This window comes from Scardinius erythrophthalmus (assembly GCF_964197995.2).
Source record: "Scardinius erythrophthalmus genome assembly, chromosome: 2".
In the NCBI taxonomy this organism is placed as follows: Eukaryota; Metazoa; Chordata; class Actinopteri; order Cypriniformes; family Leuciscidae; genus Scardinius; species Scardinius erythrophthalmus.
The window spans coordinates 70,467,582-70,539,670 of NC_138222.1; the positions used below are offsets into that span (position 1 = coordinate 70,467,582).

Genomic DNA, 72,089 nt, shown 5'->3' on the forward strand with positions numbered 1-72,089 from the left:
ACAAAACAACTGTTTCTCAGAGTCAGAAACATACTCAGAAATGACCTTTTTAGTATAAATACACAATATTTTACATTTCTTCTTTAAAGACACCCAGATATCATATAAACATATTATCTCTTATTCGACTTATCAATATTATTATTTTAAACTTACTGTTTAAGTAAACGTTAACAAAAATACAACTGAACAAGCAATATAAACAAACCTTCTGCTCAGACCTTTCTCTTTGCCCTTCAAAATAACTGGTCTGTACTCTTTTGTGAACATCACTAGTTAACTAATTTCTTCTGACTAATAAGTCAATTTGACAGCAGATTTCACAACACGTCCACAACATGTCCTCAAAACTCTGGGTGACGACTGTATGCTACTAGTCTCAGAGTTAGTTTGAGTTGGACCGGTGCGGATGCCATGTTACCCGGCGGGGAGGTGACTTTTGGTGACTGCGTTGGAGAGTCATTCCTTTCCTGGTTGACAATCTGCAGATGCCTCCGGTTTCGTCTGGTGGTGTCTCCTTGGGGAGTGTAGCATGAAGCCTGTATCACCCCGGTCCCTCTCCATGTCTTTTCTGAGTCTGTTTTCAGTCGCACTCTGTCTCCGACCCCTAAGGCAGGAAGCGGCTTTGCTGAGTATCTCCTGTTGTAGGTGTATTCGTATGCCTGCTTAGCTTTGGCATCTGTCTGCTTGACTGTAGACAGATTTGGCCATGCCGGTCTCAGCTGATGGTGGAGCTTGGGGACTGTGGTTCGCAGTCCCCTCCCCATGAGGAGTCTTTCTTTTGTCGGCTCCGTGGCTGTGTCCCTTAGGGTTGCCAACTTCAGAAAAGGAAAATGCGGGACAATTGTGGTTCTTTATAGGAAAATGAGGGGCACTCAAAATATTTGTACTGTATCACACAGTGTACGTCATTTCAGTGTCTGCAGTTAAGTTTGTGTTTAAAAGGTTATCAGACATAAACACATTTGTATTGCTTAACCTATTTATGTATTTAATTCTAAAAATAATTTTAAAGTCATACATAAAAAAAGTCACATTACAAACAAACCACAGCATTTATCTTAAATAGAAAGTTTTTTAACATTATACACTGCTTACACTTCAAAAGTTTGGGGTTAGTAAGTTTTTTTTTTTTTTTTTTTTTGGGGGGGGGGAAATTAAAGAAAGTAATTGCCTACTTTTATTCAGCAAGGATACATTACATTAATCAAAAGTGACAGTAAAGACATTTATAATGTTACAAAAGCTTTCTATTTACTTTCTAAAAGCTTTTTTTAAACATTGATAATAATTAGGGCTGCGTTCTCCGAAACTACCTTAACGCTACGTCGTTCTTAAGTTGTACCTTAAGAAGTACCTTATCATTAATACGTGGTTTCCGAAACCTTCTTAGTTAAGTATACCTTCTGTAAGTCATACGTTCGTAAGGTTGGTCTGGAGCGCTCTTAGCTATACCTTATCACTGCTGACGGTTCATACCGCTTTTTTAATCCTGAGGCACATCAGCTGGCGAACCATTTGACAGAAAAGGCTTAGGAGTCTATATAAAGAAAGGTGAGTTGCACAAACTTTATAGCTATGGCAGCGAGACAGCGAGTAGGCCTACTTGTTTTAAATCAAAGACGGCGCCGTCCGCGGAGCCAGTTAGTGTATGTCAACTACATGGCTGGTGGATAATCAGCATACGTTGTGGAGAACATTAACACACTGATGGCCGTGAGGGTTTGGGATTGCACACTTGCTAAATTATAAACACATACTCATATTTATTTCTGCATGTACATATTTCAATGAGCCCCGATAAATGCAGTTTGTACTATTTCTAAAACGCTTCTTTATAAAGAACATTGTTTTCTCAATACTTTACCTATACCGCTGTGAAGGAAAGAGCGCACAATCGATCATCGAGGCATCGATATCAACCTATTCAGCGCCTCCACCATGGACAGCGCCTGCTAAGGTCGAACTTAAGAAGGTTTACCTTAAGCAACATCCTAAGGTACAGTTCGGAGAACACACGTAGGAAAGGTATACCTGTAGATAAGGTGTACCTTTTGAGTCTTCCTAGCGCGCTAAGACACAACGTTATCGGAGAACGCACCCCTGAAATGTTTTTTGAGCATATTATTCCCTCAGGTAGATTACATGTTTTCTTGAGTGGCTGGATGTTAGACTCATGAACAATAATCACGCTGTTTGCATTCGCCAAAATTGATTTGCCGAAATCAAAACGTGGACAGTGAAAGGGAATTAGCCTACCGTTAGCGGGACTGCGCGAGACGAGTCCGGCTTGAAGCGGAAACGACCAGACAGCAGAGGATTATGTTCGCAAATCAAACAATGATTTGTCTCAAAACAGTGATTAAAAAAAGCTGTGATTGGACGATGACAGGTGTCGGTGATCATTCCCAAGTGTGGTGGTCAGCACTGCTGCTGTTGCTGTTGTATCAGTCAGTGGTTAGATCAGCTAATCAAAAAACGGGACACGGGAGGTCACGCATGTCACGGTGTGACAAAAGCCAGATAAGGAGAGAGAGTAAAATCCTCGTGAAGGCAGTATTATTTGGAGACCTCTTGTGGATGGTCGTCTCATCACACCGCGAAATCTGTTGCCATGGCAGCGAGGCCAATTGCCTGATTGACAGCAGGTGAGGAGAATTACAGAGAGTGTTGGGAGAGGAACGCGCATTAAGATGGGGCTTTAAAAAAGAGAGGAAACAGACGGTCAGTGTGGTTCTCCTCCCGTGAGTGTGGTTCTCCTCCCGTGAGTGTGGTTCTCCTCCCGTGAGATACTGTGTTTGTCGGCGGGCTGTTTATATTGAGGCTGGGCTGTGAAGCAGGGTGAAGATTGAAGCCGGGAAATGGAGATGAGAGAGTGAAGTTGTCAATGAAAATCCAGGGGATATCGTCAACAGTGGGAAAGACGCAAAGTGATGAGTATTTGATCCGTTGTTTATATGCACTGACACTGAAGTGGTGTGGAGAGTCTGGAAAGCGTGTGGCACGAGGGAAGTATTACACCGAGTGAATTAATGATCTGTCTCCAACCTTTGTTCTCCCTGCACTGAATGTGACGATTACTACATCCGTTGACTGTCTCTGAGAGAAGTGGAGCTCGTGTGAGAGACGAGAGTCGATCTGGTGGGAGAAAGACCGGTGGGTGAGTGCTGGCCCGAATGCACGGTGTGCGAGTGGAATGCAGTGCCTGAAGTGACGATTCACACGGTTTGTGTTATGGAGTGAAGTTTATCGTGTGGAGAAGTATTAATAGTCTGCTGTGCACTCTCCTCTATAGTCTTTCACCCGCTGTTCCTGAACAGGGTTTGTCACAGTAAGCGCCCAACTTACCATTCGAGACAGCCTCGCTCTGTTAATGCTGTTGATCCATTGATTCCTGTTACATTGTTGCAGCGGACAGCTGAACTGGAGCGTCTTGCTAAAGCATCCTTCCTGTCTGGTGGTCTCCACACGTCCTTATTGAAAGCCGCTGTCTGGTGGGAACGAGAGAAGGTATTACAGCTGAATGTTTCATTACTGCTGAATGGTCAAATCCACGTTGCATTGTTACAGCGCATCGCTGAATTGGAGCATCTTGCTTAAAGCATCTCCTCCGCTTGGTGGTCCCCACCTGTCTCCACGGAAAGCCTCCGCCCTGTTCAGAAGAGAGAAGGTTTTTCAATTGAACGTTCCATATGCTGTTGGGAAGTTAAATCCTGTTACCTGGTTACAGTGTGCAGTCAAGTGGAGTGCCTCCCTCAAAGCATCTTCTCCGCCTGGTGGTCCCCACCTGTCCCCACTGGAAGCCTCCGTCTGTTCAGAAGGAGAGAAGGTATCACTGTTGAACGTCGCATCTTGTTGAACCATTGAACCCTGTCGTATCGTTGCAGGGCACAGCCAAAGTGAAGTGTTCTCTTGCCGGGTGGCCCTCCGTGCCCGTGTTGCAAAGCATTGCTACTGTTCAGAAGGAAGGAGAGTAACTACGGCATGTGTCTCGATTAAAGTGTTGTCTGCTGTTCATGGTCCCCTCCTGGCCCGGCCCGCTCGCCACCTGCGTCCTTGCGACCCGTCTGAGTCGAGGATCCCCGTCCTCTGGATACCTACCTCTGGGCAGCCTCCGGCGTTCGTTCCATCCTCACTGCGAATACCTACCTGGTTCCAGTCCGAATGGGGTCCGTGTAGCCAAGACTTCCTTGAGAGCCTTGTAAAGGGTACTTACCCAGCGGCTTACCTGAGTGGTGTGCGTCCTCCTCTGATTCCTCCCCGACGAGCCGCAGGGTGTCCACGAACGTCCATCCCGCCCCGGTCCAGGGGGCCCATCGAATTGCTTCTGGAGAAAGAAGAGATTTTAATTAGGACTTTTCAAATTTACCTGTTTTTACTCAATAAAGAAATTGTTATTCCTTTATCCTCTGTCTTTGTCTGGTCCCTTGACACGCTCCTCGAGGCGGTGCCCGGTCTCCAGGGGTGGGTGCAGTCTGGCTTGGCCCACCCCGACCTGTGACAACGCACGGGACAAATAAATTAGGCCGGGACGTCCCGCCACAGTTGGCAACCCTAGTGTCCCTGTAGGTCAGGAGAGCTAGCTGGGGGTCTCGTTGCCTAAGGATGCCTTTAGCGGTCCTGACAGCTCGCTCCCTCATCCCGTTAGCTTGGGGATAATATGGGCTTGACGTAGTGTGCTGGATGTCATACTTGGAAGTGAAGACCTGGAACTGCGGACCGTTATCCGTTATCAGCTCTTCAGGTATCCCGAACCGTGTAAATATGCTCATCAGCTTACTTATAACTGCTACACTCAATACTTCAAGCCATCTTGAATAATAGTCAATAACAACCAGGAAGTTCTTTCCTTTAAACTCACATAGATCTGCATCTAGTTTTTGCCAAGGGAGCTCCGGCAAAGGTGTTGTGATGAGTGGTCCCCGGCTTTGGCTTGGTTTGTGCTCATTGCAGTGTGGGCATGAGGAAACTTTATCCTTTACTGCATGGCTTATCTTTGGCCACCAGATGGCATCGTTGTATCTCTCCCTGGATTTTTTTAGGCCTTGATGCCCGTGGTGGATTCTCTCAAGTCAAGTCATCTTCATTTATATAGCGCTTTTAACAATGTAGATTGTTTCAAAGCAGCTTTACAGAGATAAGCGTATAATTTAAGGTAACAGAGATTGTTTCGGCTTTAAGCAGAGTTAAGTTATTTCCATCTAAAGTTAGTTTTAATTGATTTGGTTCCGTTGCAATGATCATTTGTTATTAAATTAGGGGCCGCTAAGACGACACCATTCTCTCTACACAGACTTTAAACGCGAACCTGTGAGAAACGCTGATGGCGTTCACATGCGCATTTAGAATGGGTTCTATAGTTATGTGCGTTAGAATATACGCAGGTTTGGAATTCCCTACAAGCCAAGCCTAAACAAAATACTTGTCTTTCCTTATAAATTTTGATAAGGAATTTTATTTTATTTGTTGCTTTGGGGTAGGACCGTGAGACGAATTTTCCAGACAACGCCTTATCTGTAGAGTGGTAGTGGGATCCTCCATAGGGAGAGACTAGTTGGCACTTCAGCACTGCGTTGTCATCGGTCCAGGTGAAGGTCCTTCGTCAGATCTGGATACGGCCTGGATCCGGCAGGCTGCAGGAAAAACCTTGGGATAAACACAGACACTAAAATTAGCGTAGATGCCATTCTTCTCATGATGTAACGAGTACATCAGGATTTATGGGAAGTGTTCCCGGTTCCAGCTGACCTAATCTATGCAGCATAACATTAAATTATAGAAGTTTATAATGTATTATGTGAAAGCTAGGTCAAAGAGATGTGTCTTTAATCTGGCTTTGAACTGACAGAGTGTGTCTGCTTCCCGGACAATGGTAGGAAGACTGTTCCAGAGTTTTGGTGCTAAATAGGAAAAGGATCTACCGCCAGCAGTCGATTTAGATATTCTAGGTATTATAAACTGGCCGGAGTTTTGAGATCGCAATAGACGTGACGGACTATAATGCGTTAAGAGCTCGCTCAAGAACTGCGGAGCTAAACCATTTAGTGCTTTGTAAGTAATCAGCAATATTTTAAAATTGATGCGATGTTTAATAGGGAGCCAATGCAGTTTTGACAGAACTGGGCTAATATGGTCATACTTCCTGGTTAGGGTAAGAACTCGAGCTGCTGCGTTTTGAACCAGCTGTAGTTTGTTTATTAAGCGTGCAGGGCAACCACCCAGTAGAGCATTACAATAATCTAGCCTTGAGGTCATGAACGCATGAACTAATTGTTCCGCATTTGTCAGTGAGAGCATATGGCGTAATTTAGATATATTTTTAAGATGGAAAAATGCAGTTTTACAGATACTAGACACGTGACTTTCAAATGAAAGATTGGTATCAAAGAGCACACCCAGGTTCCTAACCGACGACGAAGACTTAACAGAGCAGCCATCAAGTGTTAGACAGTATTCTAGGTTATTACGTGAGGAAGTTTTTTGTCCAATAATTAGAAACTCTGTTTTTTCAGAATTTAGAAGTAGGAAATTACAAGTCATCCAATTTTTTATATCCGCTAAGCATTCCGTTAATTTTGTGAATTGATAAGTTTCGTTAGGTTTTGAAGAAATATAGAGCTGAGTATCATCGGCATAACAGTGAAAGCTAATGCCATGTTTCCTAATGATATCTCCTAAGGGTAGCATGTACAGAGTGAATAGCAGCGGTCCTAGTACTGAGCGTTGTGGTACGCCATACTGAACTTGTGATCGATGAGACATCTCTTCATTTACTGCTACAAACTGATAACGGTCAGATAAGTATGATTTAAACCAGGGGTGGGCAAACTTTTTGGCTCAAGGGCCACACTGGGTTTTAAAAATTTGACAGAGGGCCGGCCCAGTAGCAGATTATGAAGCACGATCTCATGAAAGTGCGTATCTATACCACAAATTTTATTTCTCGTGCCATTTATATGCCAAAAATGTATTTTTTTTTTTGTTTTTTTTCGTGCATGCTACACACTGTAAACCCCTTGGTTAGGATTAGGGGTGTGGAGTGCGTGCCTATTACACGCCATAAAGTGAATATCATATGCACGCGAAAACATTATGCACTACAAATACAATTCGTGGTATTCGCACTTTCATAAGATCGGGCTGAGCAAACAGACAACGTTGTGGCAATGTCTGTGCGAAATTCAACAACTGAGAGACGACATTCTGACAATAAATTTTTTTATGCTAGATATCCCCCATTTAGCATGTTATGTTTTGATGTTAATTTTTAAAGATGTTAGATAATTATAGCCTATACTTTTTAAATATTGTTTATCCTTATTATTATTTAATGGCCTAACAGTAAATTAGAAACAAAACATCTGCAAGTGTACACTTAGAAGAGTAAAAATTACAGGTTACGTTAATTCAACTTTATTAAAACTGAATGGCAATTTGCACTTCCAAAAGTCATACATTTGTGGAAATAAACGAATATACAAATTTATTTTAAGAATAATAAAATAAAACATAAAAGGCAAAGGGAGATCAGAACATTTAATGAAAAAAAAAAAACGGGTTCTGCACATGGCAGACAGGGGAGCGTAGTCAAAAGCCGGACGATAAAGGTCGGTAAACGGAATCGGGCAGGATACATCCACAAATCCAGAGGAGCAAAGAAACTAAATAGCAGACAAATCAAAGGAAAAACTAAGGTGTGCAAGCGGTTACCAAACATTTTTTTTCTCACTGAGTTTCCAAAAAAGGAAAAAACATTAACGTGCAACAAGTCTATGCGCTTAAGCAGCTGTCTGTTTGGTTTCCATGGTGACGCGTCATTGCTTGTTACGTGACACACCGCAGCCACAACAGCGCTGAATGAATGATGATCTGCTTTTATGTCATTTTTCCTTTTTTACATTTGTTAGCTATGGCATGCAATATCTGATATTCCGATTGTCAAATATATGCAACGCTATATATATATATATATATATATATATATATATATATATATATATATATATATATATATATATATATATAACGCAAAGTATTGCAAGAAAAAAAGGCAAAATTAATGCGATCTTAAGACAATTTTTTTAAATACTCGGCGGGCCGGATTAAACAGCCTAACGGGCCGCATGTGGCCCGCGGGCCGTAGTTTGCCCACCCCTGATTTAAACCATGCTAGTGCATTTCCCGTAATGCCAACATAATGTTCTAATCTATTTAAAAGAGCTAAAGCCCTGCATTTCAGCCCGAGCCCGACGGGCCCCGACTTTTTTACGCCCCTAGGGCCGGGCTTCGGGCCAATTTTCACGTCATAGTTCACATGCGGGCCGGGCCTCGGGCCTTTTTTGAGTTATCCATCTTTTTATATTTTTAGACATTAATAAAAAATAAAAAAGAGAAGTTGACGTCGACGATAGAAAAACAAACATAGAAAGACATTTAATAATCTCATAACTTTCATAATCTTATAATTACACTGACATATGATTGACATGACAGTCGCACGCACGCACGTGCACATCTTATAATTCTGAAAACCTTCGCACACAGAAGGTTTCCCGTCGGCCAACGATTCACCTCATGTGCAAATAATGGAGAATATTAAGAGAAAAATCGCGCGTGATAGAAGAGAGGACTGGGTTAAAATCTTCCACTGTGGATGCTATTCTTTTTCTCCACGATGCTCTGTTAAGAGACTGTTATAACTTTTCGTTTGATTGGACTTTATTTTCGTTTAACTGTTGGAAACTACTGGAAAAAAGAATGGCCATGTTCTGTGGTGCATTTTTGAGGTAAGATAACCTGCAAGTTTGTTTTTGATTTATTTAATTTAATTTGTTTAGATTGACTATTGCTCATTTCGTTTGCGAGCGCTGTTGCGAGCAGCCTGAGCCTGCCTCAGTATTTCAAAAAATTTTACTCACTGTGGTTTAATAAATAAACATTAAACTAACTGCCCAGCAAACATTTGGACGTTTAATGACCGTTGAAAAGACGTCCGTCCGAGACGTCCCGTCATGGTTGAAAAATAGTTCCAAAATGGAAGTTGAACCGACGTCTTTTCTGGCCGTGAATTCCACGTCTCTTCTGGCCGTGAATTCCACGTCTCTTCTGGCCGTGAATTCCACGTCTCTTCTGCGCGTCCCTGGACGTCTAAATGCGTCGTCATATGTGTTTAAATGTGTTGCATAATTTAAGTGTATATATAAGCCTGCATATAAAATAATCACACACCTATTGTGTAACATCGTGAAAGACAATCAAGTCTTGAGGTTTAGCCTACACATCTTGACAAAGGTTCTAAAAAGGTCCAAAATTGGTCCAGTCAGACCTGAACGTCAATAAAACGTTTTAATCACGTGTACATCAAAAACAATAACACATTATTTGTGGACATAAGCAAAAAAGAAGCATGTTCTGATTAAGCACAACATTTTATTGATATTGAACAGCCAAAATTTCTCTTTATTTTTTTCAATGTTTAACATTTCGTGAGCTTAGAATTTTAAGGTTCTATCTCCACTTTTGGTTGAAATTGAGTTTTTGACAATCTGATCCATTAGGTGTTTATTAATGCCTGTGGGGTGTTATTTTTGTAAAAAAAAAAAAAAAAATTGTTAGTAGTTATTAATAAAATAAAAGGTTCCATCTCACAAAACATAAACCGAGTTTAAAAACTTTGATGCTCAATAAACTACAATAAACGGAGATAGAACCTTATAATTCTAAGCTCTCGATTTGTTAACCAAACTAAAATACCAATTGCAAAATACTGAATTATTATATAAAGATAGTTCACCCAAAAATGAAAATTATGTAATTTACTCACCAAATTCCAAACCTGTATGAGTTTCTTTCTTCTGCTGAACACAAAAGAAGATATTTTGAAGAATGTTTGTAACCAAGCAAATAGAGCATCCACTGACTACCATTGTTGGAGAAAAAAATATTATTAATGGGAAGCGACATCTGCTTGGTTACAAACATTCTTCTAAACATCTTTGTGTTTAGCATAGAAAGGTATACAGGTTTGAAACATGAGGTTGAGTAAATGATGACAATTTTCATTTTTGGGTGAACTATCCCTTAAACACATTGTTTGGCTCATTTTTTGTATCCACCACCCCCAGCTCTTCCTGGAGCGTGTTTCAGGTGTTCTGCCATTGCTGCATCAATTTCAGAGTCTGTAGCATGTGGGCTCCACCTCTTCACATCATCTAAGGGAAGAGAATATATTTCTTTTTAAAATAAATGAAAATTAAAAATTTGAGGTAAATGACATGCACTTATTTTCAAAATATTTTTATGGTCTTCAGCTAAATTCAAAACAGCATTTGTCCCCTGCCTCTTCAATACCACTGTGGTGCCCTTGAGAAAGACCCTTAACTAGGTGTGTAACAGTGAGAAAGTGAACAGGACATTTCTGATTAAGATAGGTGGGCTGTGATGTCCCCTGAATAGACATGTTTAGCAATTCTAAAATTACAAAAATTTTAAAGCAGTTACTGAAAACATACATGTTCAAATCCAGCTAAACATTTCATTCTACTTCAGATAATTTACTTTCTGAAAGAAACTCTCAAAAGGCTACATTAATAATTTACAGTAATAACTTTGACTGTATCATTAAACATACTTTATGGTATACCGTCGTATAAGTTCAAAGCAACTTTTAGCCCACTAGCTAATTTTAGCCAAACTCAGTTAACGTTAGCCAATTTCAGTTGACAAGGTGGGCATCATTTCTTTCGGTTCATTCATGTCAAACAAGTAAAACTCTAGCACGTGAATCTAATAATACAAAATGTACGTACCCAACAGTAGATTTTTAATAATATGGGCCTCAATTCCTCCTCTCTTCGTGGTTGTTCAAACTTCAGTGTTCCGGAGTGAGTCTATGGGGAAAACGCGTTAACATCTCGTGAGATAATCTAACCTATCGCGGGATTTGGTAATGTCGGGAGATCTTTTGTTACATCTTGGCAGCACAGTTTTGGCAATTACATCCAACTCAGACATAAATGGTGACCAGATATATTTCTGTTTTACATGCATACATTCCATAAAAAAAAAAACCAAAAAAAAAACACAACGTATCAGGTTGAAATAATGACTAAAATGCAGAGGCTTTGCATTCACTTAACCACACTGGGAACTGTGTGATTATAATTTATTTAAACAAGATAAAGTAAATATATTTACTTTGTATACAATTCGTGTATTTCATAAAGATAATTCCTGGGTTTTTTTTTCCTCTGTCTTGCTTGACTAGACGTGTACGTCAGTGGACGTGTATTCACAGCCTTGACGTGTAAAGGACGTCAGTGGACGTCTTCACAACCTCTTAAAAACTACTTGGGCAATTAAATTAATTTTTGCAGTATTAACCATGCAAGGATTAAGCACAGCTTTTGCATATTTCACAAGGATTCCATGATGGAGGGTCATGATGGACTATAAATGCACGTGTAAAAGACGTCGCCAGGTGACGTCCTCTCACCCGATAAAGTTTTAATAAGTTGTGTGAATACGTCCACTGACGTGTAAAGGACGTCAGTGGACGTATTCACACAACTTATTAAAACTTTAATTTAATAAAAAATTGTATTAATTATTGCAGTATTAACCACGCAAGGATTAAGCACAGCTTTATCACAATTGATTTCATAGAGGGTCATGATGGACTATAAATGCACGTGTAAAAGACGTCGCCATGGTGACGTCCTCTCTCACCCGAAACACAACATGGTATATATTGAACTACACGTAGCTAAAAGTCAAAATAACAATTATACATGCAACCTCAGATAACTGTAGACATGCACACATGTATCTGAATGCATTTTTAGGAAATGTTCTGTGTTACATATTTTTATCGATTTATGCCGTCATACCGCGACTATTTTTGGCCAGGGACACGACGTTGCCGTCGGACCAATGTTTGCTGGGTGTCTGTGATATGCTTGAAGTGTTTTATATCTATGGATTTTATTGTAGCTAAGTAAAGTATTAGCGTTGATTTGAGAGGCTAATTTGATCAAACATGTTTTACTCGCTGTTGGCTCGGCTTGCTTCGTCATTTTTTAGCGCAATTTTCCGCCGGACAAAATTGCGATTGTTAACTCATGATTTCTGTTCTGTCTGTGCGCACCAAATTTGTACTTCTATCTACTCCTCAACCAGACCACCTAGAGACTTCGGGTTTTCGGCATTATGTTAAGGAAGGTCTAATCTCGGGAACGCACAAAAAAAATCCAGGAAAAGATTTACTATCTCTTAGTGTTGTTGTGATCCCATGACGTGAGAAAATTGCGCTAAAACACTCAGAGTTTTTATCTACTTGTTTTTTTTTTATGCTCCAAATATTTGTCTAAATTAGCTTAATAAAGAAATGAAAAGAAAAGAAACATAACGAACAAAACGGACATATTTTAATGGTAGTCTGCCGCTGTGAAAAAAAAAAAAAAAAAAAAAAAAACGGGCTCGGGTCTGACTCGGTCTGATAATTCTCATGAGTTGTCGGACACGGGTCGGGCTAGGGCCTGAGCATCTCGGGCCAGGGCCGGGCTCGGGCCTAGATTTGAGGCCCGTGCAGGGCTCTAAAAAGAGCGTTGTGGTCGATGGTGTCAACTGCAGCACTAAGATCGAGCAACACTAATAGAGAGATACAACCACGATCGGATGATAAGAGCAAATCATTTGTGACTCTAACGAGAGCTGTTTCGGTACTATGGTACGGTCTAAATCCGGACTGGAAATCCTCGCAGATATCATTTCTTTCAAGAAAGGAACACAGTTGTGAGGATACTGCCTTTTCTAATATCTTTGACAGAAAAGGTAGATTCGAAATCGGCCTGTAATTGACTAATTCTGAAGGATCAAGTTGCGTTTTTTTAACAAGCGGTTTAATCATAGCCAGCTTAAAGTTTTTTGGTACGTTTACTAGAGACAAAGACGAATTAATGATATTAAGAAGAGGATCTATGACCTCTGGAAGTATTTCTTTCAGTAGCTTAGTCCAGAGCCATAGAGAGAAAGAATTGCGACACTCCCATAGACCTCCGTTGTAAATAATGGCGGCGCTTTTAACCGCCTACTTCCGGGATTTGAAGAGCGGAATAGTTCCAAACACTGTCATTTTGGCGTTGGACCCCATTCACTTACATTGCTGCGCGTCGAGTTGTTCCAGAGTTAAGTTGTTGAAATATCGACCTCTTTTGAATTGTCAACTGTCTATTTTGTATCAGAGGCCCTTTGCGATGCTTATACTGGTCTTCATTTGTACATGTACAGCGTAATTATTTATATTTTATGTTAGTTGTTTTAACCAATTTTCAAGCACTGCCTGGCTGCTAACTTAGCTAGTTAGCTAGCGCGACTTCGTCAGTTAAGAGTTCGGTAATGAATCGCTGCCACCTTTATAGCAACTTTTATTTAATTTAATTTTTTGGGATATACTAACTTTTCATTATGTTTTATTGTCTTGAGTGAAGCGGCTTGTGAGAACAATGCTGGACCTCTAGGATTGTTATGGCCATCACCAGTCCTGTCTGTTTCATGGATCACCTGCCCCTGGTTTTTGCTTTTCTTGTTCACACAAGCACACATTTTTGTTGTCTGTCATTGTTTAATAAAAATAGTTTATTTGAAAACCTTCATTTGTATCAGCAATGCTTAAATTCGTTTTTAATCTGTAATAGTTTTGATAATGTGTATGGCTTAATATTAAAATAATATTCTTAGTCTTAACATGATAATGTTTCACGTTGTGGTCCTGGGGTGGCCACTTTCATCAGAAGAAGTGAGCTAGCTTAAGCGAACTCTGAACGGACCGCCACGGCAGACCTCTTTGCGTGATCACGAAGGTAGGCTAATGGCTGAATCAAAATTTACAAGCAAAATCACGGGAATCAATAGCCTAATACAGCCCATTTGTGCTAAAATAAATATCATGAGACGTCCATCATCAGATGAATGATATGGAAAAGTTAAGTTAGAGCCGCTAAAGCCAGTGCTACTGCCCATGCGAACATGAACACTAAGCTTTTCCCTCCAAAAATATAGCCTAAAACTTGTCTCCAAATGCAAAACTGACATTAACAAAATGCAATAACAGCTGAAAAAGTACTTGGGGTGTGTTTTATTTTATATTTACCATTCAATAATGCAATCGCTGCTGTCTGTCCCATAGAAGAACATGACAGCCAGCGTATGTTTTGGAACTATTGGGGCTTACATGAACCACGTGACAGCCATAGCGGCGACATCAAAGAGTGTCGCAACTCTTTCTCTCTATGGCTCTGGTACAGCCCACACTGAGATCTCATCTCACCATCATTGAATCATTGAACTGGAAGCATCTCTTTCAGTAGCTTAGTCGGTATAGGGTCTAACATACATGTTGTAGATTTAGATGATTTAATGAGTTTAGTAAATTCTTCCTCTCCTATAGCAACGAATGAATCAAATTTTTCCTCAGGGAGACTACAATGCACTGCCTGATGCGATACTGTAGTAGACGGTTGCATAGTTATAATTTTGTCCCTGATATTATCAATCTTATAAGTGAAGAAGTTCATAAAGTCATTACTGCTGTGTTGCTTGGAAACTTCGGTGCTTGAAGCTTTATTTTTCGTTAGTTTAGCCACCGTTTCAAATAAATACCTAGGATTATGTTTATTTTCTTCTAATAGGGTTGAAAAATAAGCAGATCTAGCAGCTTTTAAAGCCTCTCTGTAAGTAATTGAGCTCTCCTTCCATGAAATGCGAAATACCTCTAGTTGTGTTTTCTTCCAGTTGCGCTCCATCTCTCTGGCTGCTCTCTTAAGGGCCGAGTGTGCTCGTTGTACCACGGCGTTGGACTATTTTCTTTAATCTTCTTTAAGCGCAACGGAGCAACTGTGTCTAAAGTGCTGGAAAAGAGAGAATTAAACGTTTCTGTTGTAATATCGAGTTCTTCTAAGCTATCTGAGATGCTGAGATGATGAAACTGATTAGGAAGATTATTAATAAAGCAATCTTTAGTAGCAGAAGTGATAGGTCTCACATATTTGAAACACGGAATCGGCTTTGCAGCCTTGGCTAAATGCAAATTACACGAGACTAGGTAATGATCTGAGATGTCATCGCTCTGCTGCAGAATTTCAACGGCATCAACATCTATTCCATGTGATAATATTAGATCTAAAGTATGATTACGACAGTGAGTAGGTCCTGACACGTGTTGTCTAACTCCAATTGAATTTACAATGTCTTTAAATGCCAATCCCAATGCATCTTTTTCATTATCGATGTGTATATTAAAATCACCAACAATTAGGACTTTATCTGCAGTCAATATTAATTCTGATAGAAAGTCCGCAAATTCTTTGATAAAGTCTGTATGGTGCCCTGGTGGCCTGTATACAGTAGCCAGCACAAATCTCAAACGTGATTTATCATTTACACTATATATTTTTACATTAAGCACCAATGCTTCAAAATAATTATATTTAAAACTTGATTTCTTAGTGGTTTTGAAACTATTACTATAAATTACAGCAACACCTCCCCCTTTGCGTTTCAGACGAGGCTCATGTTTATAACTGTAATCTTGCGGGGTTGATTCATTTAAAGTAATGTAATCGTTTGGTTTTAGCCAGATTTCTGTCAAACACAGCACATCTAGGTTATTATCTGAAATCATATCGTTAACAACGAGTGCTTTTGAAGTAAGCGATCGAATATTCAGCAACCCAAGCTTTAGCATTTGCTCATCTGTATTATAGCTGTTTTTTATTTGTTGGACATCAATTACATTTTTAACCTTAGATGGGTTAAAACGTTTTTTTGGATTTCCAAATTCGGGGAACAGACACAGTCTCTATATGATGATAGCTAGGTGAGAGAGGCTCTATGTGATGGGATTTATCTGACCTGGGTGACGCGAGGCCGCTAGCAGACGGTCGGTTTAGCCAGTCTGTCTGCTTCCTGACCTGAGCCCCAGATTGTCATGTTTGAGCTCTAAGACTATGAGCCATATTACTAGAGAGAAGAGCAGCACCATCCCAGGAGGGAAGAATACCATCTCTTTTCAACAGGTCAGGTTTGCCCCAAAAACTTTTCCAATTGTCTATGAATTCTATATTATTAAGCGGACACCACCGAGACAGCCAACCGTTGAGCGAACACAATCTATTAACTATCTCATCACTCCTGCGAACAGGAAGGGGGCCAGAGCAAATTACAGTCCTTGACATCGTACTTGCAAGTTCACACACCTCTTTAATATTAATTTTGGTGATCTCCGACTGGCGGAGTCGAACATCATTAGTGCCGACATGAATAATGATCTTAGAGAATTTACGATTAGCATTAGCCAGCACTTTTAAATTTGCTTTGATGTCAGGCGCTCTGGCTCCCGGCAAACATGTGACTATGGTGGTTGGTGTCTCTATTTTCACGTTCCGTGTAATAGAATCGCCAATAACTAGGGCACAATCATTCTCAGTGGGTGTTTCACTGAGCGGGGCAAATCGATTTGTTATGGTAATCGGAACGGAAGAGTGGTTTTTAGATCCGCGACTAGAGCGATCCCTCACTGTCACCCATTTGCCCGGCTGCACAGGCTCTACTTCAGCCAGAACCGCGTCATGTAAAGAGTTCTCTATTCTATGCGCATCCAAAACATCTAAAGCACTAGCACTCTTACTATCCTCAATTAAAGTTTGGATGCATGTTTCTAATTCTGAAATCTTCTCTGTCAACCTAACTGTCTCCTTACATTTATCACATATAAATCCTATATTGTCGACAGAGAAGCCTATACTAAACATGTGACATGAAGTGCAAGTGACAATAACAGGACAAGACATTACTCACCGTGTTTGTTGAGTGATTCTTACTCACCTGAGCTTTTTATGAACTCAAAGGCGCGGACGCGCAAGAGAAAAATAAATAAATAAAATAGCTGAGCGCACGGGTGGTGCGTTAACAGGCTAGCGAATTACTAGCGTTTTGTGCTAGTAGTACTAATAACAAAAGCTAGCGATGTCAGGTTAATCTGAGATGTTGGGTAAAATGTAGTAGTATAAACAACTAGAAATGGTAGTAAAATGATGGTTCAAAACAAAGAAATATTAGGCTAAGACGGAGCTTACAGCACCGAAGCAAACAAACACACTCACAGCAGGCAGCGAGGCAGACAGGAGCAATCGATCAGACAGCAATCCAACAGATGCTCTCCAGCATCTCAGTTCTCATTGTTTGTGGGATCACAATTTGGTTTCCCTTCTTTACCTGTCCATTATGCTCACTAAGACTACATCTCTCCCTAAAATAGTCTAAAGCAGGTCTGACAACATCCTTTCTGTATCGCGGCCAGCCAGACTTAATGTACTGTCTGACCTTCTGCAGGGTTTCATCCTTCTCTGTCTCTGTCTTTATGCGCTCCAGCACTGTTTTAGGCCTTTCAAGCTCTTCAATGGCGTCCACGTATGCCTGGATGTCCTCGCTCAGGTTTGTGTCGTCCACTTTTGACTCTGGGTCCCTCGACAACACATCAGGTACTATCAGGTTTTTACCTGGGATGTACTCAGCGACAGGGTTGAACTTCATGAGGCGGATCAGAAGTCGCTGGCACCAGCCTCGCTGTTCTGTTTCTTCACTAGCTCACTAGGTCAGAGTGAGGTCGCTTGTCATTTGCAGCTTCAATGAAAGATCTTTGTCTTTAATCCCTATGACAAGTCTATCCTCGTCATCCGGCAAGCCAAATGAATTGTACACTTGCTCTGCCTCCGGGCCCATAGAATAAATCAGTGTGCTGACCTGAACATCGGCTGGCTCTGTGTTAAGCTTTGTTGCTATTCGGTACCTGGAGAAGCGTTGTTTCCAGTCCGGCCAATCCTCCGGTTTAGCGAAGTTAAGTTGCTCCGGTGCCGAAAACTTTGCCATTCTGGGCAGCTTTCTCCAGTCAAACTACTTCTTTTAGTCAGCGTGATGTGACGGTTCACTTCTGACACCATGTGAAGTGTACCTATCTTCGAATATATAAGGAGACAGTAGATCGTCTTTTATTAGACTTTAGACGTCGGTACTGACGTATGCCGAATCACAGAACATGACAGGTTCATGTGACAGTTAGTGAAAATAAATATATTAACTTAGATTTTTTAATTTAGTAACTCCTTTTGGTGATGCCATTAGTTTGGAGGAGGAGAGAGGCTTCATCAGCCTGTGCTTCTGCTCATGGGAACATTAATATGATGCATGGACAGCTTTGGGAATGTTCTTCATAGTGAAATCAGAGTTTGCTTTTTGTTTGACCCTGTTTAAGTGAACAATCTGAGCTTTACTGATGTTTAAGGGTTGAATCTGATCCTCTAATAGGGTTATATATGTATTTATTCTATTTTTTTTATTATTAACAAAAGTGTTTGGAGCTCAGAGTTTGAAATTAAAATATGGTTCATTTTAAATTGGCAAAGACAGGGACGGATTATGACTTGTAAAGGCCCTGGGGTCAGTTATCTTCAGCCCAGAATGTTTTAAATGTATTTTGAAAAGTTGACTGATAAATATGAAACCGGACAATATCTATGTAAACCCCCAAAATCATAAGTTGCCTTATTTCATTGTGCTTTGGCTTTGCTGCTGTCTCTGACTGGTGATTGTTGAAATCTGTCTCACATAGAAGCTCCACGTGAGTGATTTCAGCCTATCCTAGAATATCTCCAGGATTTGTGCGCAACAGCAAACAATCTCATAGCAATTAAATAAATAACACAGTCAGCAGCGCCACACAGTCCTCTGTCAGATGAGATGTTTTCAGGCTATAAGCATGGCCGAAAAAAACATCAGGGTCTGAGCCCGAAATGTCAGGAGCTGGGGTTAGAAGATAACATGATTAACTCAGCCCTGGCACTGCAGCCACACCAGCCCACCAAGTTGGTTTCAGCAACTTTTTTCTTTCTTGAGTTTATCAAAGTTTTTGCCACTAATCAAAGAAGAAAACAAACATTTCTAACTTCTAACTTTTAAAAAGAAAAAAAGATGCTGAAGCCAGTCTTTAAAGCTACACTGTGTAATTGTTTTAGTTGATTCTTAGCAAAAAACACTTAGTTCTTTCAAAAATATATGTGCTCATTAATGTATATTTACTTCTTTCAAGTAATAAAGTATTCTCGTAAGTTTAAAATCTGCCATTGAAAGTACATACAGGTGAGGGGTTCGAATGCCGGTCGCCATGTTGCCCCTCCATCTTGAAACTACATTAGCCAAAGAGGAACATACCTTTAAATTCAAGCTTCGCCTTTTGCGCTTTACACTCAGTGACACAGAGACGAATGCGAGGGGGAGATTACTCGCGACTGCCGGCAGATTTGAAAGATTGCTGATGGAGGATCACGCTTATTTTCGAGGACATGTAACAGAGTCGCCAAGGAAGCGAAAGAGAGAATTAAAACGTCAACGCGACAGGCAAATTAGCAAGACCAAAGTCAATATTGGAGTAACTTTTCCCAGATGGAAAGAGCTCATGAGGAGCAAAGATTTTAAAACGGACGCCGAAGTTGGCTGCTTTTTCTCGGCAGGTAATCCAGCCTATTTGTGTAAATTTGTGATTGTTCACTTCAGCTATGAAAAAGACAGATTCATTTCCACACCATTTAAGCCTGGAGCGTCTAAATCTCCTCTTCTCTCTGTTTCAACATGTGCACACGCTCTATGTCATCCTTTTCCAAGCGTTTGTCAGCAGCAACATTTCAAACTCTGCATCTACCTCTACCTCTACCTTTACCTCCTTGTGCCGCTGGGTGTTGAGCGCCATCTTCCACGTGAAACGGAGATGATCCATTGACGTGTTTGTTTGTCCTTTATGACTATTGTGCATCTAACATAATACATCATCGTTAAATTGCTCTAATTATAAATAAAACTTCTGGAATTTTGAAATTTCTGGAAATTGCCACACCAAAATCGGTCATTTTGATTGCAAAAAAAAATTATTCATGACGGAGGACAGATGTGAAGCCGGAGGGAAGGGGGACTGAGGCAGAGCTGGAGAGAAGGAGGACTGAGGTGGAGCCGGTGGGACGGAGGACTGAGGTGGAGCCGGAGAGAAGGAGGACTGAGGTGGAGCCAGAGAGAAGGGGGACTGAGGCGGAGCTGGAGAGAAGGAGGACTGAGGTGGAGCCAGAGAGAAGGGGGACTGAGGCGGAGCCGGAGGGAAGGGCAACTGAGGCAGAGCTGGAGAGGAGGAGGACTGAGGTGGAGCCGGAGAGAAGGGGGACTGAGGTGGAGCCGGTGGGACGGAGGACAGAGGCGGAGCCGGAGGGAAGGGGGACTGAGGTGGAGCCGGAGAGAAGGGGGACTGAGGCGGAGCTGGAGAGAAGGAGGACTGAGGTGGAGCCGGTGGGACAGAGGACAGAGGCGGAGCCGGAGGGAAGGGGGACAGAGGCGGAGCCGGAGGGAAGGGGGACTGAGGCGGAGCTGGAGAGAAGGAGGACTGAGGTGGAGCTGGAGAGAAGGAGGACTGAGGTGGAGCCGGAGAGAAGGAGGACAGAGGCGGAGCCGGAGGGAAGGGGAACTGAGGCAGAGCTGGAGAGGAGGAGGACTGAGGTGGAGTCGGAGAGAAGGGGGACTGAGGTGGAGCCGGTGGGACGCAGGACAGAGGCGGAGCCGGAGGGAAGGGGGACTGAGGTGGAGCCGGAGAGAAGGGGGACTGAGGTGGAGCCGGTGGGACGGAGGACAGAGGCGGAGCCGGAGGGAAGGGGGACTGAGGTGGAGCCGGAGAGAAGGGGGACTGAGGCGGAGCTGGAGAGAAGGAGGACTGAGGTGGAGCCGGTGTGACAGAGGACAGAGGCGGAGCCGGAGGGAAGGGGGACAGAGGCGGAGCCGGAGGGAAGGGGGACTGAGGCAGAGCTGGAGAGAAGGAGGACTGAGGTGGAGCTGGAGAGAAGGAGGACTGAGGTGGAGCCGGAGAGAAGGAGGACAGAGGAGGAGCCGGAGGGAAGGGGAACTGAGGCAGAGCTGGAGAGGAGGAGGACTGAGGTGGAGTCGGAGAGAAGGGGGACTGAGGTGGAGCCAGTGGGACGGAGGACAGAGGCGGAGCCGGAGGGAAGGGGGACTGAGGTGGAGCCGGAGAGAAGGGGGACTGAGGCGGAGCTGGAGAGAAGGAGGACTGAGGTGGAGCCGGTGGGACGGAGGACAGAGGTGGAGCCGGAGGGAAGGGGGACTGAGGCGGAGCTGGAGAGAAGGAGGACTGAGGTGGAGCTGGAGAGAAGGAGGACTGAGGTGGAGCTGGTGGGACGGAGGACAGAGGCGGAGCCGGAGGGAAGGGGAACTGAGGCAGAGCTGGAGAGGAGGAGGACTGAGGTGGAGCTGGAGAGAAGGAGGACTGAGGTGGAGCCGGTGGGACGGAGGACAGAGGCGGAGCCGGAGGGAAGGGGAACTGAGGCAGAGCTGGAGAGGAGGAGGACTGAGGTGGAGCCGGAGAGAAGGGGGACCGAGGCGTAGCCGTAGGGCAGGGGGACTGAGGCAGAGCTGGAGAGAAGGAGGACAGAGGTAGAGCCGGTTGGACGGAGGATAGAGGTGGAGCCGGAGGGAAGGAGGACTGGGGTGGAGCTGGAGGGAAGGAGGACTGAGGTGGAGCCGGTGGGACGGAGGATAGAGGTGGAGCCGGAGGGAAGGGGGACTGAGGCAGAGCTGGAGAGAAGGAGGACTGAGGTGGAGCTGGTGGGAAAGAGGATAGAGGCGGAGCCGGAGGGATGTGGAGCAACATTGGTGCAACATTAATAGACACAATGTCCATTTATTTATTTGTCATTTAAAAAGTTTTTAATAATCCACTTCGAAGACAATCCATACAGGCAGGAAAACAAAACAATCTCTAACAAACAGTGACTGTGAGTGTACAACTTCTAAAGCAAACACAAACGAGATGATAATCAAACACAGCTGAAACACAGAACTCATAATGACGGTAACCAAGGAGACAAATGAGTGGTGGGAAAATAGAGCAAAAGGGAAACAGGAACTTGTGACAACAAACTAAAAGTCTGTGATAATGAAACTGAGAATAAGTGACTGTGACAGTTGTATTTTGATTCTGAGAATATTTACAACTACAAGAAATTATTTTTTATATTAATGCAGTTGTGTCTTTCGTTTTCATTCGCCCTCAGCCATCTGTATCAGACTTTACATTTCAGATCATTGTGTTTTTTATTAAATGAACACAAACATCAATCAATGTGCATTTCAATATTAGTTACATTGTATTATAAAAGAAAAGTAAGAGCCCAAAGTACACCGATCATCTGTTAAATATCAAAAGTATTTGGTCAAGGCACCTTTAGACATTTTATCAAACATTTTAGACATCATGGTTCTCCATCAATATACAGTAAAAAAGTACAAATATTTTTGAGCGTCATGTTTTGTGACCCTTGATCTTAAAGGCATGAAGAGTTTTATTCATCCTGTAAGACTGAACATTTACATCTATTCATTATCTGAGGCTTTTATCAGTGACTTACAAATGAGGAACAAGCAGTTTGTTGTAAGAGCCAACAATATTCATAATACACAAGTTTAGAGCAGGACCACAGATTGATAACCAGGTTAGGGAAATTACATGCAGGAAAGTAAAAAGTATAGTTATAGTAAGTTCATGTGTTTCTGGTTGTGTGTTAGTAACAGAGAGGATGAAGAACTCTTTAATATGTGAAGACTGTAATAACTCACTTCATCATCTCTGCTTTCAGACACTAGATGAATGTCAGACACTGTTGGTTCCTGTTCAGTTTTCTGTTCTGCAGTTCAGTCAGTATCAGAGCAAGACGAGATCCCTGATTCAGTCAGATCAAGAGTGTCTCGAGCTGTAATATAGTTGCTGTGAGCAGAGAATGTGCAGCACTTGATCTGATGATCTTATGGGATTATTGTAATAATATTGCTTCATCTAAAGCGATGCTTCATCTAAAGTCGTCGTATCTTAACGTTTGGTTGAACTGATGCTGCTGTGTTCAAGCTGTACATTTTATCAGTATTCATGATCTCAGTGGGAATCAAACCATGAGCTTGATGCTCTACTTGTGCATTTTATACACTTTTCTAGTATGTATATCTGAGAAGAGATATTTACTTTTTTCATATTCGTTCCTCTGTCTAAACACACTGGATTGGTCAGTCAGGCGTCTGAGCTGTTACTCAGTAAAGGTTCACTGGACTCTACAGCTGATTCTACAGGTTCTGGACAATCCAGAATTACAAGCGGACTCTGATCTCCTACTCCTGGATTAAACAGCGGAGCGACTGATCCAGTGAATCTGGAGCTCATGGTCAGCAGATGTTTCCTCTCTTTGACACTGTAAAATGACAGCAGACCGTGATCATAATCTAACAGAACTCCCAGTTGTTCAGGTCTCGGGGTCAGTGAGAGTTTAACTGGTGGATCAGAGTTGGTGAAAACACCATTAGGACCGTCTGAACACAAGAACCAGTAACCGTTTGATGGAGTTAAAGCAGAGCTGTTCTTTGAGCGAAGATATCTATATTCCTCCACACCAATTAACCAGTAGTTTTTAGGAGGTGCATCTTCTCGTGCTAAATTAACCTCCCAATAGTGACGGCCAGATGTAAATGTTTGAGTTCCAAATGCACGTAATTGATATGGAAATCCCTCTCCAGTGTGATTATATCCTGGAGCATTTCCCACTATTTTACGGTCCTCAGAAACCTTCACAGCTGGATGTGAACGCCCAGGATCAATAGTGATCTGAACTGTGAAGAAAACAATGCAACAATTATTAATAGCCTACACTTCAACATGTGTGAGATCATATTTACAAATATGTGCATATATGACTAAAGATGATGAAATATATATATATAAGTGAGATGATGTCATACCTGCATGTTTCCTCAGTTCTTCTATAATTGTGTCTCCCATAACTAAAATGAAAAATACTTTGAGATTTTAGAGAAAGAATTCTACTCCTGTCTCTGTATCATCAATATATAACAGAATATATGTGTGTGTGTTGCTGTATGTGTGAGAGTGTGTATGTGTGTGTGAGAGAGTGCATGTGACTATGAGTGTGTGTGTTTGTTTGTGTGTGTGTGAGAGAGAGAGAGAGTGTGTGTATGTGTGTATGTGTGTGTGTGTGTGTGTGTGTGTGTGAGAGAGAGAGAGAGTGAGAGAGAGAGTGTGTGTGACTGACTGAGTGTGTGTGTGTGTGTGTGTGTGTGTGTGTGTTTGTTTGTGTGTGTGTGAGAGAGAGAGAGAGAGTGTGTATATGTGTGTGTGTGTGTGTGTGTGTGTGTGTGTGTGTGTTTGTTTGTGTGTGTGTGAGAGAGAGAGAGAGAGTGTGTGTATGTGTGTATATGTGTGTGTGTGTGTGTGTGTGTGTGTGTGTGTGTGAGAGAGAGAGTGAGAGAGAGAGTGTGTGTGACTGAGTGTGTGTGTGTGTGTGTGTGTGTGTGTGTGTGTGTGTGTGTGTGTGTGAATAGTTCAGTCCTAAACTCAGTGTTTTGTGAGTCACCAAACCTGTAATATTAATGTTTTCTTCTGCTACAACATGAATGTTAAAGGGGGGGTACAATGGTGTTTCATGTATTCAGAGTTGTTTACAGTGTTAAAGAGATGGATTCTCATGCTTAACATGGCCAAAGTTAAAAATATATATATATTTTGGACGAATAACAGACAATTTCTGTGCCGAAAATCTTACTTCCGGGTTGGTACAAGTTTCGGCTGTTTTTTTTCGATCGTAGATCTAATGACGTAGACGAGAGTGGAACTCCTTATATGAGCATTTCTCCCGGAAAAGGCATTTATCCCGACACGTCGACCAGAAGAGAGCGAGACCGCGCACATGTCGACCAGAGGAGAGCGAGACCGCGCACACGTCGACCGGAGGAGAGCGAGACCACGCACATGTCGACCAGAGGAGAGCGAGACCGCGCACATGTCGACCGGAGGAGAGCGAGACCGCGCACATGTCGACCGGAGGAGAGCGAGACCGCGCACATGTCGACCGGAGGAGAGCGAGACCGCGCACACGTCGACCAGAGGAGAGCGAGACCGCGCACACGTCGACCAGAGGAGAGCGAGACCGCGCACATGTCGACCTGAGGAGAGCGAGACCGCGCACATGTCGACCAGAAGAGAGCGAGACCGCGCACACGTCGCCCAGAGGAGAGCGAGACCGCGCACATGTCGACCAGAAGAGAGCAAGACCGCGCATATGTCGACCAGAGGAGAGCGAGACCAGAGGAGAGCGAGACCGCGCACATGTCGACCAGAAGAGAGCGAGACCGCGCACATGTCGACCAGAGGAGAGCGAGACCGCGCACACGTCGACCGGAGGAGAGCGAGACCGCGCACACGTCGACCAGAGGAGAGCGAGACCGCGCACACGTCGACCAGAGGAGAGCGAGACCGCGCACACGTCGACCAGAAGAGAGCGAGACCGCGCACACGTCGACCAGAGGAGAGCGAGACCGCGCACACGTCGACCAGAGGAGAGCGAGACCGCGCACATGTCGACCAGAGGAGAGCGAGACCGCGCACACGTCGACCAGAGGAGAGCGAGACCGCGCACACGTCGACCAGAGGAGAGCGAGACCGCGCACACGTCGACCAGAAGAGAGCGAGACCGCGCACATGTCGACCAGAGGAGAGCGAGACCGCGCACACGTCGACCAGAGGAGAGCGAGACCGCGCACACGTCGACCAGAGGAGAGCGAGACCGCGCACACGTCGACCAGAGGAGAGCGAGACCGCGCACACGTCGACCAGAGGAGAGCGAGACCGCGCACACGTCGACCAGAGGAGAGCGAGACCGCGCACACGTCGACCGGAGGAGAGCGAGACCGCGCACACGTCGACCGGAGGAGAGCGAGACCGCGCACACGTCGACCGGAGGAGAGCGAGACCGCGCACACGTCGACCAGAGGAGAGCGAGACCGCGCACACGTCGACCAGCGAGACCGCGCACACGTCGACCGGAGGAGAGCGAGACCGCGCACACGTCGACCAGAGGAGAGCGAGACCGCGCACACGTCGACCAGAAGAGAGCGAGACCGCGCACACGTCGACCAGCGAGACCGCGCACACGTCGACCGGAGGAGAGCGAGACCGCGCACACGTCGACCAGAGGAGAGCGAGACCGCGCACACGTCGACCAGAGGAGAGCGAGACCGCGCACACGTCGACCAGAAGAGAGCGAGACCGCGCACACGTCGACCAGAGGAGAGCGAGACCGCGCACACGTCGACCAGAGGAGAGCGAGACCGCGCACACGTCGACCAGAGGAGAGCGAGACCGCGCACACGTCGACCAGAGGAGAGCGAGACCGCGCACACGTCGACCAGAGGAGAGCGAGACCGCGCACACGTCGACCAGAGGAGAGCGAGACCGCGCACACGTCGACCAGCGAGACCGCGCACACGTCGACCAGAGGAGAGCGAGACCGCGCACACGTCGACCGGAGGAGAGCGAGACCGCGCACACGGCGACCAGAAGAGAGCGAGACCGCGCACACGTCGACCAGAAGAGAGCGAGACCGCGCACATGTCGACCAGAGGAGAGCGAGACCGCGCACATGTCGACCGGAGGAGAGCGAGACCGCGCACATGTCGACCGGAGGAGAGCGAGACCGCGCACATGTCGACCGGAGGAGAGCGAGACCGCGCACACGTCGACCAGAGGAGAGCGAGACCGCGCACACGTCGACCAGAGGAGAGCGAGACCGCGCACATGTCGACCTGAGGAGAGCGAGACCGCGCACATGTCGACCAGAAGAGAGCGAGACCGCGCACACGTCGCCCAGAGGAGAGCGAGACCGCGCACATGTCGACCAGAAGAGAGCAAGACCGCGCATATGTCGACCAGAGGAGAGCGAGACCAGAGGAGAGCGAGACCGCGCACATGTCGACCAGAAGAGAGCGAGACCGCGCACATGTCGACCAGAGGAGAGCGAGACCGCGCACACGTCGACCGGAGGAGAGCGAGACCGCGCACACGTCGACCAGAGGAGAGCGAGACCGCGCACACGTCGACCAGAGGAGAGCGAGACCGCGCACACGTCGACCAGAAGAGAGCGAGACCGCGCACACGTCGACCAGAGGAGAGCGAGACCGCGCACACGTCGACCAGAGGAGAGCGAGACCGCGCACACGTCGACCAGAGGAGAGCGAGACCGCGCACACGTCGACCAGAGGAGAGCGAGACCGCGCACACGTCGACCAGAAGAGAGCGAGACCGCGCACACGTCGACCAGAGGAGAGCGAGACCGCGCACACGTCGACCGGAGGAGAGCGAGACCGCGCACACGTCGACCGGAGGAGAGCGAGACCGCGCACACGTCGACCGGAGGAGAGCGAGACCGCGCACACGTCGACCAGAGGAGAGCGAGACCGCGCACACGTCGACCAGCGAGACCGCGCACACGTCGACCGGAGGAGAGCGAGACCGCGCACACGTCGACCAGAGGAGAGCGAGACCGCGCACACGTCGACCAGAAGAGAGCGAGACCGCGCACACGTCGACCAGCGAGACCGCGCACACGTCGACCGGAGGAGAGCGAGACCGCGCACACGTCGACCAGAGGAGAGCGAGACCGCGCACACGTCGACCAGAGGAGAGCGAGACCGCGCACACGTCGACCAGAAGAGAGCGAGACCGCGCACACGTCGTCCAGAGGAGAGCGAGACCGCGCACACGTCGACCAGAGGAGAGCGAGACCGCGCACACGTCGACCAGAGGAGAGCGAGACCGCGCACACGTCGACCAGAGGAGAGCGAGACCGCGCACACGTCGACCAGAGGAGAGCGAGACCGCGCACACGTCGACCAGAGGAGAGCGAGACCGCGCACACGTCGACCAGCGAGACCGCGCACACGTCGACCAGAGGAGAGCGAGACCGCGCACACGTCGACCAGAGGAGAGCGAGACCGCGCACACGTCGACCAGCGAGACCGCGCACACGTCGACCAGAAGAGAGCGAGACCGCGCACACGTCGACCGGAGGAGAGCGAGACCGCGCACACGTCGACCGGAGGAGAGCGAGACCGCGCACACGTCGACCAGAGGAGAGCGAGACCGCGCACACGTCGACCGGAGGAGAGCGAGACCGCGCACACGTCGACCGGAGGAGAGCGAGACCGCGCACACGTCGACCGGAGGAGAGCGAGACCGCGCACACGTCGACCGGAGGAGAGCGAGACCGCGCACACGTCGACCAGAGGAGAGCGAGACCGCGCACACGTCGACCAGAGGAGAGCGAGACCGAGCACACGTCGACCGGAGGAGAGCGAGACCGCGCACATGTCGACCAGAGGAGAGCGAGACCGCGCACACGTCGACCGGAAGAGAGCGAGACCGCGCACACGTCGACCGGAAGAGAGCGAGACCGCGCAAACGTCGACCGGAGGAGAGCGAGACCGCGCACACGTCGACCGGAGGAGAGCGAGACCGCGCACACGTCGACCGGAGGAGAGCGAGACCGCGCACACGTCGACCGGAAGAGAGCGAGACCGCGCACACGTCGACCGGAAGAGAGCGAGACCGCGCACACGTCGACCGGAAGAGAGCGAGACCGCGCAAACGTCGACCGGAGGAGAGCGAGACCGCGCACACGTCGACCGGAGGAGAGCGAGACCGCCCACACGTCGACCGGAGGAGAGCGAGACCGAGCACACGTCGACCGGAGGAGAGCGAGACCGCGCACACGTCGACCGGAGGAGAGCGAGACCGAGCACACGTCGACCGGAGGAGAGCGAGACCGCGCACACGTCGACCAGAGGAGAGCGAGACCGCGCACACGTCGACCGGAGGAGAGCGAGACCGCGCACACGTCGACCAGAGGAGAGCGAGACCGAGCACACGTCGACCGGAGGAGAGCGAGACCGCGCACACGTCGACCAGAGGAGAGCGAGACCGCGCACACGTCGACCAGAAGAGAGCGAGACCCCGCACACGTCGACCGGAGGAGAGCGAGACCGCGCACACGTCGACCAGAGGAGAGCGAGACCGCGCACACGTCGACCAGAAGAGAGCGAGACTGCGCACACGTCGACCGGAGGAGAGCGAGACCGCGCACACGTCGACCGGAGGAGAGCGAGACCGCGCACATGTCGACCAGAGGAGAGCGAGACCGCGCACATGTCGACCGGAGGAGAGCGAGACCGCGCACACGTCGACCGGAGGAGAGCGAGACCGCGCACACGTCGACCAGAGGAGAGCGAGACCGCGCACACGTCGACCGGAGGAGAGCGAGACCGCGCACACGTCGACCAGCGAGACCGCGCACACGTCGACCGGAGGAGAGCGAGACCGCGCACACGTCGACCAGCGAGACCGCGCACACGTCGACCGGAGGAGAGCGAGACCGCGCACACGGCGACCAGAGGAGAGCAAGACCGCGCACACGGCGACCAGAGGAGAGCGAGACCGCGCACACGGCGACCAGAGGAGAGCAAGACCGCGCACACGGCGACCAGAGGAGAGCGAGACCGCGCACACGGCGACCAGAGGAGAGCAAGACCGCGCACACGGCGACCAGAGGAGAGCGAGACCGCGCACACGTCGACCAGAAGAGAGCGAGACCGCGCACACGTCGACCAGAGGAGAGCAAGACCGCGCACACGGCGACCAGAGGAGAGCGAGACCGCGCACACGTCGACCAGAGGAGAGCGAGACCGCGCACACGGCGACCAGAAGAGAGCGAGACCGCGCACACGGCGACCAGAAGAGAGCGAGACCGCGCACACGTCGACCAGAGGAGAGCGAGACCGCGCACACGTCGACCTGAGGAGAGTGAGACCGAGCACACGTCGACCGGAGGAGAGCGAGACCGCGCACACGGCGACCAGAAGAGAGCGAGACCGCGCACACGTCGACCAGAGGAGAGCGAGACCGCGCACACGTCGACCAGAGGAGAGCGAGACCGCGCACACGTCGACCAGAGGAGAGCGAGACCGCGCACACGTCGACCAGAAGAGAGCGAGACCGCGCACACGTCGACCAGAGGAGAGCGAGACCGCGCACATGTCGACCGGAGGAGAGCGAGACCGCGCACACGTCGACCAGAGGAGAGCGAGACCGCGCACACGTCGACCAGAGGAGAGCGAGACCGCGCACATCAACGCGCTTCAACAGGAAATCATCGGCAGCGCTGCATAGGATTTGTTCAAGAATGTCTCCAAAGTGTGTTTTTGGATGTGAGGGAAAGCTTACCGTGTTCAGCTTCCCAAAGAACCCAGTGTTAAGGGAACAGTGGATGCAGTTTGTTTTTCCGGGGCAAAAACGGAGTTGTGTAGCCTAAGGTTGTTTGTTCCCTGCATTTCGACGATGATTGTTTTATAAACAAAGCCCAGATCGACGGATTTGCAGATGGTCTAATGATTAAGGATCGAGCAGTCACAATGATAAAGGTTTGCGGTCGCAGGCGGTGAGTAAAACTGCTTCAATTGTCTCTGTGTGTTGTTAGCTATCGGCGCGTTAGCACAGCTTTAGGCCCACACGGCCCGCCTCCAGACGCTAGGTTTTTTCTGGAAAGACTCGGTACAGCCTATCTTTCTTTTATAAATATAATAAAACTAAAGACTTCTTGGAGATATGAAGGATGCAATACTACTCTATAGATACTCAAGATTATCAGGAGATTGAGTGAAAATGAGCATTTCACCCCCCCTTTAATGTTTATTTAATGATTAGTGCGTCACTTCAGCGGTCGGTTTCAGTTCTTGTAAAATATATCAAAGAACAACTTCAAGTACCTTCTTTTGTCAGTTTCTCCGCAGATTCATCGTCACAAACTAAAATGAGAGAAAATGTGATTGGAGGGATTAATTATCATTCAGCTTCCACAAATACTCCAGACACTATAAACCTCAATAACTCTTTTAACTCTTTCAGGCAGAATCTCTTTTAGATATTAACTTGTATTGCTGTCAGTTACGCTTCTTAGGCTCAGGGTCAAAGGTCATTCTAGCCTCATAAATACACCACACTGCTCTTAGTGTTCATCCTTTCATCCAGGAATTACTTTAGTTGTGTCAGTCTTTCAAGACATTCAGATCAGATTGGTTTGAAATGATGATGTTCTTAATTATCAATTATATCTTAAAATAAGAAATGAAAAGTGCTGTATCAGTGTTTGCTGAGGTTATGAATTCTACAGTCATAAAGTGAATGATTTCCATCACATCTGCCTCGTGATTTGGTGTTTCTCTGAATGCACTGTGGCTTCTGTGTTTAACCCCCTCATTTACCTTATACAATCAAAATGTTTTAGAAATGGTATGATTGGATTTATAGATTGTGAAAATGTAAACATTTCAACTATAAACTCTGAAGCAAAATGAGAGATTTTAGGTCAGGAGAGCTTTCTCCTGTTTCTGGAGATCTTCCTGCAGAGTTCAGTTCCAGCCTCCTCCAACACACCATCTGTGATTATCAAGTGTTCATTCATTATTTGATATGGGGTAGAGATGGACTTTGCAGGAAAGCAGATCTCCAGGATTGGGCAGCACTGTTATTTTATTTGTTTGTTTATCGTTATTCGTCTTTAATCAGTCTGAGATTGGAGCAAAGCGGGAGAGAAAAGAGGAAAGGATGGAACAAAAAACAAGCTTTACAAATACTGTACAGTGTATGCATATATAACTGAGATATCATCATAAAATACCTGTATCTTTCTTCAGTTCTTCTGTAATTTTGTCTCCCTCATCTTAATTAAAAAACAAATAGTTCAAGGTTTTAGAAAAAGAAAACTACAGCTGTAATTGTGGACATATACAGTTATTACTATTATCTGGAAATGTGTTCTGGTATAAGATTTCTGCTACAAAATACACATGAGCATTTGTTTGAAGTTTAGTGGATAGCGTCAGATATTATTGCTGATATTGGATATTTCTTCAGGTACCTTCTCTTGTCAGACGCTCCATAGTTTCATCGTCACAAACTAAAATGAGAGAAAATTTCATTTTGAAGATTTAATTATTAATTGTTTCCACAAATACTCCAGAATTTGTAAACCATAATAAATTTTACTGTTAAGTGGATTCACATGTGTTTTGGATCTTAAAATGAAATACGTGTAGTTTAATTACCTTCTTTACCTGTTTTCTTCCCTGAAAGAAAGATAAAAATAAACAAATCAACACATAAAATACCCGCAAAAAAAAGCTTTTAAAGATGAAATAATTTTAATCTTTTAACCAGATTGTACCTGTTAGTTTATGTCTGTATTTGTACAGGATCAGCCCAGTCAAACCCAGAAGAGCACAGATGAGAACGGTGAAGAAAAGAGCTTTCCATGGATCTGAGGAATTTGGTGGAACTGAGGAAGACAAACCAGATCAATCTTAATATCTTCAAAATATATAAATTAATTATATATTCATAATCATAATCCATTTTTCTTCTGAAACAGGATTGAGAACTAAATATAGGATGGGATTTCATTTTTAATTGTATGATTGAAAAATGTAAAATTTAATTTGACTAACCAAACTCACAATTTTCGGAACTCACAACCGCATTGCCTGTGAACACAACCTTTTTTCGGATATCTACAAATATGTTTGCTCTAAGACAGTATTCTTCAACCCTGCTCCTGAAGGATCCCCAACACTGCACGTTTTCTTTGTCTCCCTAATCAAACACACCTGATTCAATTCATCAGCTCATTATCACATGGGTTAACGTGCAGTGTTGGGGGTCCTTCAGGTGCAGGGTTGAAGAACACTGTTCTAAGATGTTCTCTGACCTGAAGAGATGATGGCTTGTATGTTCAATCTTCCTTCTCTAAACTCTCCAGTCTTGAGAGACATTGAACATGAGACCAGTTGAGTGTCCGAGTGAGAGACGGCCGTCCAGCTGTGGACAGAGAACATCTCATCTGCTCCACGACTGCGAGACACTCCTCCAGGACGGAGAGCCGTTCGCTCATCTGACATCCAGGTGACGTCCGGCTCTGGATACCAGCCGCTGGACTTACAGCTGATGTTCATACGTCCATCATCCAGAGGCTGTGGAAACAGGACAGGAGCGGATCCTAAAGCTGGAAGAGAAGAGACAGACGTTCTACAAACACTGTGCAAGTATATTTTACATTTTAAGATAAAGGTCTGAGGCACTCAGGAGGATGAAGGTTTAAAAGCCTTTATTAATCCATGGCTAGTCTAATAAAATAAAAACATGCCTATGCATTTCAGCCAGCAAGGCCTTCGTCAGGGCTTGAAGTGTTTGACAAACAGATCACTTCCTTGTTAAGATCAGTAATCAATCACATATCTTGAGCATTTCTTTCAAATTCTTCTTCTGTGTCACAGATAAGTTTAAGTCTTTGGAATTGGCCAAAAGGGATATTATTTTTTAGCCATGATGGATGGAAGCTATCTACTCTAAGGATTGTATTGCGATCAGTTGTTTTTCTAAAAATAGATGTATGTAAATCTCCATTAGCTTTTTTTAGTGATTTTAAGACCTAGGAAATTTATTTCAGATGAGGAAAAGTCAAGGCTAAACTTCAAGCTTCTGTTAGTGTTGGTCAGATATGAATGGAATTGAAGCAGTTCGGTTTCTGAACCAGACCAAAACAGAATGATATCATCAATATATATTCCCCACCATATCATTTTATTAGCAAAAATATTACGATCAGAATATACAAATATTTCTTCCCAAGTTCCCATAAAGAGATTTGAATAGTTGGGTGCAAAACACGCTCCCATTGCTGTACCCTTTTTCTGTTTAAAGAATTTATTTTGAAACATTGTTTTATAAAGTTAATTTTGCCAGCTTAAGGATGAAGGAAGAAGGGGGCATTTTTTTCTGAATGTCTCTTTTCCAAGTAATGGGATAGCGCATCTAGTCCTTCTGTATGGTCAATGTTCGTATGTTTGCATTTTATTAGACTAGCCATGGATTAATAAAGGCTTTTTAACCTTCATCCTCCTGCGTGCCTCAGTCCTTTATCTTAAGATATATGTGGATCCCTTCACTGAAGAGCACCGGAGGTACTCACACACTTTTACACCCAAGAAGCACTCCCAGCATTTTTCTGCTTTTTGTATCTATATTTTTAATTTCTTTGGGTAAATGCAATCTCTATTGGATTAATGAAGGCTGCTTCCCAGCAAACAAATGTTTGTTCTAAGAACGTTTTCCAAAAATTCTGTGTTGGTTATGGTAACTTTAAAATATCCAGTTCCCTTTCAAGGAAAATCGCACTGCATCAGAACAACACTTCGGACGGGACTAGTTTAACACGGAAAGGTGGGGTAAAGTAATAATTACCAGAGCTTCTCTGTGATTTTAGTCCCGTCCGAATGGGCATCTCAGAAATAATCACGGACAATGTCAGTAAAGATTACGGCGACTTTTACCTTCAGTAAAAAGGTCCGGAAAAAGTACCTCTATAGAATCCACACATTACCACACACTGGTGGCAGAGGAAAGATATTTAGTATTGAACAGGAGTCTGCCATTGTAGATATGGTAGTGGCAAACAATGCAATCAGACTGTGTGAAATCCAGGCAGCAGTAACTGCAGATCAGGGAGCATTTAGAAATTTAAACAGTGTGAGTTTGGCAACTATAGATCGAGTCCTTAAACGAAACCATGTCGGAATGAAGCAGCTGTACAGAGCTCCATTTCAAAGAAACTCTGACATCGTAAAGGAGGCACGATTCCAGTATGTGCAGGTACAGATTTTTTATTGTAATACCTTGTTTACCATAGTTGCATGCGACTGGAATAATTTGCTTTATGAATTTGCTCTTTTTCTTAGAGAATAATGGAGCTTGAAGCTGAAGGGGCACATCACAAATTCATTTTTGTGGATGAAGCAGGCTTCAACCTCTGTAAAGTGAGGAGACGCGGGAGGAACATCATTGGGCAGAGGACCACTGTCACAGTGCCAGGTCAGAGGGGTGCCAGTATCACCATGTGTGCTGCCATCTCCAATGATGGGGTCCTTTGTCACATACCAACTATTGGCCCATACAATACAGAACGCCTCATCACATTTCTTGATGCATTGAAAGAAATACTGATTCCACCCGAAGAGAGAGAGCTGTTGAGGCCTGGCATGACTCTGTATGTCATAATTTGGGACAATGTGGCTTTCCACCACTCTCGCCTTGTGAACGAATGGTTTGCAGCACAGCCTCATATTATGATACAATTCCTCCCTGCATACTCGCCTTTTCTAAACCCAATCGAGGAGTTCTTCTCTGCTTGATGGAAGTAGTATGATCACCGGCCATATGACCAGATGCCCCTCCTGGAGGCAATGAATGCTGGTTGCCTGGCAATAGGTGCAGAGGACTGCCAGGGATGGATACGCCATGCAAGGAGGTATTTCCATCGGTGCATTGCAAGGGAAAACATTCAATGCAATGTTGATGAGAACCTGCAGCATAATCGTCGAGAATGAATAGACTAAATGTGAAAAAAAAAAATATATATATATATATATATTTTATTTTTAAAGGTATTTCCACCCTTAAGTTTAATTTGGTAGCTTTTTTTCCAGTATCCATTTGAGTTTATAAAGTATCATATTTCATACTGATGGCTGTATTTTGTTGTCCATTGTGTAATGATTGATTAAAATAATAAATTAATTTGTCCACAAGTTGTGGTGTTTGATGTAAATAGTTGCTTATGTTGCATGTTTTTAACCCCCTGGGGTTGGCTATCGTGCGTATACTCATAATAAAAACAAAGTGTTGTGCTTTTTGCCAAATAAAGAAAAATAAACATGATGCGAGTTCTGCCTACTCTCCGTCAGTGAAGTCAATTCTGAAACGCGTCCGAAAATAAACTGTAACTCAGCGAATACTCAGTCAAACAGGCATACAGACACACAGGCATGAAGCTTGAATTCTCTTCTTTTAAATGAAGTAATTTTTATAAAAAAACAAAAATTCACAGTTTATATAATATGTATGTAAAGAGAGAGATGTCAGTCGTTCTCATCTCAGCTAATTAAGATTTAATGTGACTCCGCCCACGGAGACCGCGCTATACAAACGCAAATGTGAGGCGATCCATACAAACCTGTGAAACGCCCACATCCGCTGGATAACCCCTCATTTACACTTAACCCCTCATTTACACCGCACACATCTGCGGCGCATTACGGCTGCGACACGGCTACCGGAGCTGATAGCACCCATTCTAGTCAATGCTTGTGTTTACACCGGCCGCGGCGCGGCGCATTTCAGAAGCTTCCCGGAAGCGGCTCTCTGCGCCGCTTCGCTAAATATAGGCGCCTAGTCTATTTTTGACGGACGCGCGTCCAAGTCGCACCGGAAATACAAAATAAAAGTAAAAAAACATTGTCAAATTCAAAATAAACACCCTGTGCAAACTCCCAAACGTATTACACACCAATATCCTTGGTAGAAACCATAGATTGTATGGTAGAAAGTTAAACCCCAAAATCAGAAAAACACGTCGGACAGGCAAATCACGTGGTCTCACGCATCCAGTCGCTCCGCTTATGACATGCTCCCGGTGTGAGTTGGCACCGCGTGGAGGACGGAATAAAACCTTGTCGCAGCCGTAATGCGCGTGTGCAATGTAAATGAGGGGTTAGGCCGCGTCTCAGGCGCGGCACGAGCCGCGTGGAAAACGTGTGCATTCTAGAAATAGAACCGACGCCTATTTCTCACGCGACACGCAAGCGCCTTGGAAGCGTTTCCAAGCAAAATTGAACAGGAAAATCTGTTTATATGTCATTTTGACACAAATACATATTAATAAATGTCATTTTGATGTTTAAAAGTGTCTAGGTTTTGACAAATGCAAATATAAATGTAATTTTACAAAACATGATCGATTTTCAAATACTGCTGTATTGAATGAACAGCTTTTAGCAAACTCTATTGCTATACTGAGATGAGGAATATATGCTGTATGTGTTTTGTCAAAAATAAAGTCAACTAACTAATGAATCCTTTACTTTGAAATACGTATGATAAAATGTATACTTTAGTTTTGAAAGACGTTGACTAGTTTTGAATAGATTATAAAGTTTTTACTGTACAATAGACTGCCACATCAAATAAGCTTTTGTTTGCCAATTTTGCTCATATGTTAAATATAGTATGTTTTGTTAAAAATAAAGTCATCAAATAATACGTTTTGTATACTTTAGTTTTTACAAAGAAAGATTACACTTGAATTGTTGTTGTAATTGTAACCTTTTTAATAAAAAATATATATTTACAAGGTAGATGTAAACAAACTATTAAAAGGTAAATATATTTTTTTTTCTTTAAATAATTTGTATTGTGTTTTATTAGTGACAAATTTGGGGAGAGGATAAATATTCCAAAACTGAAAATGCAGTATGAGAATTAACTGCACAATTACTAGACATGTTTACCTTGGATATTATACAATTTGCAAGCACAATTTGTGGAAAAAAAAAATAAAATTGCGATGCTTCCAACTGTGAACCAATTTGGTAGTGTGTATTCTGTATATATATGTATGTGTATGCATATATATGTGTGTGTGTGTGTGTATATATATATATATATATATATGTGTGTGTGTGTGTGTGTGTGTGTGTGTGTGTGTGTGTATATGAAGAATTCAGATGCAAAAGCCTCTAAATTCCATCTGAAATTTTCTCCTAGAATGATCTTTTTTATGGAGCTTGTATATTTAAGTCAGCTTTAGGTGACACACCTGAATGAATGGCTCATTAAGTATGCAGGGGCATTATCTCATCAGGTGTGAACTACTAAATATGCATGATGCTGTTGGAGCGTTTACACCCCATCCGCATATTGGCTTTCCAAACTAAAAGTGTTTCACAAAACTAAAATCAATGTATCGTTTTATGTGAATGATTAGGCAGGATGATTTTCACATCATTTTGAAGAAAATAAAATAGGTGATGACATCCATTAGTCAAAAGTCTTATTGTCACATATTTAGTATGTGTTTTGTGGCCTTATTTCAGAAACTTTCATTTTTAGTTTTTTCAATAACCATGCATAAACATTATTCTCTCAAAAATGAAAACATGTACATACACGTGGCTCACATATAATGGTAGCCCTGTTTGTGCTTTATAGAGTGAATTTACACCTTTGCCATTAATATGTTTATAAGCAACTGAAAAAAGCACAAATGTAAGAGCATGTCAGAACATCTCAAGGACCCCAAAAACACCCCAGACCCCAGAGGGTTAATGTTTTGGCCATTGAGCTTCAGTTTTATCCTGTGTGTTAACTGTTTTGAAAATGTGATGTCAGAGTGGGCAAATGTGTTTAAGCAATCGAGAAAAACTGTAATCCCGTGCGAATAGACCCTCTGTAAACATGTATGTAAATATTTTGGTATTTCTTGTGTAAAAGTAGTTTTCCGCAGTTTTTCAAATATGGAGACGCTTGAAAAGAATTCAGTTGCGTTCTAGACGCTGGGAAAAAACGCAAGTGTTTTCCACATGCCATTCAGATCAGAAAGAAGATTACAGACGTCCTGTGGTAAAATTACATTACTCTTTCTACCCTTGTAAAGTTAATCCCGTCCGAATAGGGCTTGAGCCAATCTTGATTGTTTTTGCATCATGACGTAATGTGTGACGGCATATACAGAAGCTAGAAAGGGATGCCGACACACACAACAGAGTTAGCTTTCTGCTCTTCAGCAAGCACTCTCTGTCTTTGTCTTTATCTTATTTGGTGTTTTCTGTCAAACAAGCCTGTATATTATCAGCAAACATGGCAAAATCATTTAAAAGAGGTGTACACCCCTGTCCGAGATTCATAACTGATGGCAGTGGCGGACTGGGACAATAATTCAGGCCAGGAATTTGACTCCACTGCCAGGCCACCTCTGCTGCTGCAGTCACCACCACCCTATTCATGTAATCTACTGGACTGATAAACTTGTAGGCTAACCCTATTAATGTAACAGGTAGACTACCAGATGCAATATAAATGAATAAAAAAATAACCCTTAAAAACTCACTAGGAATACACCATTTATACTACCAAACCAATGACAAATAGAAAATTGGCTTTTTAAAAGAGATAATAAGAGACACATTCACATGTTGAAATATTTACATTTTATGTATTTTCAGTGCTCAACTCTAGGGGTGGGCGATATGCCAAAAATATAATATCACGATTTTTTTCAGAAAAATCACGATTCACGATTTTATCACGATTCTTTTTTTAATGTTGGTTTTACTATTTTGTGACTGAGCATTACAGCCAAACTAATGTCCATATTTTAAAAACAAAGCCTTAGGTAACAAAATATTAAAATAAAAAAGAATAGCAGACAGGGGTGTAGATATTTTTTTTTTTGTCATTTTCTTTGTTATTAAATATTAAGATCAAAGATACACATTACTCATACACAACTTAATATACAAATTAAATAAACAGTGCTTTATGTTTTCAGCTTCAGTAGGTGTATTTAACAGTAGCATTGAAGAAAGTAATTAAAATAACAAAAATAACAAATATGAAAATAAAACAAAACATAGACTTCAATGTATAAATTATACATTGATACTTATTAAAGCTACTATTAAAAGTTATCAGTCAAGAGCAGTGAGTGATTTTCTCTTTGCATTTTGTTGTTTTATTAACATTAAAGGGATAGTTCTCCTAAAAATGCTATTTGTCATAATTTACTCTCTCAAGTTGTTTTAAACTCGAATAAGTTTCTTTCTTCTGTTGAAAATAAAAGTTATTTGGAAGAATGTGGGTAACCAAACAGTTGATGAACCCCAGTGACTTCACTAGTATATTTTTCTCCTATGGAAGTCAATGGGGACCAGCTACTGTTTGGATAGCCACATTCTTCAAAATATTAATATTAGAAAAATATTAGAAAATATTAAAAGGAAATTAATACAGGTTTGGAATAACATTAGAGTGCGTAAATAATGAGAGAATTTTTATTTTGGGGTGAACTATCCCTTTAAGGAGAAGTGGCAGCGTGTTTACTATTACTACTGTCTCTTTAAGAGCTGCGCGCGACGCGTCTATTATACACGCATTAGACAAGCAGATTTTCTCTCAATTTTCTCAAGTTTGCGTTCACTTTAGACATCACCGACTTTGTTTATGTAAACCTTGTGTGTATTTGACAGTATTAGTACAATAAGACTCAAAAGATAACTTAGTCCAGTATCCAGGCGCTGGTAGACGGGCTTTTAGTGCATTTGAGCTTCACGTGTACGCGCTGAGAAACACACACGTTAGAACAGCGCATCAGCACGCGAATTAAATGTTTAACCGACAGGGCATTAAAGCACATGCACATTATGAACTTTTGTAAACTGCAGTGTCCCGTTCCGCAGCGTGTACGTCGCGTTGTTCAGGCGCCAGAACAGCAACTGATAGAATGCACGACGAAGATCATGGAGACATTTTAATCGTCCACGATCAAAAATCGTCATATCGCACACCCCAATGCCAAATTTTTATAAATATAATGTAAATGTAATCTTGACCGACCTGTTCCCTTACTGGCGAATATGGCTGGGATTTTGCAGCAGCTTGCTGCGTCTGCATTCGTAGTTGCACACCAGCCTATCACATGCCAGGCTGATGATCTGCACAGCAGCAGCCGGCAGGCCAGAACGACCGTCAGGCCACCGGGAAATGTCCCGGTGCTCCCGATGGCCAGTCCGCCCCTGACTGATGGGGACACACATCAGATGTGTGTACAGTGCTTGGGAGTGCAGCACGCTCAGGCAGCTCTGGAGGGAGCCAGTGCATTTTGTGAAAGGATTCCACACGAGGAGGGAGAACATCAGAGCTGGCAAAGGAAGCCTGAGAAAGTGCCTCAGCAGTCTCAGGGTCCTCTGTCAACTCCATCTGGGAACCCCGTGATCTGAGACGCCTCGCCCGGACCCGAACCACAGGGAACGCAAGCCTGACCATCGTCACTGAAAATGGCCAGACGGGAGTGCAGCACTCAGATCGGCAACCTTTCACAATCTGCACAGGCTCCCTCGAGATCTGCCTGAGTGTGCTGCACTCCCAAGCAGTGTACACGCATCTGATGTGTGTCCCCTTCCGTTCTGAATTTCGGACAGGGGTGCAGTATACAGTAATATTTCAAATATAGTAGAATATTTCAAAGCATGGCAAAACCTGCCGAATATTTCTCCTTGGGTCCTGCATTCAATAGAAAAGGGTTACAGGCTGCAGATCGATCAATCCAGCAGGGTGGTGTGGACTGCAGTTGACCCAGAGCAGAGTCGGGTATTGGAACAGGAAGTAAACTCCCTGCTGGTAAACGAGGCAATTGAACATGTTCCTCCATCAGACAGGGATTCCGGGTCCTACAGCAGCAACTTCATAGTTCCCTAGAAGGATGGAGGGTTGTGTCCAATTTTAGATCTAAAGCACTTGAATCGGTCTCTGAGGAGATTCAGGTTAAAGATGCTTACTATTTCCATCATTGTGAGTCAGATCAAATCTGAGGATTGGTTTGTCACGATAGATCTAAAGGACCCATACCCAAGCCACATATCCATCCATCTCACAGGAGGTTCCTGAGGTTCGCTTTCGGGGGTGAAGAGTTCCAATATCGGGTTCTTCCGTTTGGCCTAGATCTCTCCCGTCGCACATTCACCAAGTGCATGGATGCAGCTCTAGCATCGCAGAGGCTTCAGGGCATCCGGGTGCTGAATTATATAGACGACTGGCTTATTCTGGCCCATTCACAGGAGCTGTCAGTTCGGCATCGAGATGTCGTCCTTGCCCACATTCAGAGGTGGGGTTGAGGCTCAACACAAAGAAAAGTGTGGGGTCGGGATGGGGTCAGTCTACTTCTATTAGCCCTGTTGTGGCCAGGAAGAAGGCTCAATATTCAATCCTCGGCCGGAGTTGTGGAAACTGAGGGTCTGACCATCAACAGATATATACATAGATTGTGCGTCCATAACAATTAATTGCCCATCAGTTTGCTTTGGATAATGTATGCTAAATATTTTTTTTTTTTAGGAATATGACTGCAGCTTTATAGCAGACTAATTAATTTATTTTGCTCATATTTGATTTACTTGTAGCCCGCATATAAACGGGGCACAGGAATTTACTGTGAGATACCTGCCTTTACTTTTGTTTATCGCTCACAATTGCTTTGTTTATAGCAGACTGATTAATTTATTTTGCTCACATTTGATTTGCTTAGAGCAAATTTAGAACATTTAGTTCCTCCACATAGAGGAATTACAATAAAACAGATTGAAAAACAAAACCTTTGAATCTCCTCTTTGTTCAGGCACTTGATGGCCCATTAGCCACTGGAAGAGTGTATGTCACACCCCTGGTCTGAATCTCATTAATATTGATGGCCATTGGGCCATTAATATTGATGGGCCACCCCTCCCATGCATAAACCTCTTCTGACAAAAAAACTGTTTTAGAAAGTTCAAATCAATGTACTGTTTTATGAGAACGATGAGGCAGGATGATTTTCACATAATTTGCAGGATGATTTTCACACAAAGCCAGAACTCGAAGCTACACAAATCATTAGTCAAAAGTCTTATTTACACATATTTAGTATGTGTTTTGTGGTCTTATTTCTGCAACTTTCATTTTTATTTTTTCCAATAACCACGCATAAACATTATTCTCTTAAAAATTCAAACATATACATGCATGTTGATCAGATATTTTGGTAGCCCTGTTTGTGCTATATAGAGTGAATTTACACCTTTGCCATTAACATGTTTATAAATAACTGAAAAAAGCTCAAATGTCAGAGCATGTCAGAACATCTCAAGGGCCCAGAAAACAGCTCAGACTCCAGAGGGTTAATGATAGTCAAATTACTGCATTTAAGCGGTTTAAACAACTGCTTTTTCTGTAGTTTCATGATAGGCTTAAATTCAACAATTATGAAGCATTAATGAAAAGAAAAAAAAAAAAAAACAGTACCAGCTATTGTGATATCACTGTAGTGCATTAACACTGAAAAGATGAAGATATCTGTGTGAGACCAGAAAGTTTTAAATCACAAGTTCAGTATGGCGTACCACAAGGCTCAGTACTAGGACCGCTGCTGTTCACCCTGTACATGCTACCCTTAGGAGATATCATTAGGAAACATGGAATTAGTTTTCACTGTTATACTGATGATACTCCATATTTCTTCACGCCCCGATGAAACTTACCAATTAAAAAAAAATAATAATAATTGGAATGCATAGCTGATATAAAAAAAAATTGGGTAGAAATTAATTATTTTCTACTACTTAATTCTGAAGGAAAAAAACAGAGTTTCTAATTATTTGACCAAAAAGCTCAGCACGTAATAACCTAAAATACTGTCTAACACTTGATGAATGTTCTGTCAAGTCTTCGTCGTCGGTTAGGAACCTGGGTGTGCTCTTTGATACCTATCTTTCATTTGAAAGCCATGTTTCTAGCATCTGTAAAACCACATTCTTCCATCGTAAAAATTTATTTAAACTACGACATTTGCTCTCAATGACAAATGCGGAAGAGTTAGTTCAAGATTTTTGTAATGCTATTATGGGTGGTTGCCCTGCACGCTTAATAAACAAACTACAGCTGGTCCAAAACGCAGAATCTTTTACTAGAGCCAGGAAGTATGACCATATTAGCTCAGTTCTGTCAACACTGCATTGGCTCCCTATTAAACACTGTATAAATTTTAAAATATTGCTGATTACTTACAAAGCACTAAATGTTTTAGCTTCCCAGTACTTGAGTGAGCTCTTACGCTACGCTAATATTAGTCTGTCTGTCTCATCCTTATCCCAAGGTTACCATAGTCTGGTTGATGACATAATTTTTTTCAGAACTGCATTATAGATTAAATGAAGTAATTTAATAATTTAAGGTCTTTACAACGGAATTAAATCAACACTGAACTGACTTCAGCTGAACAGCCGAAATGCATAATTTTCCTGTAATCATTGTAAAGCTGCTTTGAAATAATCTGTATTGTATTAATAATAATAATAATAATATGTTTATTTTATATAGCGCCTTTCAAGAACCCAAGGTCGCTTCACAATGCAATACAAATAGCAGACAAACAGCAAGCAAACAGATACAAAGGCCATCTGCTTATTACAGACAAACAGATGGAAACAAGCATGAAACTAATTGACAAGAATCAAAGAAAAACACATTGTACTATTTACCCAAAGTATACAAATATGACAGAGTATGTAGCAAATAGAACTAAGAAAGTGGAGAACAAAAGAAAACGGTGTTGAGGATACTTATTTATTGGGCAAGCTTGAAAAAATGAGTTTTGAGTAGTTTTTTGAAGGTCCGGATGTTGTCGGTCGCACGAAGATTCAGGGGCAGCTTATTCCAAAGCTTAGGGCCAACAACACTAAAAGCCCTACCGCCCACCGTAGAGAGTCTGACCCGGGGTACCACAAGTAGGTTTTCAGTGCTGGACCTAAGGGCCCGAGTTGGAACGTATGGCTGTACCAAATCAACAAGGTATTTGGGTGCCGGGCCATGTAAGGCTTTATACACTAGGATTAACAGTTTGAATTGGATGCGGTTTATTACGGAAAGCCAGTGCAGTTGGTGAAGGATAGGAGTGATGTGGGTAGATTTTTTATTATATGTGAGGGCTCGTGCAGCAGAGTTTTGTACCATTTGAAGGCGGTGTATTGCTTTGGTGGGTAGTCCGCTGTATAATGAGTTACAGAAGTCCAGTCTGGAAGTGATGAAAGCATGAATAACAATTTCCGCATCTATAAAGGTAAGAGAGGGGCGAATACGAACAATATTCCGCAGGTGAAAGAAGCAAGATTTGACAGTCTGACTAATGTGTGAGTGAAAGCTGAGCGTGGGGTCGAACAAAATTCCCAGATTCCGAACAGTTTTTGAAGAGCAAAAACAAGAGACCTGTTAATAAGGTGGGTAATAGGTTGAATGAGTAAAGACAAATGAGTTTTTAGAAGGTATGTAGGAATAGGATCAAGTGTACAGGAGGTAGAATTTGATTTGTTAATCATCTTTTCAACCACAGATGTAGTAGTGAGTGAAAAAGTGTCTAGCGGACAACCAATCAAATATGGAGTTGAAGGAGTAGTGGCAGTAGAAGAAAACGACTGATAAATGTTGTCAATTTTTTGTAGGAAAAAAGACTGAAAACTTTCACAAAGATTAAGCGCTATAGAAATAAAGGTGACGAGCAGGGTTAATGAAATACAGGGGGTTTTGCTGTGTAACCATTAGTGAAGCTTGATAGTTAATGGACGTTTGAAGAATGATGTTCAAATAATGTTTTCTGACAACATTATGAAAACATTCATACTAATGACAATATGTGGTGATTTCATGATTTCATGTTTTTTTATTATTATTATTCTAACACTTGCATAACATTTACATAAATTTAAGAGAAAAGTTAGGAACAATTACTATGGGACAGGCTAAAGAACTTTCCCATGTCCCAAGGATGTTCTTTTAAAACAGCAATCACAGCCTTATTCACTTGAAGTTAGTTGTCATTCTAAATGTTTAAAGGATTTTCAAAAAATGTTGTTCTAAGAACGTTTTCTCCCAACATTATCGGGACATTTATTAAACCTTCTACAAACAATGTATAAATAACGTTTTTGTGCTAACCTTACATTAGCATTATTAGACCAGATAAAGTTTAACAAATATTCTATTGTTACTAGAATTTTTTTTAAAGAATATTCATTTTGAGAGAACATTGCCAGAACATTAGCAAAAGTAATGAGAACATTCCCTGATTGCTGGGTTGAAAATTTCTTTGGAAAATGATGGCAGCATTATGCTGCAAAAATATGTGTTTGATATTCCATTAGTTTCAGAGTTATAGTGGTTGAAATCTGGAGAAAAGCCTACTCATGCAACACAATAGGTGAACTATTCCTTTAATGAGTTCTAGATCCATAAAAACAATACATTGTATAATATAGTTTTTGACTCACCAGTGACTTTGAGAAACACCTCTCCACTGTCATATTTACTTTCTCCACTGACATAACAGTGAAATGAACCTTCATCCTGAATCCTGAGTTTCTCCAGGCGTAGAGAGACGTCTCCATCCTTCAGTCCACCAGACAGATCTGACCACAGAGTCAGTGAGCTTCGGTTCCTGAACGATTCCTCCTGGACGTCCTGGATCTTCCCATGCTGATAGAAGAGAACAGGGTTGCTGTACTGGTCATGACGGTACCAGCGGATCTCCAGAGCTTCAGCGTTCTCAGGAGGAGAGATCCAGCAGGGCAGAGTGACTGTGGACCCGACATGAGCCACTGTCTGATCACGAGGAACCACAACAGTGAACGACTCTGAGAGACACAGAGAGACACACCCAATGTAATTACATGCATTATATTCTGTATTTATGTGCTATATTTACTAGTCACAGTGTTTCTAAATCTGTAGCCTATATTTTTTGTGACAAAAATAAAATAAATAAGACTATTAGGGAAATAATAGAAATGATATTTCAGGGAAATTTCACATGAAAAAAGTCCATAGCGATGTATGAAGCAAAGCTCACACAGAAGTCACTTTCAAATTAAGCAGCTTTCTGTTTGTCATTGCAGTGAATTCAAGGAAACAATGAATATGAGTGAAAAAATAGTTGATAAAAAGTAAGTTGAAATAATGTTTCAAGAACATCTTACTAAACTTTTAGAAAACGCTCTAACATTAAGAAAACATTTCCATAACCAAAACAGAATGTTTGGAAAACATTCTTAAAACAAAAATGAGTTAGCTTGGTTGGTGTCACAATGACCTAATAACCTTCCATGTATGAGCATTGTAACCCAGTGCCATAATATCCAATTGAAAGAGTTCACATATATGATTTAGGCCTACTCCATAAATATCAACATTTGTTGATCTATCAGGAATAGTGTGTTTGGAATATATGCCATAAAACTGAATGAAATCCAAAGCTGTCAATCACAAGCTCTTACTCAACCATCTTGAAACTGTCTTTGGTGTTTCTGAGACTATTTTAACCTGGTTTAGATCTTATCTCTCTGACCGCTGCCAGTTTGTTTTTATGAGTGGTTTTAGGTCTGAGATTGACTGGTGTCCCTCAGGGTTCGGTTTTAAGCCCCTTAATTTTTATCATTTATATACAGTATATCCTCCTGGATTGCTCTTGAGAACACTCAGGCGTAATGATCACTTCTGTGCAGATGAGACTCAAATTTATATCCAATCTAATCCTGGTCAAAATGTGGATGGTTCTTTTCTCTCACATTGTATTTCTGCTATATAAACATGGATGAGCCTTAATAGTGATAAGAGGTTGTGCTTATTGTCTCTCCTCATCAGCTCTGTAAAGCTGGTTCACTAATGTTAAACGTAACTGAGTAACGCGAGACCTCACGAGACCCGGTGCACGACTCCCGTCTGACTGTAAACAACACTAAATAAATAGTTTAAATATCTTTTTTATATATATAGAAAAAATATCTCTTCGCTCCCTAAACCGGTCTATAACGTCATACAACCTGGATCATCTCGAAGAATATATCGACGCGCACCACAACAGATTCTGCAGCACCATGAACAGGGATAAATCAGACCACAACAAAAAAAGTAAAGATAACCCCACTCCAAACTCCAAGAGACCTCGTCCCGATTCACCTAGCTACCAGTCCAAGCATAACACCATCCACATCACCGAGACCGCTGTGCTGCTCTGGGGTAAGCGACATTTTACTCTCAATTGAAAATAAACTTTCCAGACTTGACACCAGGATTGCATTAATTGAAGTCATACACAAGGAACTCCAGGAACTACGGCACAGCTTGGAATTCAGTCAAGAACAAATAGACACTCTCACTAAAGAAAATAACTTTTTAAAGGAGTCAGTTAACACACTTACCATTCAACTCACTCCTGTTGTCGTAGAAAACAAAACCATGAAAGAAAACATTTTGGACTTGCAAACGAGCAGCATGAGAGACAATTTAGTTTTCGCAGACATCCCGGAACAAACTCCAGACGATCCCGAAAAATCAGTCAAGCACTTTATGATAAAACAACTCAAATTACCAGCTGAAACTGTACAGACCATCACTTTTCACCGTGTGCACCGTATCAGATCTCAAACCAATAACAATCGACCACGACTGATCATCGTGAAATTCGAACACTACAAACACAAAGAACTGGTTCAAAAGCAAGGCAAGGAACTTAAAGGCACAAACTATGGAATCAACGAACAATACCCAAAGGTCATTCTCGAACGACGGGAAAAAAGTTTCCCAATCCGAAAACAAAATAAATGAAGGAAAAAAGGCAATAATTACAGTAGATAAACTATATATAGATGAACAGTTATATCATGATAAGGACATTACTCCATGGCTTTTCTGAACACTTCTTCATCCCAGAGTCAATAACTGCCATAATCTCAAATGCAACTAAATTCTCTCTCTCTTTCATTCTCTCTTTTATTTTTGTATCCGAGATGTGCTCTTATTTTAGCACCTAGGTTTTGTGCCCATGTTCCACCCTATGTATGTATTTAAGTTTTTTCTGCTGTTTTTGTTATTGTTTTACTTATGTATACATTGAGTCACTTTTGTATTTGAATTTATGTTAATCTCCAACAACATTGCCTTATGCACACACACATATATACTGCCATACCAGCTCAAACTCATGCACTCACACTTACATATACTGTGTACTAACAGGCCCACATATCAATATACGTTTATGTTTAGTTTTCACTAAAACATGTCAACTGTTACCTTTTTAACCTGGAATGTTCGCGGATTTGGTTCTCAGACAAAGAAGATCAAAGTTTTGAATCATCTAAATAAATTACAAGCCGACGTTTGCCTTCTACAAGAAACACATCTATCAGAATCAGATCATAAAAAATTAAATCATCGAAGTACAACCATTTATTCTCGGCTCACTACAACACAAAACAAAGAGGTGTATGCATTTTAATAGTAAAAGAATCTCATTTGTTCATAACCCCACTGTTATAGACCCTGAAGGACGATTTATTATCATTAACATTTCTATTAATAATAGCCCAATTACAATTGGAACCTATATGGCCCAAACACAGATGACCCATCTTTTTTCCAGGCCGGTTTCTTTAAAGGTAGACTCGCTTCCACTAACACACACAAAGACTTTTTAACTTAATGTATTACAAGACAAGGATGCCCACTCTCCCCTTCACTATTAACCATTTTCATCGAACCGTTAGCAACAGCTATTCGTCAAAACAGCCGCATTAAAGGAATTCAAACACCAAATATACACTATAAAATTAATCTTTACGCTGATATACTACTGTATCTGCAAGACCCCTCATCATCATTACAAGAAACAATCAAACTCATTGATTCATTATCAAATATTTCTGAATACTCAATCAACTGGAGTAAATCTGTTATCCTTCCAGACTTGGAATGAGGAGGAGGCAACAACACTAATTAATTACTTGTATGTAGCCTGGGCTTCCCCATGCTGCCTTGAGAGCGCAGCGCGATTTTATTCTCTGCTAGGCAGCCTGCACACCATGAACCATTTTCCCCTCAAAAAGGGATCCAATCACAGAACGGGGAGGGAGCAGCAAAACGATAACGACGTCTATGCGACACACCGAAGCAGTTTGTTTATATCTATGGATCCAACATGGCATTACGCTGATATATATATATATATATATATATATATATATATATATATATATATATATGCAAGACAAGTGTTGCATGGGAGGTAACCTGGGCTTTGCACTGAGCTGGTTCCACGTTGCATGTCTCACTTTTTTATTGCAACACACTAGCAAACATACATATGTCCATCACAAAAAAAAAAAAACTAATGTTAAACGTAGATGGCTCTGTTCCAAACTAAATCATTTTTTTAGAAGTTTATATTTGATTTGAGTTTGTCTTTTGACCCATACTGTTAAGAATTCCCTTTTTCATTTCAGAAATATTGCTACTTTGCCTTATTTTATTTTTTTCCTGTGACTGAAAGGCTTATTAATACTTTTGTTTTTTAACACATTGACTATTACAACGCACTTCTTGCTGGGGTTCCTAAAACCACACTCAATGTGTGCTAAATTATGTCTGTTTAATAGTGTAAAGTGGCTTGAGAAGCTGGTTTAAAGACACCATATGAAATAAAGATTATTATTATTGAACATGTTCTTACCAGAAGTCTCTATGAAGAGATTCACCAGTACAGCGACAATAATAGTCAACATTCCTGTGAAAATACAGACACTCAAATAAAACACTACGGGATAATTTTTTTCCCCAGAAACACACGAATCATGTGAGAGAAATAATAAATCAGACTGTCGTGTTCAACGAGGAACAGAAACTCACCGGAGAAGAAGACTCGTCTGTTAAATCACAGAGATCTGAAGATGAGCTGTTACGCGTTCAACACAATAATAGAGTCAAAATAAACGGAACAATAGACGAAAATCTGAATCTATCAATCGTGCACCTGATTTTCACCTGATTTTCTCCTCTTAACTTTCTCTTTCTAAACATAACGTGATTCATCAATAAAAACGTCATCATCATCATGTGATTAAATTCGCTTCATATAGCCTACTAAAGTGTGTTATTGTGTGTGTGTTCTGTTTTTACGAGGCGATTGAATAGCTATGTGAACACATGTGTGTTTAGCATGGACATGATGATGATATACATAATTTAATCATGAATATATTGTTAGTGAAAATAAATGTATTAACCCTTTCATGCATGAATTATGATAACTATGTGTTTTTATTCTTAGGGCATGAAAAACAAAATTTGAATTTATTTTTATTTTTTACACATTTTTCAAAGAGATTTTCAGATGTCCACTTGAGTGGACACCCCGTGTTTATGGTTTAAACTGAAGAGATACTGTATTAAACATAATACAATAATCAAACAGATATAGTGTGTGTATTTAACAAACCAATCAAAATAATAAAAAATATACTGTATATCAAATCATGTAAAAAAACTATAAGATCTATACAAAAAATATAAATGTGAAATATTGCAAAGGCAGTTGAACTTCATTCAAGTTGACCTTCGCGTCTTTGATATCAGAACATGAGGACGTGATTCGATCAGAACTTTCTACAGCCTGTCGGTACAACTGTGGAAACCGCTCAGATGCTCCCTCCAGTGTACCAGAGTAAGTCGATTTACCCTTATTAGCTGATCATTCTGATTATGTTCAAGATGGACACATTTCTAGCACAGCCCTCCTCTGAGAAAACCTAGCGATCAGGGGTTCTCTTACGAGAGGTCTCTCGTACTGCGTAAGTATCTTACGCTAGGGGAAAATCCCTTTTCCGCGAGATATTGAAGCCAAAAAATTATCCTTTAATTTTGTATTAATGTAAAACGCGTTGCGGCAGCATACAGACATAGGCGAGACAGCTCGCGCGCCTATTGGCTGCTCTGCGGCAACAGCATCAGCCTACCGAGCGAGGCCTATCGTGACGTCACATCCAATGAGTCACTGCGTCACATCCCGTCGAAACGGGCGTGGCTTAGGCCTATAAATAAGGCTCGGAGGCAGCTGATATCTGATTTTTCATCGCCGAAGCGAACCAGAGCGTGTTGCATGCACGGCAAGATACGCAGTACTCGTTCCCTCTTCTAGAGAGAACCGAGGTTACGTTAGTAACCGAGTACGTTCTCTTACGAGAGGTCTCTCGTACTGCGTAAGTATCTTGCGCTAGGGGACCCAATGTAAAACACTGTGCGTGCTGGGATCTCACACCAAGAAACCCAAAGGCGAAACGCCCGGCGAAACGCTCTTTCACAGAGAGTTCTGGAAAGGGGTCTTACGCAATTTGGCAACACAATATATGGTCAGTCAGTGAGCAGCACTCTGTGGCCTCAGTGTTCTTACTAGGGCTGTAATGATAGACCAAACCTAAGAGACTGGGTTGACGATTCGGTTCGTATCATGATTTTAGATTTTAAAAAAATCATGTTTTCGGTGCTGATGCGGTGTGACTCGTTCAACATGTGGGTGGCGCTGCGAATAAAGCATCTAAAAGCTGTCACAAAGAACTGGCAAAAGTAATGATTATTAATATGTCAAATATAGCAAGGAGACATTTTAATTGTTTATTAATAAACAAGTGTTTTCTGTGTCGACTGCAAAGATGAAGTTGACGATGCGTCACGATCTTCTCAGAACACGACAGAGACAAATGCACATTTCATAAGCAGAAAGCAGTCTGTTTTCCTTCGTTTTGAATTGTTCTGTTTAAAAGTAGACATTTCAAGCATTCTATATATTTCTCAGGTCTGTGAGGCAAGTAGCATACCTTACGCTGAGTTTCAGTTCATTTATGAGACGAGTCCAGTTCACTCGCCCGCGCCTCCGTGTCATGATTATCTATTTTCTACTATATTTACTTCTTATTTATTAAATCCAGATGAAACATTGATTAAAATTAAGATACAATTAATAAAAAAAATGAAATTCACCTTAAAGAAAGGCTTTGTGCTTTCTGTTTGAGGTCTCTGTGAAATTTTTAAAGTCGCTTTCAGAGCAGTCATGTCCGTAATGGAGAACTGTCACGCCCGTAACATTGTTTTTTTGTTGTTTTGTTTTTGTTTTGTTTTTCACATAACTGCAAACACGAAAAATAAAATAAAAATAATATTATCCCCTCCTTGAACTGCCACCTTACCGTGGTGGAGGGGTTTGAGTACCCGAATGAACCTAGGAGCTATGTTGTCTGGGGCTATATGCCCCTGGTAGGGTCTCCCAAGGCAAACAGGTCCTAGGCGATGGGTCAGACTAAGAGCGGTTCAAAAACCCTTATGATGACAAAAAAATGAGGACCGTGACGTCGCCCGGTATGGCGCAGCCGGGGCCCCACCCTGGAGCCAGGCCCGGGATTGGGGCTCGTATGCGAGCGCCTGGTGGTCGGGCCTCCCCCCATGGGGTCCGGCCGGGCTCAGCCCGAAGGAGCGACGTGGGGCCACCCTCCCGTGGACCCACCACCTACAGGAGGGACCGTAAGGGGCCGGTGCTAGGCAAGGCAAGGCAAGGCAAGTTTATTTATATAGCACATTTCATACACAATGGCAATTCAAAGTGCTTTACATAAAAGAAATTAAAATAATAAAAAATAAAAAAATAAAATACAGTACAGTACAAACAGTCGGACGAACATTGGCACAGTGCTCATTCAGTAAATGCATAGCTAAACAGAAGTGTTTTGAGTCTAGATTTGAATGTGACTACAGTAGGAGCACATCTGATCTCCTCTGGAAGCTGTTCCAGCATAATAGCTAAAAGCGGACTCGCCATGCTTAGAGTGAACCCTTGGTGTTTCTAGCTGATATGATCCTAGTGATCTGAGTGATCTGTTGGGTTTATATTCAGTGAGCATATCTGCAATATATTGAGGTCCTAGGCCATTGAATGATTTATATACCAGTAATAATACTTTAAAATCAATCCTAAATCTAACTGGGAGCCAGTGTAAAGACCTGAGGACTGGTGTGATATGTTCATATTTTCTAGTTCTGCTCAGAATCCTGGCGGGAGCGTTCTGTATGAGCTGCAACTGTCTTATGGTCTTTTTGGGAAGGCCAGTGAGGAGTCCATTACAGTAATCCACCCTGCTGGTGATGAAAGCATGCACAAGTTTCTCTAAGTCTTGTCTGGAAACAAAGCATCTAATTCTTGCAATATTTTTCAGATGATAGTATGCTGATTTAGTTATTGCTTTGACATGACTACTAGAGACCTGCGCGGGACACAATGTTCAGTCCCGCTCCCACCCGCTCCCGCAAAGATTTGTCATTTTTAGTCCCACTCCCGCCCGCATCTGTGATATTATGTCCCGCTCCCGCCCGCAAATGCCCGCAAGACGGCAGGCAGCAGGATGGATGTTCACATTCTGTCTCACGAAAGGTCTTGGAAAAAAAATGCGTGCGCACATAATTCCTTACAGTAACTAACGCCAACAAAGATAAACATTAATCGGCCCAAATTTCAATAGGCTTAATTATCATGTAACATAAAAACAGCCTTAGGCATGGCCTACACACATAGGAACATTTGTTAAACGGATCATTTTTATCCTAGACTACAGGCCATTTAAACATTTAAAATGTGATCACCAAAACACGAAACGGTCCCATATTAGGCCTACGAACAGCATAATATTCACTAGTAGGCTAACAGTAACCAAAAAAAATAAAAAATTTATTCGATTAGGTAATATTATTATCTATCTAATATATATAATTATATATTAGATAATGTTAGAATGTTATTGCTGTCTATTTTGAGCTTTCGAGTTCGAACACGGAGCAGCGGGAAGGAATTGTCTCTAAACAAGTGTGCGTGAGATTAGGCCCCGCCCGTACTCCAAAGGACAACATCCACAAGTTTAGGCTGCTTAAAACGTTTTTATTGCTGCCAAACAGAATCTCCCTCAAAACTACAAATTATGTACGCTACTTTAATCATTTATATATTTTACTTTACACTCATATTTAATTTGCGGGAGTGCAACGTATCATCCCTCCCGCCCGCGCCCGCAATGACCTTTCAAAATTTGTCCTGCGCCGCACTATTTTGCGTCGCAACCCGCGGGTCCCGCGGGACTCCCGCGGGAGTGCAGACCTCTAATGACTACTGAAACTAAGGTCTGACTCTAGTGTCACACCAAGATTCCTGACTTGATTTTTAGTTGTTTGACCCCTAGAGTGAAGGTATGCATTCACCTTGAGAACTTCATCTTTGTTTCCAAATGCAATGACTTCAGTTTTGTCTTTGTTTAACTGAAGAAAGTTTTGGCACATCCAACTTTTGACTTCATCAATGCATTGGCACAGGGAGTCAATGGGGCTGTAATCGTTAGGCGATAGGGCTAAGTAGAGCTGTGTGTCGTCTGCAGAGCTGTGGTAAGCAATTTGGTTCTTTCTCATTATTTGGCTCATTGGGAGCATGTACAGGTTGAACAGGAGTGGCGCAAGAATTGAGCCTTGAGGTACTCCGCATGTCATGGATGTCCACTCAGACTTATGGTCTCCTATACTCACATAATAACCTCTCCCATCTAAGTATGACCTAAACCATTTTAGGACTATCCCAGAAAGCCCCACCCAGTTTTCCAGCCTGTCCAGAAGTTTGTTATGATCGACAAATGCAGCACTGAGGTCGAGTAACACCAGCACTGATAGTTTGCCTGAATCAGTATTTAAGCGAATATCGTTTATTATCTTTATGAGCGCTGTCTCTGTGCTGTGGTGCGGTCGGAAACCAGACTGAAAATTGTCAAAGTATCCATTCGAGCTTAAGAATTTGTTCAGCTGATTGAAGACAACTTTTTCAATGATCTTGCCCATGAAAGGAAGATTTGAGATTGGTCTATAGTTGCCTAATATGGTCTTATCCAGATTGCTCTTTTTCAGGAGGGGCTTGACAACTGCAGTTTTCAGGGAATTTGGAAAACTCCCAGAGCGAAGTGAGACATTTAACACTTCTAGAAGATCTGCTTCTAAACTGTTTAACACACTTTTGAAAAATGATGTGGGAAGTGTGTCAAGAGCGCATGTTGATGTTTTAAGGTGCTGTACAGTTTCTTCCAAAATTTTGCCATCAATTTCTCTGAAATCAGACATAGTAACTACTTTCTCAGGTGGTTTGATCTGTCTGACCCCAGAGCAACTCAAGCATGTGCTGATCACCTTTATGATATTACTGATTTTCTCAGAGAAGAAAGAAGCAAACTCACTGCACTTGTTCTCTGAGAGCATTTCACTGGGAATCTGGCTTGGAGGGTTTGTCAGTCTCTCTACAGTAGCAAAAAGAGTGCGTGTGTTGTTTAAATTGCTGTTTATAATATTTGAGAAGAAAGTCTGTCTAGCTTTGCCTAGTTCCATATTGAAAGCATGAAGGCTGTCTTTGTAGATGTTATAATGGACTACAAGTTTAGTCTTTCGCCACATGCGCTCTGCTTTTCTGCATTGTCTTTTCATAGTTTGCACAGCTGTTGAGTTTCTCCAAGGTGCTTTTTGTCTGCCACTCTTCTTCCTGACTTTCACAGGAGAAATATCATCAATTATACCTTTAACTTTTGAGTTAAAAGAATCAAGGAGAAAATCAACAGAGTCAGCAGATATGCTTGGTGTTAAGGATATAGCCTTCATAAATAGTACACTAGTGTTGTCATTTAAGCATCTCTTCTTGACAGACACAGATCTAGCTTCAGTGGCAGGAGAGATCAATATATCAAAGAAAATACAGAAATGATCAGACAGTGCTACATCCTTAATAACAATCGATGAAATGTTTAGACCCTTACTGATAAGTAAATCTAGAGTGTGTCCACGATTGTGTGTGGGTCCATGTACATGCTGAGTCAGATCAAAAGTTTTTAAAACACTTTTGATTTCTTTTGCCATATTGTTTTCTGCATTATCTATGTGGATGTTAAAATCTCCAGCAATGGCAAAACAGTCAAACTCTGAGGTAATTGCTGATAACAGTTCTGTAAAGTCCTCAGCAAAGGCTGGAGAGTATTTTTTTGGCCTGTAAATAATGATTCACGAGTTCACACTTACATATAATTTGAAGGGGTAAAGTTTAATGCGTATTTGGCGTACTGTCCGGAGGGAGGGCTCCGAGCTCGGAGTTCGGCCCGAACCCAGAGTACTCCCCCCGTATGTAAGTGCTTAGGACTAGAAGCGTGGAGAAGGGGTGGTGGAGGGATGCTGCAAAAACTGTCAATGGAATGAGGTGAGACTGCTGAGTATATATACACACCTCTTACCATTGATTGCTGAGTGCTCTCCACCTGTGTTAATTATCTAAACGTGCTCCTCCCGAACTTTGTTAATAAAACATCATTTCACGAGTTCACACTTACATATAATTTGAAGGGGTAAAGTTTAATGCGTATTTGGCGTGCTGTCCGGAGGGAGGGCCCGAACCCAGAGTACTCCCCCCAAAGGCTAAAGAGCAGAGGACAGCCGCCGGACTAAAGACCCCCCAAATGAGTGCCGAATTTGGCGGGCTGGCATCTCAAGAAGGGGCCTGGATGCTTGACCGGGGAGGCCCGTAATGGTGGCCCACTGCCTGGACTGACGTCCCCTGTTGGTCTGCGAATGGGGAACGGTTGTAGTTTACAGTGACCGATCGGGAGGATTTGCGCTTTTCCGCTAAGCCCAAATGCTCGCTAGCTAGACAGAGAGAAAACAGAAAGGAGGAAAAATTAGAGCTTGCCCAAGAGATTCTCTCACACTGCATCGCTGGATGAAAGAGAAAACGTAAGTGCTCTACCGGGAAGATTCTCACTCCGTCCGCTGTGAGACCAATGCTCGCTTGACAGAAAGAGGAAACAGGAAAATTAGTGCTTGCCCAGGAGATTTTCTTACACTGCATCCGCTGTGAGACCAAATGCTCGCTGGATGAAAGAGAAAACGTAAGTGCTCTACTGGGAAAGTTCTCACTCCGTCCGCTGTGAGACCAATGCTCGCTGGACGGAAAGGAAACAGGAAAAGGAAACAGGAAAATGAGTGCTTGCCCAGGAGATTTTCTCACACTGCATCGCTGGATGAAAAAGAAAACATAAGTGCTCTACTGGGAAAGTTCTCACTCCGTCCACTGGGAGACCAATGCTCGCTGGACGGAAAGAGGAGACCGGAAAATGAGTGCTTGCCCAGGAGATTTTCTCACACTGCATCGCTTGATGAAAGAGAAAACGTAAGTGCTCTACTGGGAAAGTTTTCACTCCGTCCGCTGTGAGACCAATGCTCGCTGGACGGAAAGGAAACAGGAAAAGGAAACAGGAAAATGAGTGCTTGCCCAGGAGTTTCTCACACTGCATCGCTGGATGAAAGAGAAAACATAAGTGCTCTACTGGGAAAGAGCTCACTCCGTCCACTGGGAGACCAATGCTCGCTGGACGGAAAGAGGAAACAGGAAAATGAGTGCTTGCCCGGGAGATTCTCACACTGCATCCGCTGTGAGACCAAATGCTCGCTGGATGAAGGAGAAAACGTAAGTGCTCTACCGGGAAAGTTCTCACTCCGTCCACTGAGAGACCAATGCTCGCTGGACAGAAAGAGGAGACAGGAAAGAAGAGAAAGAGGGGATAGAGTGCTCTTTAATAGAGAAGTACTACAGAAGAGACATCACTGCTGCGGCAGAAGAAAAAATTAGCTGGAGAAACAGAGCTCCTGTGGGAGCAAAGGAGACATCACTGCTGTGACAGTGGAGAAGATTAGCCAGAGTAAAAGAGCTCCAGTGGGAGCATAGGAGACATCACTGCTGTGGCAGTGGAGAAGATTAGCCAGAGTAAAAGAGCTCCTGTGGGAGCATAGGAGACATCACTGCTGTGGCAGTGGAGACATTAGCCAGAGTAAACGAGCTCCAGTGGGAGCATAGGAGACATCACTGCTGTGGCAGTGGAAAAGATTAGTCAGAGTAAAAGAGCTCCAGTGGGAGCATAGGAGACATCACTGCTGTGGCAGTGGAAAAGATTAGCCAGAGTAAAAGAGCTCCAGTGGGAGCATAGGAGACATCACTGCTGTGGCAGTGGAGACATTAGCCAGAGTAAAAGAGCTCCAGCGGGAGCATAGGAGACATCACTGCTGTGGCAGTGGAAAAGATTAGCCAGAGTAAAAGATCTCCAGTGGGAGCATAGGAGACATCACTGCTGTGGCAGTGGAGACATTAGCCAGAGTAAACGAGCTCCAGTAGGAGCAGAGGAGACATCACTGCTGTGGCAGTGGAGACATTAGCCAGAGTAAACGAGCTCCAGTAGGAGCAGAGGAGACACTGCTGTGGCAGTGGAGACATTAGCCAGAGTAAAAGAGCTCCAGCGGGAGCATAGGAGACATCACTGCTGTGGCAGTGGAGACATTAGCCAGAGTAAAAGAGCTCCAGTAGGAGCAGAGGAGACATCACTGCTGTGGCAGTGGAGACATTAGCCAGAGTAAACGAGCTCCAGTAGGAGCAGAGGAGACATCACTGCTGTGGCAGTGGGGACATTAGTCAGAGTAAAAGAGCTCCAGTGGGAGCAGAGGAGACACTGCTGTGGCAGTGGAGACATTAGCCAGAGTAAAAGAGCTCCAGTGGGAGCATAGGAGACATCACTGCTGTGGCAGTGGAAAAGATTAGCCAGAGTAAAAGATCTCCAGTGGGAGCATAGGAGACATCACTGCTGTGGCAGCGGAGACATTAGCCAGAGTAAAAGAGCTCCAGCGGGAGCATAGGAGACATCACTGCTGTGGCAGTGGAAAAGATTAGCCAGAGTAAAAGATCTCCAGTGGGAGCATAGGAGACATCACTGCTGTGGCAGTGGAGACATTAGCCAGAGTAAAAGAGCTCCAGCAGGAGCATAGGAGACATAACTGCTGTGGCAGTGGAAAAGATTAGCCAGAGTAAAAGATCTCCAGTGGGAGCATAGGAGACATCACTGCTGTGGCAGTGGAGACATTAGCCAGAGTAAAAGAGCTCCAGTGGGAGCATAGGAGACATCACTGCTGTGGCAGTGGGGACATTAGTCAGAGTAAAAGAGCTCCAGTGGGAGCATAGGAGACATCACTGCTGTGGCAGTGGAGACATTAGCCAGAGTAAAAGAGCTCCAGCGGGAGCATAGGAGACATCACTGCTGTGGCAGTGGAAAAGATTAGCCAGAGTAAAAGATCTCCAGTGGGAGCATAGGAGACATCACTGCTGTGGCAGTGGAGACATTAGCCAGAGTAAACGAGCTCCAGTGGGAGCAGAGGAGACACTGCTGTGGCAGTGGAGACATTAGCCAGAGTAAAAGAGCTCCAGTGGGAGCATAGGAGACATCACTGCTGTGGCAGTGGAAAAGATTAGCCAGAGTAAAAGATCTCCAGTGGGAGCATAGGAGACATCACTGCTGTGGCAGTGGAAACATTAGCCAGAGTAAACGAGCTCCAGTGGGAGCAGAGGAGACACTGCTGTGGCAGTGGAGACATTAGCCAGAGTAAAAGAGCTCCAGTGGGAGCATAGGAGACATCACTGCTGTGGCAGTGGAGACATTAGCCAGAGTAAACGAGCTCCAGCGGGAGCATAGGAGACATCACTGCTGTGGCAGTGGAAAAGATTAGCCAGAGTAAAAGATCTCCAGTGGGAGCATAGGAGACATCACTGCTGTGACAGTGGAGACATTAGCCAGAGTAAAAGAGCTCCAGCGGGAGCATAGGAGACATCACTGCTGTGGCAGTGGAGACATTAGCCAGAGTAAACGAGCTCCAGTGGGAGCATAGGAGACATCACTGCTGTGGCAGTGGAAAAGATTAGCCAGAGTAAAAGATCTCCAGTGGGAGCATAGGAGACATCACTGCTGTGGCAGTGGAGACATTAGCCAGAGTAAATGAGCTCCAGTGGGAGCAGAGGAGACACTGCTGTGGCAGTGGAGACATTAGCCAGAGTAAAAGAGCTCCAGTGGGAGCATAGGAGACATCACTGCTGTGGCAGTGGAAAAGATTAGCCAGAGTAAAAGATCTCCAGTGGGAGCATAGGAGACATCACTGCTGTGGCAGTGGAGACATTAGCCAGAGTAAACGAGCTCCAGTGGGAGCAGAGGAGACATCACTGCTGTGGCAGTGGAAAAGATTAGCCAGAGTAAAAGAGCTCCAGTGGGAGCAGAGGAGACACTGCTGTGGCAGTGGAGACATTAGCCAGAGTAAAAGAGCTCCAGTGGGAGCATAGGAGACATCACTGCTGTGGCAGTGGAAAAGATTAGCCAGAGTAAAAGAGCTCCAGTGGGAGCAGAGGAGACATCACTGCTGTGACAGTGGAGACATTAGCCGGAGTAAAAGAGCTCCAGTAGGAGCAGAGGAGACATCACTGCTGTGACAGTGGAGAAGATTAGCCAGAGTAAAAGAGCTCCTGCTGGAGCAGAGGAAACATCACTGCTGTGACAGTGGAGACATTAGCTAGAGTAAACGAGCTAGAGTGGGAGCATAGGAGACATCACTGCTGTGGCAGTGGAGAAGATTAGCCAGAGTAAAAGAGCTCCAGTGGGAGCATAGGAGACATCACTGCTGTGGCAGTGGAGACATTAGCCAGAGTAAACGAGCTCCAGTAGGAGCATAGGAGACATCACTGCTGTGGCAGTGGAAAAGATTAGTCAGAGTAAAAGAGCTCCAGTGGGAGCATAGGAGACATCACTGCTGTGACAGTGGAGACATTAGTCAGAGTAAAAGAGCTCCAGTGGGAGCATAGGAGACATCACTGCTGTGGCAGTGGAGACATTAGCCAGAGTAAACGAGCTCCAGTGGGAGCATAGGAGACATCACTGCTGTGGCAGTGGAAAAGATTAGTCAGAGTAAAAGATCTCCAGTGGGAGCAGAGGAGACATCACTGCTGTGACAGTGGAGACATTAGCCAGAGTAAAAGAGCTCCAGCGGGAGCATAGGAGACATCACTGCTGTGGCAGTGGAAAAGATTAGCCAGAGTAAAAGATCTCCAGTGGGAGCATAGGAGACATCACTGCTGTGGCAGTGGAGACATTAGCCAGAGTAAAAGAGCTCCAGCGGGAGCATAGGAGACATCACTGCTGTGGCAGTGGAAAAGATTAGCCAGAGTAAAAGAGCTCCAGTGGGAGCAGAGGAGACATCACTGCTGTGACAGTGGAGACATTAGCCGGAGTAAAAGAGCTCCAGTGGGAGCAGAGGAGACATCACTGCTGTGACAGTGGAGACATTAGCCGGAGTAAAAGAGCTCCAGTGGGAGCAGAGGAGACATCACTGCTGTGACAGTGGAGAAGATTAGCCAGAGTAAAAGAGCTCCAGTGGGAGCAGAGGAGACATCACTGCTGTGATAGTGGAGAAATTAGCCGGAGTAAAAGAGCTCCAGTAGGAGCAGAGGAGACATCACTGCTGTGACAGTGGAGACATTAGCCAGAGTAAAAGAGCTCCAGTGGGAGCATAGGAGACATCACTGCTGCGACAGTGGAGACATTAGCCAGAGTAAAAGAGCTCCAGTGGGAGCATAGGAGACATCACTGCTGTGGCAGTGGAGACATTAGCTAGAGTAAACGAGCTCCAGTGGGAGCATAGGAGACATCACTGCTGTGACAGTGGAGACATTAGCCAGAGTAAAAGAGCTCCAGTGGGAGCATAGGAGACATCACTGCTGTGGCAGTGGGGACATTAGTCAGAGTAAAAGAGCTCCAGTGGGAGCATAGGAGACATCACTGCTGTGGCAGTGGAGACATTAGCTAGAGTAAACGAGCTCCAGTGGGAGCATAGGAGACATCACTGCTGTGGCAGTGGAGACATTAGCTAGAGTAAACGAGCTTCAGTGGGAGCATAGGAGACATCACTGCTGTGGCAGTGGAGACATTAGCTAGAGTAAAAGAGCTCCAGTAGGAGCAGAGGAAACATCACTGCTGTGGCAGTGGAGACATTAGCCAGAGTAAAAGAGCTCCAGTGGGAGCATAGGAGACATCACTGCTGCGACAGTGGAGACATTAGCCAGAGTAAAAGAGCTCCAGTGGGAGCATAGGAGACATCACTGCTGTGACAGTGGGGACATTAGCCAGAGTAAAAGAGCTCCAGTGGGAGCATAGGAGACATCACTGCTGTGACAGTGGAGACATTAGCCAGAGTAAAAGAGCTCCAGTGGGAGCATAGGAGACATCACTGCTGTGGCAGTGGAGACATTAGCTAGAGTAAAAGAGCTCCAGTAGGAGCAGAGGAAACATCACTGCTGTGGCAGTGGAGAAGATTAGCCAGAGTAAAAGATCTCCAGTGGGAGCATAGGAGACATCACTGCTGTGGCAGTGGAGAAGATTAGCCAGAGTAAAAGAGCTCCAGTGGGAGCATAGGAGACATCACTGCTGTGGCAGTGGAGACATTAGCCAGAGTAAAAGAGCTCCAGTGGGAGCATAGGAGACATCACTGCTGTGGCAGTGGAGACATTAGCCAGAGTAAAAGAGCTCCAGTGGGAGCAGAGGAGACATCACTGCTGTGACAGTGGGGACATTAGCCAGAGTAAAAGAGCTCCGGCGGGAGCATAGGAGACATTACTGTTGCAATATTAGAGAAAACTTTGCCAGAGAAATTGAGCTCCTCCAGGACCGGAGGAGACATCACTGCTGCAGCAGTGGATAAACTTACCTGGAGAAACTGAGCTCCTGCGGTGTGTGGCTGAACAAAGGGAGGAGGAGAGTGGGGCTTAGCAGGCCTATGCTCGTCTTCTTGTGCTTAGATCAAAGACGCGAGAAAAAAGGAGGCGAGATGAAATCCTTGCAGGATTATGCACATTGAAGTTTAAGTGACCGAGCAAAGATAACAGTTTGCGTGTAGAACAATTTTGATTGTCTGAAGTTTATTTAGTTGAGTACAAAAGAGACGGTTTATGGTAAAAGACGAAGCTTGCATAAATGTATGCATCTTGTATTTATTTAACTGTGTTTCAATTAAGGATTACTAAACACTTGTCATGAAACACATGCTTGTATGTTTTTTTTTTTGTTTTTTTTGTTTTTTATATATATTTACGAGATTTTGCAGATAAATTGCAGGACAGTGTTAACGATAGGTTCTTAATGATTCTGTGATCAATCTGCACGTAACGTGTGACCTACTGATCATGTATGACAGTAAATCATTTGTACAGAAACAATTTAAAACGTGCATTCCCCCGATCAAAAATTTGTATACATATGGCATGACTGGCTCGTGACTCAAACTACTGAAGCAAGCCAAGCTCAACCAAAACAGACACGAGAAAGGCCGAGCTGAGCACTCACTGAGTTGACCCGGCAAACGTTGAGTATGGACTGGCCGGTACTGAATCCGCGGCGCGGGCCTGCTGTGCGGCCTGACGAAAGAAGAAGACCCTTCCCCTCGCGTGAAGAGGGCGGCATTGCCTTACTAACCATTTCTCAATGGCGGGAATTATTGCATGGACCGGTGCAGAGAAATACGCGGAAGGAGATCGCGGATGTTTCGCCCGCGGTTATGATTCCGTTTGTTAAGCCTGACGCCCGCGATATTGGTCAGAGGATTGCGGCAGAGGTTCTCCAAAGACGAGAGGTTATTCATCGGACGGGAATCGCTCGATTCGGACCTGTTAGGACGATACTGTCGGACTACATGCTGCAAAAACTGTCAATGGAATGAGGGGAGACTGCTGAGTATATATACACACCTCTTACCATTGATTGCTGAGTGCTCTCCACCTGTGTTAATTATCTGAACGTGCTCCTCCCGAACCTTGTTAATAAAACATCATTAAGTGAAATGCGTGGAGCACCTTTTAACACAATACCCAGATATTCGAAAGAAGGGTAATTCCCAAATGATATTTGCTTACATTGATAGATATCTTTAAAAAGAGCAGCTAGACCCCCACCTCTCTTAACAGCTCTGCAGACACTCATAAAAGTAAAGTTAGGAGGGGCTGCTTCATTGAGGACTGTTGCACTGGAGCTGTCTTCTAGCCAGATTTCATTTAGAAGCATAAAATCCAGGTTGTTTGTGGTTATTAAATCGTTGACTAGAAGTGATTTATTTTTAAGTGAACGAATGTTTAAAAGTGCTAACTTAACAGTCTTACTTTTTGTCCCCACATCAATCTTACTTTGACGTGTAATAGGCACCAGATTAGTTAGGTTTGCTGCACGGCTATTGAAGGCCGTAGACTTTCTATCTTGTAATAGAACAGCAATAGAGAAAGATACCGGCACACTGGGTTCCTGTTTTTTCTGTAAACATTTGAGAAAGTTACTGTTATCAGAGCGGGGACCCAAAACACATCACTGAGAGCTGGTATCAGTTGTTTTTGGTTCACCTCGAGCAGATGAAGGAGGGTGTGGGCCCTTGCGTTGTGGCAGAGGCCGAAGAGCTCTCACAGGAGGAGGGGGAGGGCGAGCTGGGCCCGCAGGCTTTGGTGCGGGTGGTAATGGTGCCTGTCGTTTTTTGGTTGGTATCTGGGGGCTTGCAGCAAAAGAGTGGGATAGTCTGGTTCCAGCATACACCAGTTCTTCCATTTTCTGTGAGAAACACAGAAGAGGCGAGGCTGGAGAGAGGGATAGCGTGTCTGGTGAAAGGGGCTGTTGCTCTGGTGTTATAGGAGGCTGTGATATGCTGTCCTGGCTTCCCTGGCTGTTTTCCAGGAAGTCGTCCTTGGGTGCTGAATCTTCAAGCAGTTCTGATATGTCTCTCTGTGGGCAGGGCTCAGCTGAGATTGTGTCCGTGAGCAGAGGTTGTTGTGGCGGAGTGGTGTTATCATTGTCCTTGTGTGATATGTCAACCACATGTCAATTTTGCTGCTGAAGTGAAGTCCCGTGGTCATTCATACTGTGTCCAGGTGTGTGTGTGCCGTTCAGATTGAGTGGATTGGCACAAACTGCAGAAGGATGATTGAGGGAGAAGTAGATATTGTCCTTTAACACTCTTGAACCAAATTTGTTTGGGTGATGGCCATCCCGATGAAACAGTTGTCTCTGACTCCAGAAAAGATTGAAATTGTCAATGAAGTTTACTCCTTTTATATTGCAGGTTTTTTGCAGCCATGTGTTTAGCCCAAGCAACCGTGAAAACCTGTTTGTTCCTCTTGCTGGGAGAGGTCCACTGATGAATGTTTGAACTTTCAGTCTTTTAAGTGTTTCAAAAAGTTCATGGAAATCCTTCTTAAGGAGTTCTGACTGCTCTTTATGAATATCATTCTTCCCCACATGAATGATGAGTCGATTTGCAGTCTTATGTTTCATCAGAATGTTTTGAAGTTCCCTGTTTACATCAGAAGTTGTTGCTTGTGGAAGGCAGCACGTAGTTGTATCCCTGGCGCTAATGTTTCTAATTATGGAGTCCCCCACTATCAGAGTCCTGGGCTCGGCTGCGCTCTGAGCTGAGTGCCGCTGTCTGCTCGACCTTGAGCGCCAGTTAGCATCAGTGTTAGCTACCGGCCCATTCAGTCTGTGTTCGATCACATTCATCACGTTTGGGGATTCCTCATTTACATTCATTAGCACTTCAAATCTGTTCTCAAGATGTATAGGGGGTGGTAGAAGACCGGTGTTTGCAGTCCTTGTCAGAGCTGTATCTGGGGTAGAGGATGCTACTGCAGTAATATGTGATGCTCATGACAATCTGATGTATCGAGTGCCTTTGGGTCTCGCTCCCTGTTTGTGCCATCGATTAGTAAGTCGATCGGCTTGTTTCTCTACCTGTCGAGGAGCACTAGTTTCATGGGACTCACCGGTATGCTGAGGGTGTCCATGACGAAGCTCTGTTGTGTGCTCCGTCAGGTTTGATGGTCCCGTAAGTAACTTTGTTTCGAGAACTGCAATCCTTTGTAAAAGTCTGTGGCAGTTAGTGCAGCAAGTAGATTCTTGAACCAGAAGAGGCATTTTCTCTCTTATCCTTATGAATGTAGGCAGTTGTGTTTTCCTTTCCCGGAATGTAAGCTGGTCGGGTAAAAGAATTCTGCGTTTTTGTAGTAATCCAAACTTTGTTGTCTGAGCACTGTGCTGTTTGCTGAGGTTAAAATTAGGTGATAAAAGGAAATAAAATATAAAAATATAGGAGATAAAATGTAAAAGCGATAGAGCAAAGCGCGGAGCAGTGAGCAAGAGCGTCCGAACAGTAGCTGAGCAGGAAGTCGAGTCGAGAGAAATACCAAAGATGCTTCATTAAAATTCCCCTTGAGAAGAGATGTTTAGAAATGAGGTTAATAGAGTAATTTCTTGAGCACATTAACAGTCTTCAGTGTGACCATGGGAAATAGAGTTCTGGAGGGACATTCAAATATCATGTGACTTAAAAACAGCACATCATTGGCTATCTTAAGGCCTGCCCTTTTAATTCTCATAGTGAAATATATTGTATTTTTTTCTGAACAACGAGTAGAAATTAATAGCCGTACCATAAAGGGTTCATTTAATTTTTGTCCTTATCAGCCACGATCAAGCATCAGTTCTGGTAAGGAAACATGCAACAGAAACTTTCATTTTCAGTTCATGAGTTTCTCACATTTATGCATTTTCTCATTTTGACAGCATCAAATCCAGCCAATCAGCTGACGGCTCCGCCCCCAAACCAGCCCAAAAGAAGAAGAGCAAGAAATCAGGAGTCATGAAGGAGGAGGACAGTCTTTGGACAGGTATCTCAAACACCTCTGCATATCAGGTGTCCTTCATTCCTGCGGTTGAGTCTGGAGTTTATATTCAGACTGCTGCTCTTTAGTGTCGAGATCAAGTTCTGCTCATCACACTGAAGTATCATATAACTTCAGAACACTTAGAATACAGCACACAAGTCAAGTGCACTACTCTTATGATAAGTCAGTGTTTGCCTGAAGAAAGAAAGTCTTACAGAAGAACAGTGACTGTAGTCCCGACCGTAAGGAACCACAACTGTGATTAATGGAGAAAGAAAGAGAACTTCTAAATTAATTCACATTCACATTTAAGAGGTTTAAGTCAAGTGTATCAAGTATCAAGTGTGTGTTTCTGTGTGTCTCATGAACGTCTCTTTACTTCAACATGTCTGAAGTCTCAGTGTGTTTTAATCAGATGTGCTTTGGTGATTTTTCTCCTCAAGATCTCATTTATAAAGAAAAAACAAAAGTATTTTGATTATTTATTTATTGTGTCTTTTATTAAAATAACAAACAAAAAAAATCAATCAAAGTGTACTTTAATATCATTTACAATATGGGTTATAAAATAAATTTATTACAAAGTCCCCAAAGTACAGTGTCCATCTATTGAAAATATCTTACAATATCAAATTTAATTTAGTTTTTTCAAGATCAAGGTCACTCGAAGTCACTGAACTTACAAACAGAAGCTGCCTGGCATAAAAGTGCAGGTTTAGTGTGTGTGTGTGTTGGGGGGGTGCATCACATGCTATTGTCCATCATCCAGTGTAGACAGCATCTCTGATTATAATGGTTTCTATTTGCTTTTGTTGCATTGCATCGCGCCGCTTGCATCCGGTGTAGACTCTGTGTTACTCAGTAAAGGTTCTCTGGACTCTACAGGTGATTCTGCAGGTTTTGGACAATCCAGAATTACAAGTGGACTCTGTTCAACTACTCCTGGATTAAACAGCGGAGCGACTGATCCAGTGAATCTGGAGCTCATGGTCAGCAGATGTTTCCTCTCTTTGACACTGTAAAATGACAGCTGACCGGCACCATAATCTAACAGAACTCCCAGTTGTTCAGGTCTCGGCGTCAGTGAGAGAGTAACTGGTGGATCAGAGTTGGTGAAAACACCATTAGGACCGTCTGAACACAAGAACCAGTAACCGTTTGATTGAGTAAAAGATTTGTCTTTTGAACGAAAATTTCCATGTTTCACCACACCAATTAACCAGTAGTTTTTAGGAGGTGTATTTTCTTGTGCCAACGCAACCTCCCAATAGTAACGGCCATATGCAAATTTTTGGGCTCCAAATGCATATAATTTGTAGGGAAATCCCTCTCCAGTGTGATTATAATCTTTTTTGTGCCTCACTATTTTACGGTCCTTAGAAATGTTCAAATCTGGAGATACATAATGTTCGTGAATAGAGATCTGAACTGTGAGGAAAAAACAAAGCAACAATTATTAATCATCAAACTTGTGTGTGTGAGATCATATTCACATATATGCATATGAAATGTATGTAAATGAGATTGTCATACCTGCATGTTTCCTCAGTTCTTCTATATTTATCTCTCCCCCAGCTAAAATGAAAAACAAGCAATTTGATGTTTTGAAAAAAACATTTTTTTTGAGAGTTATCAATGTGTAAAAGAGAAAAGTATAATTAACAAATATGGAAAGTGAGCAAATTCTTATGTCACAGTTAGACTGTAAAAGCAACAAAAAGACAATGATTTGTTAATCAAGTTCATTTTTAACACATTTGTTTAATTATTCAGTTCATTCTATTTTCCACCAAACCATGTTCATATTTCTTCTGCTATAACATGCATTTAGATGTTTATGTAACGATTAGTGTGTCACTTCAACAGTTATGGTTATTATAAAAATATAAAAAAAAGAACATTTAATAAAGTACCTTCTTTTGTCAGTTTCTCCATAGCTCCATCCTCACAAACTAAAATGAAATAAAATTGGAGGAATTAATTTGGACCAATGATAATTTCTCCAGATTAAATTGCACAATTAACCATCTCCGGCATTGACTGGCATAAAACCATAGACTACTTTAACTGTATCAGAAAGTCTTTTCGGAAAAGAACAGGCATTTTCTCACAGTAATCCTGTGCCTAAAAGCGTTCATCTGATCCATGACTGAGTTTAGATGTACATGGCATGAGTTCACGTTACTTACTTTGTTCTTCCGGTTTCTTCCCTGCAAAACAGATAAAACACATGAGATGCATAAAACATAAAAACAAACTAACTCTTTTGAAATCTTTCAACTAGATTGTACCTGTTAGTTTCTGTCTGTATTTGTACAGGATCAGCCCAACCAAACCCAGAAAAGCACAGATGAGAATGGTGAAGAAAAGAGCCTTCCATAGATCTGATGAATCTGGAGAATCTGAGGAATCTGGTGGATCTGAGGAAGAAAGTCCATATGAATTTTAACTAAACTCTGAAGCAAAATATATAAATAAATAATGCTAAAAGAAAACAAAATTTCCATTTTTGCTCATGTTCAATTCATGTGTTCACACCGGGCTTAATGTTGGACATAGTTCCCTATCATGTCGCAACTCGCACAACATATCCTCCTCTGTACTCAGCAGAAGCTCAGGTCACTCTGCCATGCTGATATGGAGTTGATTTGGAGATGCACAGGTAGACTTGTTTGCCTCTCCGGAGTCCTCCCATTGCCAGCTTCTTTACTCCATGATGACCGAGGGGACCGGCATGGATGCAATGACACACAGATGGCCCTGGGGATTTCCCCCAGTGAGCTTGCTCGCACAGACACTGTGCAAGGTCAGGAGAAAGGGGAGCCGGTCTTGATGGATGCGCCTTACTGGCCCACCCAGACCTGGTTTTTGGACATGATGCTCCTCATGACAGCTAAGGAATATCCCTGAGGAAGGACCTGTTTTCTAATGGCACTCGTGTCCAGATCTCTGGAACCTCCATGTGTGGTTTCCAGATTTAAGTGGCCAACCACCGGATAATTTTTGGCCCTGTATTTCTTTGAAATATCCCAGACGACCCCCCGGATCTGCAAAATTAATTCCTAATTAATACCTCAATTCCTCTCACTCAAGCCAGAGCCCCCTCGACAAGTAGCTTATGCCTTTAAGTGGAATCTGTTCATTGATTGGTGTTCCTCCCTGCCAGGAAGACCCTCGTAAATACCCGGTCAGCTCTGTGCTTTCTTACTTGCTGGAGAGGTTTAAGAGAAGGCTGTCTCCATCCGCCTTGAAAGTGTATGTTGCTGCAATTGCAGCACATCACAAAGCAGTAGACAGTTGGTCTTCGGGAAAGTACGACCTGATCATCAGGTTCCTGAGAGGCGCCTGGAGACTAAATCCTCCTCGACCACGTCTTATCCCCTCTTGGGACCTCTCCGCTGTACTTACAGCCCTGCAGAGAGTGCCCTTTGAGCGGCTACAGTCAGTCAAGCTTAAGATCCTGACTGAGTTCATGTCTATCAAGAGGGTAGGGGACCTGCAGGCATTTTCGGCCAGCGAAACTTGTCTGGAATTTGGGTCAGCTGACTCTCACGTAATCCTGAGACCCTAGCCCGGATATGTGCCCAAAGTTCCCACCACTCCCTTTGGTTGTTGTGCCCCTTTCACGCCCACATAAAGTCGAGCGTGAATGGGAAAAGTCTTGGTTAATGCTGTAACCCTCGTTCCCTATAGGAGGGAACTGAGACGTTATGTCCCACCTGCCACAACCCTGTATCGCCGCTGAACGGCTGGGACCCTGTCTCGCCTCCTCAGCACAAACCCGAATGAGTGAGTTGCTGGCAAGCTTATATACCCGTATGACCGGGGGAGTGGCTTGCCATGCAAATCTCAGCTATCCCAATGCCAATGTCCATTGGCTTGTTTTGTAACCACTCAAAGGTGATTGGGCTTCCAAGTGAGATCCCGTAACGTCAGTCTTTTCGACGTAACGTCTCCATTCCCTCCTTCAAGGAATGAGGGATACAACAGTAACCAAGACATTCCCTTTCGAAGTGGAAATTCGACACTGCATCTTGGTGTTGAAGCTATGGGGAACGCCCTCAGCATGACCGGTGTCTGAGCATTTATTATACACATGGCAATTTTATTGGCAGACAGCAGTCCTGATATCACACAAGGAGTGCGTGAAAAGGGATGCCTGAGCTATTTTGTCTTGCTTCCGTGTCCTCGTTATTTGACACCTGAGGACACTCATGAGCTCTGCGTTGTCTGCTTATGATTCACAATTCAGCCCTCGAGGGGGATGGATCACTGTGACAAGTTTACAGTGAGGAAGCTCCACTCATGCTTGGCTCTCTTCCCGAGAGATGAGCTTGCAGGTTGAGCTGGGAGAGGATTTTCAGAAAGGAATTTCGCTTTCTCAGCCCTCTCTTGTCAGCCCTAGTGATCTGATGGACCCGGAAGCCTGCTCAGCAGATCCAGCAGAGCATGTTGCTGGTGTCCGGCTCTGAGAAGCTTGATGTGGTAGGAGGGGGGACAGAAAGTGAGAGAAACCACCTTCCGCTGGTTGGCAAGGCGTATGCGGTGGCTGGTCAGGCTGGTGGTTTGTGGTTAAATCTTCTAGACATAAGGATAGGGACTCTTCGGCACCTCCATTGAAAATTTAGTGGGAAAATAGTGTTAAAAATGAATTATAATAATAACTCATTACATTTATATAGCGTTTTTCTCGGCACTCAAAGCACTTTACATGGAAGGGGGAATCTCCTCAACCACCACCGATGTGCAGCATCTACCTGGATAATATTATTGATATATATTTTTATCACCATATTGTGCCAGAACGCCCACTACACACCAGCTTATTGGTGGAGAGGAGACAGAGTGAAGAAGCCAATTAGTATATATACATATGGGTATGATTAGGAGTATAGTCAACCACAGATTCTTCAATTCATTTGGAAGTTCATGTAATGATGTTTCCCCTTGCAATAAAACACATGTCCCATTTACAGGCTT

The 72,089-nt window shown here is 43.5% G+C and overlaps 3 protein-coding genes across 3 annotated transcripts in view; all 3 read right to left on the minus strand.

The window, feature by feature from the left end:
- Window positions 1-21,796: 21,796 nt before the first annotated feature.
- LOC308683389 (butyrophilin-like protein 9) lies at window positions 21,797-30,791 on the minus strand. The gene is made up of 3 exons (XM_081353858.1): window positions 30,757-30,791; window positions 23,884-23,925; window positions 21,797-23,754 (listed from the first exon to the last, which is right to left on the minus strand). Exons 2-3 carry the CDS (start codon window positions 23,921-23,923, stop codon window positions 23,162-23,164), a joined length of 633 nt encoding a protein of 210 aa, XP_081209984.1. The 5' UTR covers window positions 23,924-23,925; window positions 30,757-30,791; the 3' UTR covers window positions 21,797-23,161.
- A 564-nt stretch (window positions 30,792-31,355) lies between these two features.
- LOC308685937 (butyrophilin subfamily 1 member A1-like) lies at window positions 31,356-46,778 on the minus strand (the record flags this gene model as incomplete). Its single annotated transcript, XM_081358078.1, has 6 exons — window positions 31,356-31,426; window positions 32,095-32,115; window positions 32,214-32,324; window positions 32,754-33,047; window positions 45,946-46,308; window positions 46,772-46,778. 6 exons carry the CDS (start codon window positions 46,776-46,778, stop codon window positions 31,356-31,358), a joined length of 867 nt encoding a protein of 288 aa, XP_081214204.1.
- A 20,834-nt stretch (window positions 46,779-67,612) lies between these two features.
- The window catches only part of LOC308685942 (erythroid membrane-associated protein-like), a gene marked incomplete at its 5' end in the record, with an annotated part of 6,183 nt that continues 1,706 nt past the window's right edge, over window positions 67,613-72,089 (minus strand). The window contains 5 exons of the mRNA XM_081358091.1: window positions 67,613-68,537; window positions 68,643-68,684; window positions 69,023-69,061; window positions 69,299-69,319; window positions 69,401-69,529. Of these exons, the coding sequence (XP_081214217.1) occupies window positions 67,909-68,537; window positions 68,643-68,684; window positions 69,023-69,061; window positions 69,299-69,319; window positions 69,401-69,529 (860 nt within the window). The 3' untranslated portion in view covers window positions 67,613-67,908. The remainder of the gene's footprint in view (window positions 68,538-68,642; window positions 68,685-69,022; window positions 69,062-69,298; window positions 69,320-69,400; window positions 69,530-72,089) is intronic.

Coding starts and splice junctions, on each gene's coding strand:
- LOC308683389 (XM_081353858.1), bottom strand. CDS start 23,923: ATGGGAGACACAATTATAGAAGAACTGAGGAAACATGCAG. Junction 23,755..23,883: donor AGAACTGAGGAAACATGCAG/GTATGACATCAT, acceptor TTTTCTTCACAG/TTCAGATCACTATTGATCCT.